The sequence below is a fragment of the Lytechinus pictus genome, chromosome 3, assembly GCF_037042905.1.
Source record: "Lytechinus pictus isolate F3 Inbred chromosome 3, Lp3.0, whole genome shotgun sequence".
Lineage (NCBI taxonomy): Eukaryota > Metazoa > Echinodermata > Echinoidea > Temnopleuroida > Toxopneustidae > Lytechinus > Lytechinus pictus.
The window spans coordinates 22854458-22926546 of record NC_087247.1 but is presented as its reverse complement, the minus strand read 5'-3'; the positions used below and the strand labels follow the sequence as shown (position 1 = coordinate 22926546).

General features: G+C 36.7%; 1 protein-coding gene and 1 long non-coding RNA gene across 2 annotated transcripts; one reads left to right on the top strand and one right to left on the bottom strand.

The window, feature by feature from the left end:
* Nucleotides 1–33936: 33936 nt before the first annotated feature.
* On the bottom strand, nt 33937–41111 carry LOC129257601 (uncharacterized). The gene is made up of 2 exons (XR_010292986.1): nt 40665–41111; nt 33937–34121 (listed from the first exon to the last, which is right to left on the bottom strand). It is a non-coding gene; the product is annotated as an uncharacterized LOC129257601 (long non-coding RNA).
* Nucleotides 41112–57992: 16881 nt separating this feature from the next.
* Nucleotides 57993–64916, top strand: LOC129256449 (ileal sodium/bile acid cotransporter-like). The gene is made up of 5 exons (XM_064097863.1): nt 57993–58231; nt 59372–59466; nt 60488–60795; nt 61951–62161; nt 63880–64916. Exons 2-5 carry the CDS (start codon nt 59410–59412, stop codon nt 64396–64398), a joined length of 1095 nt encoding a protein of 364 aa, XP_063953933.1. The 5' UTR covers nt 57993–58231; nt 59372–59409; the 3' UTR covers nt 64399–64916.
* The last annotated feature ends 7173 nt before the right edge of the window (nt 64917–72089 follow it).

The following is a 72089-nucleotide window of genomic DNA, read 5'->3' as shown; positions in this document are numbered from 1 at the left end:
CTATGGGCGAGCAAGCCACTGAACTGAAAATACGTATTTTCAGTTCAGTGGAGCAAGCTGGCCATGTGCTTTTGATTGTTTGTTTACAATCGCATGCATGCGGCTAAGTGGATAATCCTTTATATCTTATTTTAATTTACATCAATTTCTTTGCTTCAAACATGTCAAAAATATTTTATCGTAATTCAAAAAATAGTACCAGGTGTTACTTGATTTTTATGTAGAATACTAATTCTCCGAGTTTCGTAATTTAGTCAAAATAATGAGATAGAAATTTTATCTAACAGAACGAGTGACAATCTATTCCAGCCACGTGAAATTCATCATTGGTGCATATCGTCTGCTGCTATTCCTTGAGTTGATTTACCTTCAGCCTAGGTTCGGATATATTCACTTATTTGTAAGTACAGTTATTTCATTATTTTCCTTCTCATTATGTTGTTGATAGAGGAAAGAGACTCTGTCTGGATGTGGTCATGCTGCATGGAATTCATTTTCATGGATTTGACCCGCGGTGCAGCTAGCAGCTGCATGCGTTGGTAGCGAATCGGCTTGCAAGTTGAATTGTCCTACTCATCATCACCGGCGTAATTCCCTTAATTTACCACCATCCATGTCACTTTGTTTTTCTAGAGTTAGAAACTTTATCATCATTCTCTTCATCTAATTCATAATCATCAATTTGAAAATCCAAATCTAGATAAACTTCTGGGTTTTCTTTCATTTCATGATCGAAGTATTCAGTGTCAGTGTGGAGAAAACGTACCCTCGCAACAGGTTTTGCATGCAAGTGGAGCTTGACGTGGGAGAGCCAATCACGCCTCTCGTACAGACAGTGACGTCATCAAATTCGAGTCAATTCAGAGACCGATGCGAGGCATATTTCGGAGAGGCATTTTAGCGCTTTTTGATTGGCGATTTCCACCTTATGTATTATTTTCGTTATTTTTGAATGACCTAATGGTAATCCTCACATCATTACCTTTCCACTGATATATAATAAGGCCATATTCATAATCAATATATTTCTCCTTTAAGAAAATTCTCTTTCGATATGTCGCTAGAAATATATTACCGATATTGATAACTATCGACAAAAGAATATAATCAATACGCATTTTTTATGCATTATAGTGATGACACAATACTCGTGTTGGTCAAAATTTGTATCTGCCGCTGTACCAAGAACGCTTTAAAATCCGCATTCATCGGATGTAAACGATTACATAACATCTTTTAGCATACATATTTAGCATAAATGCATCCTCACCTTTCACATTATAAGCATTATTTTAGGGTTGGATGAAATTTCATCGATAATTCTGGGGCTTTTGGACATCGTTCTGAGCAGTCAATGTCTTTTGCCTATCTGCCATTTTGATATCGTGCTGTACATCTTCGAACATAGAGGGCAGCATCAACACATGGCCGTGTGCTGCCTTCTACGTTGGTACTTCGCTAAAATATAACTTGCCTTGTGAATGTTTTCGATAAACGATCGAATGGAGTAGGTGCAGTCACGATGTTTGGATTGTCATGATTATAGTGAAGTGAGATCGTGTTTTGTGCATTGTGGCTAGTAAATATTTGTATTTTGTTAAGATTTAGGAATAATTTCTGTTGTTGTTCTGTGCATTTTGAGGAAAAATACGTTTTCCATAATTTTCTGTTTAAAAAGCCACTTTCCAAAGGCCGTTTCTGTGAATTCTGTGAATTCGCGGTAAATCACTGTCATGTCCTTACATAAGCGGGTATTATCGACAACGAGAGAAATGTTATCGATATCGCCAAGTGGCAAAAAACAAGCAATTATCGACAACACTAGCGATAAAAAGATTATCGATAACAGCCCTAATTCAGACCGCCTCGATCACTAGATTTGGCTAACCCCTTAAATTACAAGAACTTCTTCAGGTCTTAAATATTAGATAATTCTTTTTTACACATTCATACCAACCCGAAGAAGACATTTTTGGGGTAAATTCTTGAAGTTACAAGCATGCACAGAATGGTCTGATGGGCAGGCAAGACGAAGATTCAAAATCTCTATCACAGCAGTCCCCATCCCCCCCCCCCTACGACAAGCATGTTTTAAATAAGGTGTATGTAATGTTAACCTATGCCTTTGTGCCTAGATTGGAATGGGCAGCACACCGGTATCAGGACGATGCAAGTGGATTGCATTAACGTTTTCCCTCATTCAGTCCATGCTAGAGCAACCTTGCTTTTCGATATATTCAATGTTTTTTATGGTGTCCTGTCAATTCTAGTGTGCTAATTCCAAATCTGAATGATGCCACTTGCTCAAACTTGAGCATTTTTTGGAAATTGGCAAAATCCAATATGGCCACCAAAATATGCAAATTACCCATGGAAATCACAAAATTGCTCACACATTAAATATAAAATGCCTGTAATTGTGCTGCAGGAATGAAATACTGTCTGAAAAATGATTTTTTACAATATCTTGATATCCAAAATGGCCGCCATAGACCCCTGTACTTACAGTATTACGTTCGATATGAATGCTGGGGGCCGTTTCATAAAGCTCAGGGACTCGATTTTAAGGCGCGCGAGAGCGATCGCGCGCTACATGCGCTCCTTAATCCATTTTAGGTAGCGCGATTAATAGCGCGCCTCGCGATCGCTGAGCTGCGCGGAAATCTGAATGTCGCCCCCGGAATTACTGCCGAGTGATAACAACTCAACGGCCCACTAGCGCCATATGCTCGAGCTCCGCTTACCATTTAAAAACCATCCAAAATCCACACTCAAAATCATGAACAAGCCTTGAAAATAGCGAGGAGCGCAGTTTCAAATTTTGCGTCTTTTTTTCTGTACCACGTATTTCCATACACATGGTACCAGGTATGGAAAAAAAATCAACGCAACGGTCGGGAAACAGTTGCATGTAAAGGGGTCCATTATGACTACCACCATGTGCAATTTCGAATGCACATGTTTCCCCTACAGATATCACAATTCTGTGATAAAAGAGGAAATAAATACCAGAGTCTAGTAACCTAGCATTGGTGAGTTGTCATTCGGCTTTGCTTTTCAAAACGGCCTATTACATCCAAAATAAGTTACCTTATTTATCAATTATAACTAAAAAATCATTTGTTTTCTTTTTCTAGGGGAAAAGGTAAATATCAGACAATAAATCATCAAACAAAGCTCCATCTATTTTACAAGGCCGGCGGCAGGCTCGCGCACGCATTGGCGTTTGTTCTAGCTAGCCAGTCGGAGCTCTGTCTCTCTGCCAGAGCTCTGGGGGACAATTCGCTCAGTAAAGGCCTCAATGATGGTGATTTTCTGTTTCAGACAGAGTTTACATTTCAGGTATATTATTCAAAACTGCCAATAAAGTTTGATGATTTCTTCATTGTCATGTATATTTAAGTTCTTAATGAATACATTCTCACCGAATTTAGACTCCCCCAGAGAGAAATGCAATTTTCATGGAGATCTGCGTTTTCAAAGAACTTCAGGAAAAGTTAGGGTATGTCACTCATCCTACGAACGAGGTTATGTGGCCAAATGTGGGCCTTTATTACATGTACATGGCCAAGTACAGGGTATTGTACTGGAATAGACGGAGTAGAAATTAGATATTGAATTCATTTATATCCAAGTCCAACTCACAGTCACACACACACCCACATCCAAGATTCTAAGCATGAAAAAATAACTTTAAAAATCATACAATATCAAACAAAAAGTAATATAATTCATTAATAAGTGAACAGGTATTCCTCAAAATACAAAAAGAGCATTTGAAAATAGCCCCCAAAATGCAAAAAGTAGCCCCCAAAATTTGACAAAAATTTAAAATGGAGCCCCCGAAAAAAAAAAAATTGTCAGTGACTTAACTTTTAGCCAAAGTCAAAACCTCACTCAAACAGGTTTTATAACACACAATCTCATTACAATACATTGTAAAACAATTATATTTCAAGAATTACAATAACATGTTCAATGAGGTACAGCATAAATATTGCATAATCGATTATTTCCTTCCTTTGGTTGTTGATTGTAACTCAGTACATATATTTCCTCCATCCGTTTTGTTAATTGGACAAAACGCTCCTCTTGTATGTAGAAGAAGAGCTTTTTGCAGTGCTCCTCTACTGCTCTCCTTAAAAGTTCTAGGAGAGCTTTTTATTGCTCCCCTCATAATTATTAAACTGAGTCCCTGTTAAGAGCGACTTTAAGAACGACTGGTGATCCTTTCTTACGCGCTAAACCATTGCCAATGGTGTATACCATTTACTAAAAGAAAGGATCACCAGTCGTTCTTAAAGTCGCTCTTATCTTACGAACAGCTTTATGAAACACCCACCGGATAATTTTCACAAAAGTGGGCACTAAAATGCATGTGATTCTGACCTAAATGGAGTATTGTCTAAAAACGTGATTGTTAATGAAATAAATAATTTATGTGATAAATACAGTATTTTGATATTCAAAATGGCTGCCATTGGCCCTTATATTATGTACAATATGAATGGGGACAAATAATTTTGACAAAATTTGGCTTTGCTTGACTTTAAACAAGTGCTTCATGAAAAAATACACGGGGGCGGCGGGCGAATTCGCCCCGGAAATGCTTAAAGTCGCCCTCGAAATCACCCAAAATCATGCTTTCGGGGGCGACATAAAATATGAATGTCGCCCCCGAAATTATTGCCGAGTGATAACAACTCAACCAACCACTAGTGCCATATGCTCGAGCTTCGCTTACCATTTAAAAATCATCCAAAATCCACACTCAAAATCATGAATAAGCCTTGAAAATAGCGAGGAGCGCAGTTTCAAATTCCGAAGTTGCGTCTTTTTTCCTGTACCACGTATTTCCACACACATGGTACCAGGTATGGAAAAAAAAATGAACGTGACGGTCGGGAAACAGTTGCATGTATAGGGGTCAATTATGACTACCACTATGTGCAATTTCTAATGCACATGTTTCCCCTACAGTTATCACAATTCTGTGATAAAATAATTCGAGTCTAGTAACCTATCATTGGTGAGTTGTCATTCGGCTTTGCTTTTCAAAATGGCCTATTAACATCCAAAATAACTTACCTTATTTATTAATTATAACTTAAAAATCATTTGTTTTATTTTTCTCGGGGATGTGGTAAATATCAGACAATAAATTATCAAACAAAGCTCCATCTTTTTTACAAGGCCGGCGGCAGGCGCACGCATTGGCGCTTGTATTAGCTAGCCAGTCTGAGCTCTGTCTCTCTGCCAGAGCTCTGGGGGACAATTCGCTCAGTAAAGGCCTCAATGATGGTGATTTTCTGTTTCAGACAGAGTTTACATTTCGGGTATATTATTCAAAACTGCCAATAAAGTTTGATGATTTCTTCATTGTCATGTATATTTAAGTTCTTAATGAATACATTCTCACCAGATTTAGACTCCCCCATAGAGAAATGCAATTTTCATGGAGATCTGCGTTTTCAATCTGCCTTTATTACATGTACATGGCCGAGTACAGGGTATTGTACTGGAATAGACTGAGTAGAAATTACATATTGAATTCATTTATATCCAAGTCCAACTCACAGTCACACCCACACACACACACACACACACACCCAAGATTCTAAGCATGAAAAAAATAACTTACAAAATCATACAATATCAAACAAAAAGTAATAATTCATAAATAAGTGAACAGGTAATCCTCAAAATACAAAAAAGTAGCATTCAAAAAGAGCCCCCGAAATGCAAAAAGTAGCCCCCGAAAGGTAGAAATGGAGCCCCCGAAATTTGACAAAAAATTTAAAATGGAGCCCCCGAAAAAAAAAAATTAATTTTTTCCCTGTGAACCATAAGTCTCAGTATTACCCAAGGATCATGTACATGTACCAAGAGAGAACTTAATTGATGCAGATATAAAGAAATGAGAGTAAGTTGAACAAAAACTTTAACATTTTTGTAACAGACCAACAGAGTCAACAGGGCTAACTACATGTAGGCCTTTGCCACACTTTGTTCAGGCGAGACAAAAGTATATTTTTGTGATGTACTAATAGTAAAATACTGTCTGACAACATGATTTCTAATAAGATATATAATTTCTTTTGCTATGTAAGTGATAAATGTATTTTCAAAATTCAAAATGGCCTCCATTGGCCCCAAATGTATTAAGTACAATGCGAATAAGGAAACTAATTTTCATAACAGTGAAAACGATTTGTGATTAGCATATTGCCTGAAAACATGTGTTGTATGAGTGAAAAATTATCTGAAAACGTGATTTCTAACAAAATTATATATTGAGCCATTAAAGGTGAATGCTGAAATTAAATAAATAAGTCAGCCATTGGCCACTACAATAATAAGTACAATTTGAATGGCGACAAATAATTGACAGAATTTGACTTTGCTTGGTTATAAAATGTATGTTATGTGAGTGAAATATTGTCTGAAAACATGGATTCTCACGAAATAACAAATAAAAAATGAATAAAAAAAAAAGGTGCAAAATGCTACATTTTGAAATTCAAACTGGCCGCCGTACATGTAGGCTCTTACAGTATTTTGTACAATTTGAATGGGGAAATCAATTTTCACAAAAATTTTGATTTGCTTGACCATGAAATGCTATATTGTAACACAACCTGTAATTTCTTATGGTCTGGAAGTAATTTTAGTTTTAAAATGGCTGCCATAGGTCCTAAATATATTATGTACAATATGATTTGGGAAATGAAATTTGAAGTGGTATATAACTGGTGTTTCTTCTTTCCCATTCAGTAAAATAATAGAAGTAGGTGCCAAATGCAGCCATATTAATTGTAAAATATAGCAAACTTATACTTTTACTAATATTCATAATTATTTTCAGAATAATTTCTCTAATATCACAATCAAAAACATTTCATGGTCAAGAATTTTGTAAAACTTATTTGTCCCCATACACATTGTACATAATACTATTGTGGCTTATGGCGACCATTCTAAATTTTAAACTACGGTATTTTTCACCAACATGTAAATCATGTTTTCACCAGGGTTGAAAATATACGGGAGCGACAAGCGATTCCGCCCTTGTGTGCTTTGGAATCGCTCTCGTAACTGCCTAAAATTGCCAAGTACCGAGCGACTCCCAACATGAAAATCGCTCCCGTCCGCGCCCATCCAGTCTCCCATTTACAACTGCATACTAGCAGTCAGACAGCCAGGCCAGCGCAGCCGCAGTTATAACTTTCACGCATCAACGTATTCTGACGTGTAACTTAGTAGATTTTTTAGAATCACGGGCGCGGCACTTCGGAAAATGCGTATCAAGTTTCAAACTCTCGATATCCCTTGTACTATTTTTCAAAACGCTGCGCGGCACCAGGCCTCGCCGTAACTTTGATAGCAAAAAATTTCCTTTTCTATTGGATTGATTTTACAAGATACCATCCTAAATTTGCAAGGAAATAAGATTGTGAGCTCTGAAGAAAATCACATTTTTTTTATTTTAGAGTAATTTTCGGAGACTCCACTTCTCAAATCTTAACTAAACCACTTGGTACTCTGGAAATTTGGCGCAGATCCCGCAATTTTCAGACCGAAATTAGGATTTTCTGTGAGGATTTTTGGTGAGTAACGGTCAGTACCCGAGTGTATACATGTATTGGCGCTAATGCCGTTTCATACCCGCCTGTGTTGTGGTGATGATTGACTGTGAGCTGTGCGTTGCGGTGATGAGTGACTGAGAGCTGTGCTATGTTCAGGGGCTGAGCTGCGCTAGCATAGCGTAGCCTAGCTTGAGAAATAAATGACATGATGACGCTAGCTGTCAGGCTGTGATGCATTCAATATTTCATAAAATAATTTTCAAGTGGGTTTTAGTCAAAAAGTATTTATGAAAAGGATTCCTCTGAATAAATTTGATAAACTCCATCCTTTTCAATTTGATGGACAAAATTGTATATATAAAAAGAAGTTAGAACATCCATTCAATTTAATATACGAGAAGTAATGTCATGAGATACAAACAATAAACATTAGATCTACATGTAAATGGACAATAATAAAGAAAACAATAATTCAATAATTAATAACAATGAAGAAAAAAGAATAGCAATTAAATAAACAATGTTTAACATTAAATAAATTTGTAAACAATGCGCTGAATCATTTTTTAAAAATGGCTCTCGAAAATTGAAAATGGCTCTCGTTAAATGAACAAGTGGAATGCCTCTGGCCGTCTCACCTGCATCACGCGATTCAATATAGCAGCAGTGCTGATTTTGAAAACTACTATAACTCGCACAAGATGTTCAGTGATACTTGGTTACTCTTATTTCCACGTTTTATGAACTAGACCAATACACTTATAGAGATATGATGGCAATTCAACAAATACCCCCAACGTGGCCAAAGTTCTTTGACCTTACATGACCTTTGACCTTGATCATGTGACCTGAAACTCGCACAGGATGTTCAGTGATACTTGATTACTATTATGTCCAAGTTTTATGAACTAGACCAACACACTTTCAAATTTATGACTGTAATTCAACAAATACCCCAATTTGGCCAAAGTTCATTGACCCTAAATGACCTTTGACCTTGATCATGTGACCTGAAACTTGCACAGGATGTTCAGTAATACTTGATTACTATTATGTCCAAGTTTCATGAATCAGATCCATAAACTTTCAAAGTTATGATGGTAATTCAACAGATACCCCCAATTCGGCCAAAGTTCATTGACCCTAAATGACCTTTGACCTTGGTCATGTGATGTGAAACTCATGCAGGATGTTCAGTGATACTTGATTAACCTTATGTATAAGTTTCATGAACTAGGTCCATATATTTTCTAAGTTATGATGACATTTCAAAAACTTAACCTTAGGTTAAGATTTTGATGTTGATTCCCCCAACATGGTCTAAGTTCATTGACCCTAAATGACCTTTGACCTTAGTCATGTGACATGAAACTCAGGCAGGATGTTCAGTAATACTTGATTAACCTTATGGCCAAGTTTCATGAACTAGGTCCATATACTTTCTAAGTTATGCTGTCATTTCAAAAACTTAACCTCAGGTTAAGATTTGGTGTTGACGCCGCCGTCGGAAAAGCGGCGCCTATAGTCTCACTCTGCTATGCAGGTGAGACAAAAATGGCTCTCCTTTATTTTTCAAAATGGCTCCCTAAAAATAAAAAGTAATTTCAGCACTGGTTTTCACACAATATTTCACTCATACAGCAAAAATATATTCATTTATACTAAAATTATAGTTAACAAAGCCGAAGTTATTATCCCATTTCACATTGTACAATACTGTAAGGGCGTATGGTGGCCATATTGAATTTCCAAAAACATCATTCATCACCTACATAGCAGGAGAAATGATAAATTTCGCAAATCATGTTTCAGACTAAGCTTGTAACCAATTTTGCAACCGATTCCATTCGATTTCACCACAATCGGGGATCACTTACCGATGTTTGATCCTGCCCCTTGAAGGAAAAAATCGGATATAAAACATCGGCGTAGATTTAGTTACAGTGCGTGATCGTTCAAAACATATTTCAAGATTGTTTTTGAGGTGCTAGCTATTTAGAGGTCGCATTATTCAGGGAGAAAGACGCGGTCTCAGGCCTAGGCCCGATTGCTTCCAGACCTGGGCCGCATTGAAGAGTTGCGATCAAATGCAACTTACTTTTCAACCAATGAAACACATGTATTAGGGACTTGCGCTCGATTTCATTTTGTTGCATTTAAACACAACTCTTTCTGCAACAGGCCCCTGGTCTATTATCATAACAGTACTTAAATTTGAGTCAAATGTGTCTGTCATACACAGAAAGAATTCATCCTCACACAATTACTGATAGTTTTCAAATATTTTATCATATACATGTAGGCCTGTACATGTACATGTAGTACATGTAGGCCCAACTTTGACAATTTAGGTCAAACCAGTGACAATGTGATACCTGGTATAGATGTACTACCAACATTGAACTTACAGTATCTACATGTATGTCTATGCCAATAGCTTCCACATATTGCTGTTTTTAATAAAACTGCAATTAATTATAATCAGTGGGAGTGTTCCCAGATACACAAGGCACACAGCTAGATGGATGTTAATATATTATGGAGAGTCGCTGAATGCCCAGATCCATCAAGGACACAAGCTGGATAAATTAGCCTGAGCTTAGTCATACAGGCCTATTTCTATGGATCAGTAATGGATTACTCCAAATCAAAAACGGAAATGAATGCAACCCCACCCCCCCTCTCTTGTCCTTTCCTCGTCTAGTTTTACATGATGCTGTCAGAATACACGTAGGCCTAAAGTACGATGCATGAATTCACAGCATCAGACTTACAAGTACATGAAGGCCTATGTAGATTGTGTACCTTTGACTACAACATATGATTCGGTCCGAGTCAGGGATTCCAGAACAAAAGAATACGTCCAATTGGATTCTTGTAATTTTTCCCATTCCGTGAAAGCACAATTCATGCTCATAAATTCTTTTTGGTGCTGAAATGATAAATTTTCTTTTTATTTCAGCATTCTCATAATTTTGATATTGAAATTCCAACCTTTTTATATCAATATTAAATCAATAAATCAATGAAATTAATCTTTGGAAGCATTCAAATTTCTTGATTTTCTTGTTTTCAGTGAACGTAGGTGCCATCTGTGGCAACTTATATGTAGTGCATGACATGGAGTCTTCATCACTAGGGGCGTCTACACCAGCCCAAGTTTTCAAATAATCGCTATATTTCTGATCCGGCAAATTATCCCGATCTGAACAATCTCAAGATTATTTGTAATGGAGACGCAATCATCCAGAGAGTTCGCTGGATTAATCTCGAGCTTACAATCCTAAGTCAACTTAGGATTATTTGCAAAATAGCACGCTATTCATGAGTTATCCCGCGAATTGGCAGGTGCAGACGCACTAGAGATTCGACTCAGGATTATTTATTCACGGCGTCACACCATAATGGATTGATGCCTCGCTAGAGCACAAATTGCTCTTCTTGGGCTGGTGGAGATAGGGTTTCTTGAATCTCGAGATTAATTGTTAAGAGAGCTGATCGAACTAAAATCTCAAGATTGAGCAAACTCAGGCTGGTGCAGCACCGCCTTTACAAAAATGCAATTTCAGATAGGAAAGTGAGGTGTGGTATATGCTAAACCTGCATGCGATTTCTTTAATCATGGTTGGGAAATCAGTTTTTCAATAGGGCCTATCCAATGAAGAATAGGGTATCAACACTTTGCAGTGATCGCCACCATCAATTGCGACCAAACAAGCAAAACGTGGCTGCACACATACCCTGGATTATGACTTTCCGGCCAATGAATTCAAGCGAATAAATAAAGAAATTCTGCTCCGGTTCTATTATTTTCATAGATCTACTTGGTTGTTTTATTGTTTAGAAATATAGTATCAGGTCTAGATAAGGAAATAAAATAAAAAAGTGGATGATATTCATAGTTTTTGGTGACACTGATTTAAATCTTTATTTTGGCGGTCTACCAGTCTCCGCTGAAAAATACCCAGCGCGCACTGGTCTTCACTGAAAATTACCAGGTACGCACTGGTAAAAAAAAATTGGGATGACTCGGGCCTAATAAATGCAATGACTACTGATATGACAATTGTTTGCCCCAATAGTTTATGACTACATGTAGTTTGCACATCAAATCACGCCAAGTCTTTCCACGTTGTGAAGTATTAGGGCCAGTGCGGTACAATGTTTGAAGAATTGTGCCAGAACTTCAGATTTTCTTTAAATTCTGGCACAACAAATTTCTAGGAAGATTATCATTAACTACTCAACAAGTGGAGCGCCTCTGGCAGTCTCACCTGCATCACGCCGCTTCACGCGATTCAGTATAGCAGCAGTGCTGACTTTGAAAACTACTATAAAATAATTATTCACATAAAACACCATTCATATGATACAATACTACATTCATTGACAATAAATGACATTTGACCTTGATCATGCGACCTAAGACTTGTCAGTGATACTTGATTACCCCTATATCCACATTTTATAAACTATATCTATAAACTTTGAAAGTAATGACAGCAATCTAATTTAACCTCCAAAATGGCAAAAGTTCATTGACCTTAAATGACCTTTGACTTTGGTCATGTGACCTAATGTGACCTGAAACTCACAAGAGATGTTCAGTGATACTTGATTACTCTTATGTCCAAGTTTTATAAACTAGATCCATACACTTTCGGAGTTATGATGGTTATTCAACAAATACCCCCCAAATGGCCAAAGTTCATTGACCTTAAATGACCTTTTACCTTGACCATGTGACCTGAAACTCACACAGCATGTTCAGGGATACTTGATTACTTTTATTTTCAACTTTCATGAATCAGATCCACAAACTTTCAAAGTTATGATGGTAATTTCAACAAATACCCCCAACTTGGCCAAAATTCATTGACCCTAAATGACCTTTGACTTGAAACTCAGGCAAGATATTCAGTAATTTTGATTATCCTTATGGCCAAGTTTCATGAACTAGGTACATATATTTTCTAAGTTATGATGACATTTCAAAAACTTAACCTTAAGTTAAGATTTTGATGTTGATTCCCCAAACATGGTCTAAGTTCATTGACCCTAAATGACCTTTGACCTTGGTCATGTGACCTGAAAATCAGGCAGAATGTTCAGTAACACTTGACTAACCTTATGTCCAAGTTTCATGAACTAGGTCCATACACTTTCAAAGATATGCTGTCATTTCAAAAACTTAACCTTCGGTTTAAAATTTGGTGTTGACGTTGACGCCCCCGCTGCCGCCAGGAGAGCGGCGCATAAATGTCTCACTCTGCTATGCAGGTGAGACAAAAACTCTGCACAACTTTGTTGTGCTAAGGGGCAGAGTGGCATGCTCTTCACAAATAGGTTGAGCATAATTCCCACATCATGTCTCAAAATCGTTTGCCTAGAAGGCATACACAAATGTTGTTTCGCTATAACGCATGGCAGTCCACAAATCATCATGGAGTAAACTTTTATCCCCCCAAAATGAGGCTAAAAATTCTTGTTGCCTGCATAAACCAAAAGTCGGAAAAGGATGGGTCTCTTTTAGGCTCTAGTCAAAACCTTTAACTTGACGTTTTTTTAAAACAACCCAGGGTGCGACATAACTTTTTAGAAGCACTTGCCCGGTTGGGCAAGTAAATTTTTAAATAGTTGGAATTTACTTGCCCAAAAATCTATTTCACTTGCCCGGAAAAATCATTGAAAAAAAAAGTTTTACCTCTTCAAAAGAAAGTTTTGCGGTTTTATAAACCATTGACCTTTTTCTCGCTTTTGACATGAACTGATCTTCTTTGTTATTACATTTCTTTTTCCAAAGTGATTTTATCTTGCCTGCCATGACCAAAATTAGGGTCAATATATCATATCGACCCTTATTTTGGTCATTCAACTGTGAGAATTTGCTTGCCCAATTCGGGCAAGTAGTTTTGGTCTTTACTTCAAAACACTTGCACGACTCTAACTTTTACTTGCCCCGGGCAAGTGCTTATGTAGCACCCTGCAACCTTTCCATTTTTTAAAGTAAGGTTTGACATTGGTTGGTTAGATGTCAGATTCCATGATGGCTGCTTGCATTTCAAGTGACAAGTTAATTAATATGTTCATCATTTGCCACAAAATACAGCCTGACAGGTAATCAAATTTATAGACATTTTCATGAAAGAATGTAAGTAGAATGATCCAAAGAAGAAACCATGTGACTTTTGTATGTCCCCACATGCTCAAATTTGGGTATAGTAGATTTCAGACCTAGATATCTTTTTGGACAGAAATACTGTGCAGTTTTCCTTCATTTTTCATTCTATTAATAAACTTGTAATATATTCTACATTCCTTTTAAAACGATACAAGAATTTGGGAATATCTTGGCAATTCTAAGGGTGTTTTTCAGTGATTTCTTTTTTGAACTTTTCCCCCTTTTGCACAAAAGGTTAAACCATTTAAACATAACCGCCCATTTATTTAATCACGTTTCAACATTTAAAAAAAATAAATGTACTGACTCAGCCCTAGTCTCTTTGGTTATGTACTCTGCTCAGCTCTGAGTGTCAGCCAATTTATCTTCTTCACATTCACCATATGACAATATGCAAATTCATAGGATTACTGGAGTTTCTGCTTTGAATACACTGACATTGGAGACTGAAGGGTTCACTACACAAAAGAGAAAGGATTGTCTCCTTTTTAATTAGCAGAATTGTGTGCTTTACAGACTTTTGCTGTAAGAAAATATTTGCTATCAATTGAAAATTTCAGTTGTAAATTTACAAATGATAGATGAATTCTAACTAAAGCAAATCAACTTAATGGTTAATACAAGAAGCAAACCAGTGATCAATTGCAAATTTACAAGACTTGATTCAAATGGGGACCTAAAATTGACCTGCAATCAATTGCAAGTTAATTGCAACATTTCATTAGAATGGTATTTCCTTGCCATATGTACATGTACATGTATGATCATCACCAGAATGCATCATCACATAATGTGGCATTGGAAGATTCATGAAATCCAATGAATGCTTCTAGTACCGTCTTCACACTGGCCATAAACACCGCTAGGGTACCGAGAGTCCGAGACCTCCAGGGACTGAAGCGGTGTTGCCTTCAGTGTGAATTCTCGGACCCGCAATAAACTACCCCGGGATAACCTCGCCCGCCATAACTCCACAACAAACTACCGCTAAGCAAGCAAATAGTAATAGCAGCGGGACAGCCCCTGTGACTGCAGCAGTGTTCCTTCAGTGTGAAGGCACACTGCTACAACATCGGGATAAACCACTTGTGATATGTTAGTACTTTAATGTGGGGGCGTCGTGGTCTGGTGGTTATGACTCTTTGTCTTTCAATCTGAAGGATGTGGGTTTGATTCCCCACCCTAAAATATTTCCGGTGTATCAGAGTTGGGTCACTCATGGGTATTGTTATGGAGATCATAAAAATAACCTGCTGCAGTGAAAATGGAAACACTCCCACCTCTCATATCCCGACACGTTGGGACCAGCACCAATCAGGAATTTTTCCGGATCTGGGAGACCCAATATTAAATACACTCAGCTGCGCCTCCCCAATGGTAGCGACACGAAATCTATTGTAGTGGGCGTACACAGATAGATTCACTGCAGCGTCAGTGCAATAATAGGCATTCTTTTTACAGAAATGAAATCGATTGGTTGCCAAAACTCTTGGATAATTTACCTGCTGAAATGATTGAGGAATACATCAAGCATACTTCGAAAGAAAGGGAATGACTCGAAACTAAGTTTGAAAATTGGATCATCGCGGCAGGCAACGCAGCTTCGCAAAGTCAGCCATTGTTAGACTGTACGCTCAAACATGATAGATGGCACTGTCCTTATCAAAGCCTTGCACTAGCTAGCGAGACATGTGTTGTTTTTTCCCCTGAAAAAAAAACGTATATAATAAAATGGTTGCGCTATGCCCTGATTTACTGGAAAATTATCCTGTCTAAGTTCTTTCGGTGATTTGGGAAATATATTTTCATATAAATAATGTAGTTGTAGGTATACTATATTCATATATTGGAAAATGTAGTACATGTAATCAAAGTGAGTTTGTGTAAGAATTTTGATTTTAGATTGAAATCTCATTTCCCCACGTACTAAATTGAAGAAAAAAAATCTCAGCAAATGTGCATCCGGATATTAGAAAGATCCGGATAAGGGGAGGCCGGACAGTCCATGAAATTTATCCCTGGACTGTGCCGGGAATCCACGATAACTTTTCTACTGTGAATGCATTTATAGCAGGTTTACAGCGGTGTCGCCGTCCCATGACAGCATCAGGATAAATTTGAAAACCAGTGTTAAGACGGTATAGGCCAGCTTTCAGCAGATCTGATGACATTGATCCCTTATTCAAGGTTCCACACTAACATTTTTTCTTGGTGGCCCGATCTGTCCACCAAAATCATCAAGTTTCATAATTTTGGTGGCCCGCTAAGCAAATTTAGTGGCCTGAAACAATAGAAAACAACCATGCCACCAAGTGTTGACTTTTAAAGAATTTTGGTGGCCCAATTCTCATTTTTGGTTGCCCCGCGCCACCGGGCCACTGCTAATGTCGAGCCTTGCCTTATTCCACTTTTACACAAACCTCCCATAACAGTTTATGATCACAAATTATACACAAAACATGAACTAGTGCACTTCCAGTACATGTTCTCTGCACAATAAAGCTATAGGAGTCAAGTGGTTTTACACACATTAACTATTCAAAACGAATTCTTCAATTCTGCATTGAAAACAACTTCCAACAATATTTTACCAAGATATTTTTTAAATACTTTACAAGTTTTTCTACTCAATGGGACAAAAATATTACTGTCTTAAATTTTAAAGATCTACATGTAAGTTGGTCCGTACGTTTTCGGAACCAGGCAATGGGAAAAAATAGAGACAGCGATTTTTCCTATTAAAAAAAATTGCCTTTTCCATTTCAGAAAATCTGAAATTCTGTTTCAGCATGTCTGAAAAATGGAAATTCCATTTCCCAATAGACTTTGTGTTCCAGTTAGGCTGCTGCCGGTACATGAAAAAGTGACGATTCCATTTACATAGAAATCAATACATATATTATGCACTGAGTAGCAATGTCATAATACTCGCGATGGGCAAACTCTGTGTCTGCCACTGTACTAACGACGCTTTAGAATCCACTCTAATCAAAGAGACGATTTGAACACGAAAATATAAAAAAATTAACATGAATACACCCTCACCTTTCACATACTAGTAATTAGCATTATTTTAGGGTTGAATGATATTTTATCAATAACTTTGGTACTTTTGGACATAGTTTTGAGCAGTCGATGATTTTCGCGTATCCGCCATTTGGGATTTGAGGATTATATTATCGATAAGTGCCGTTATAATAAAATGTTGTTGGCTCGTTTGATTATACGAGCACTGATGAAATGAGCGACCAAACATTGTTTGATAACAACAGCACTGATCGGTGCATGGCTGTATACATGCACGTATCAGTTGCTGACTTCATCATATTAACCCCATAATGCAATGCGTGGCTAGCTGTTTCCTGTTTCCTGTCAAATTTAGTTTCGCTGCAGTGGAAAGTTTGTCAAAATTAAGGTACATAATGTACATTTTGAAACCATTATGTCGATGCACTGTGCATTTTGAGGAAAAATATGTTTTCTGTGATTTTCTGTTTTAAAAGCCACTTCCCGTTTTAAGGCTGTTTCCGTGAATTCCGTCTTTTTTTGTGATAGCGTCACTGCATTGTATGTCAACTTCGTGCACGCTGCTCAAGACAGATTTCATTCATAAAAAAATTGTGAGTGAGTGCTGTGGCTTCTTGCGCAAATACAGAACTTTAAAGATGGGTATGAAAGTGGAATTTTAGTGATTAAAACTGGTGCAGCGTCTGAGAACTTAGAATTAATGTGAGGCTGTGAGCATGGTAATAGAATTGTGTTCAGTAAATACTTGTTCACTTGTTTACAACCCAAAGCAAGTTTTATACATACAGATGCAGGCTACTGTGTACACGGTCATAGAATTCATTACACGTGCACTGACTTGACCGGGCGTGTATTCATGTACTCGAAATGGGCCTAGTTAGCATCTGTTTACAGAACAAAGGTTTGATTATTATTTATTTTCTTGTTTTCCTGACTATGGATAGAGGTGGGCTGTATAGGGGTAAACAAAAAGGGTGATGTTTCACATTCCTTAGGGCACCAGCTTATTTAATGCAGTGTCTTCTCCCATGGACCTACAAAGTACTACATCCATGCTTCTCCTGAGCCTTTTTTATACCATTTTTTTATTCTGAAATTAGCAAAAAAAAATGAGAAAGTGCCTCCAAAAAATCTGATCTGGGTGGGCATGGCCCCAAGTATGCCAAATATGGACATGTCAGAGTGCATTTTAGAAATAACTTTTGGTGTATATACATGTTTTAGTAGACAAGAATGCCAAAGTTGATCTGGAGGGGAAAATTTCTCATCAATTTGAGTCTTTTCTTGGGCCATCCGGTCATGTGACCTAGAAAATTAAACAGCATTTTTGTAAACAGGAGCCTTTCTGATGTGATCCATGACAACTCAAGCTGGACCCCGGTCAATTTTTTTTTCATATATTTTAGACTGATTTTGATAAATGAGGTATCAAAATGCTCAGGAGAACACTTTTCTTCACCATTTTTTATAAGCCTACACCTCTGCTTACTTACTTCACTAAGGCCAAGTAAAAAAAGAAAGTAGTTGATCATCCTCGCGCGCATCTATTTTGGCCGCCGCATGAAAATTTTTACTATTTACTATTTTCAAAAATTGGCTTAAAAAAAAAAAAAAAAAAAAAAAAAAGTTTCTCCTCCGTGCCTGCTTTTCTTTTTTATTGCAGCATCAATTTTATTGATATTTACTATTTTTATGGCTGCTGAATAGCGAAAATATTCACAAGATTGGCGAGTGATTTGCTCTCATGTGCTCTGGGATCTCTCTCGCAAGTTCAAAAACAATTGCTAAGTCCGATATCGCCGTAACTGCAAGAAGGAAAAAAATTCTGATTCGGTTTTTTATTGGAATTTTGAAGATACCATCATAAATTAGCGAGAAAATGAAGTTTGCAAACTCGGAAAAGATCACGGATTTCTTCATTTTTAGTGCATTTTCGGGGACCCCGCTTCCTGAATCTGAACTAATCCGTCGCGTGCTTTGGAAATATGGCGCAGATAAATCAATTTTAATGATGTAATTTGTATTTTAGCGGGGTATTTTGGTGAGTGATAGCGCCAGTACTTCGATGTGTGTTACGGTGAATGAGCTGTGCTTGGTGAATGGCTGCATGTGTGATGGGTTGATGTGATTGACTGTGCTGGCGCGACATGTGAATTTGTGAAATTAATTGAATTTTCTGGCAAGTTTTCTTACGTCAGCAGGCAATGCATTGAATATTCAACAAATAATTTCAAGTGGGTTATTCATTATCAATATTGAAAATCATTAATGGGATTCCAGTAAGTGCCAATTCTGTTCAAATTTGAAAAAAATTCATTCTTCCTCGAGCTATTCAATTTGATGGACAATTGTATTTGTAACACTAACAGTTACAAATATTGAAAATTTGAAATAATAAACATTATGTGAACAATTAACAATTAATTCAATAATCATTTAGCATTTGATATCAATTAAAAAAATGAATAAAAATTGAACAGTATTAAACATTATGTAAACGAATATGACGAATATACAAGCAGCTTGAAACTGCGATGCGAAACCATGACCAGAGCTAAAAAAGAGATTGGCTCTGAAAAACTGAACATGGCACAATGGTAATAAAAATGACCCCCCCCCCCCATGCATGTTTTACCCTTACATATATATTAATATAGAATAATGTTTAAATCATTCACTTGACATGAACATTTTGTTTTACAACAAGTACCGGTATACATCAGTAATACTTCAATAGATTTTTATCGCATAATACATTTTCCATATAGATTTCCAATCAATTGTATACATGTATATATATTACGCATATATATATATATATTACGCATATATATATATATATATATATTTCTACTCATTTATTATTAATATTGAGCATGCATCGATCACATAATTCGAGCTTGACATGGCCTGACAATCATTTGAATAAAAAATAGCAAAAAAAAAAGTAAATAGTAAGGACCTCCCTCATCACTGATTTCAAAAAACGGGCCGAGAAAATGCCTCCTTGTTTTAAAAAAAAATAGCAAGATAGCAAATAGTAAGGACCTCCCTCATCACTGCTCTCAGAAAACCCGGACGATCAACTACTATCTTTTTTTACTTGGCCTAAGTGAAGTGATTATTACCCCTGCCTTGTGCCACAACCATGGTTATTCAGTTTTTTTTAATGAGTCATGCTTTGCACAAAAACTGACAATACATGTAGCTAAAAGAATTAAGTGAACTTGTTTTTTTAAGGGAAATTTTTTAATTTTAGTTGTTTTAAAGTCAGCACTGCTGTTACATTGATAATTCAGGCGAGACTTAATTTTTATCATTTCTTAATAGATAATTATATCAAATGAACAAAAAAATTTTTTTTCCAAAAACACTTTTACAGAGAAGAGCACTGATTACAGTGGTATAAACTAAAAACATATACAAAATATAAGTAACACAGATAAATAGTAATAACTGAATAACAAAGCTGTATCAAAAAGTATTAAAGACATGTACCTGCCATTTGGAAACCCAAAATCTGGACAACCACCGGCCGGGGGTCCAGGGGGCAGCCTAGGCCCCCAGTGGGGTCCAGGGGCAGCGCCCCTTGCGGGGGTTCAGGGCAGTGTTAAAATTACTTTTATTTTTAGGGAGCCATTTTTAAAAATAAAGGAGAGCCATTTTTCATTTTACGAGAGCCATTTTCAGTTTTCGAGAGCCATTTAAAAAAAAGTGATTCAGCGCATGGTTTTGCATCGCAGTTTTTCCTGCTTGTTTACAAATTTATTTAATGTTGAACATTGTTTATTTAATTGCTATTTAATGTTTTCTTCATTGTTATCAATTGTTGAAATATTATTTTCTTTATTGTTGTCCATTTACATGTAGATCTAATGTTTATTGTTTGTATCTCATTACTTCTCGTATATAAAATTAAATATACGTTCTAACTTCTTTTTTTAATATCCATTTTTGTCCATCAAATTGAAAAGGATGAAGTTTATTAAATTTGAACAGAATTTGTATTCAGAGGAATCCTTTTCATAAAACTCACTTGAAAATTATTTTATTAAATAATAAATATTGAATGCACCACAGCCTGACAGCTAACATCACCATGTCAACTAGGCCTACTTCTCAAGCTAGGCTAGGCTATGCCTACGCTAGCACAGCCACTGAACATAGCACAGCTCTCAGTCAATCACCACCGCAACACACAGCTCAGTCAATCATCACCGCAACGCAGGCGGGTATGAAACTGCATTAGCGCCAATACACACTGGGGCACTGACAATTACTCACCAAAAATCCCCACAGAAAATCCTAATTTCGGTCTGAAAATTGCGGGATCTGCGCCAAATTTGCAGAGCACCAAGTGGCTTAGTTCAGATTTGAGAAGTGGAGTCTCCGAAAATTACTCTAAATTAAAAAAACTGTGATTTTCTTCAGAGTTAGAGTTCACGATCTTATTTTCTTGCAAATTTGGGATGGTATCTTACAAAATTAATCCAATAGAAAAGGAATTTTTTTGCTATCAAAGTTACGGCGAGACCTGGTGCCGCGCAGCGTTTTGAAAAATAGTACTACGGATATCGAGAGTTTGAAACTGAAGCGCCGGGGCCCGTGATTCTAAAAAATCCACTCACACGTCAAAATGCGACGATGCATGAAAGTACAAACTGCGGCTGCGCTGGCCTGGCTGTCTGACTACTACTAATATGTACAGTCGTAAATGGGAGACTGGATGGGCGCGGACGGGAGCGATTTTCATGTTGGGAGTCGCTCGGTACTTGGCAGTTTTAGGCAGTTGCGAGAGTGATTCCAAAGCACACGAGGGCCAAATCGCTCGTCACTCCCGTGTATTTTCAACCCTGGCATACAGTATCGCCCAAAATAAAGTTGACACCCTTAACGCACGTAACGCCGCACCGGCCCGTATTGCGTTTATTTTTTCATTAACGTTCACGCGCGTTATTGCCAGCGCGGAAGGATATCAAAAAAAAGGAGGGGAGCTCGTAGACGTACGTCTCATTATTGCGATAATCGAACGCGATATTAACGCAATAAACATGAAGATTGTCATAATGAGATGAATCGGCGCGCCGATGTTTTGCTAAAACCTAAATATCTTGAAAATTAATACCACCCTCATGGGGATCGAAATACAGAAAATCCAAGGGTATCGATTTGGGTTGATTAACGGTGCGCTAGTCGAACACACTCGAGCCGTTTCGGAGGAGGTGACTGTGTTTGGCCATACCTCGGAGATGCCGGCGCAATTGTCTCGTGCCGTCATGAGAAAGCTCGATCTGTTCTGATTTGGAGTTCAGTTGTTTTCCCCACGATTCATTAATATACTCGCTTTAACTTGTGTCACTTTCAAAGAATTCACAATTGTCTTATCTTGTTTCATTTTCTTTAAATGCGTGTAGTTTGTGCAAGCGAGACCAACCCAAGGATACAAGCAGGTGCGGCTCCTACCTCAAGTGATCGTGCAGGCTCCACTCCATTTCAGTACCGCTACGTACATCGCTCCACCTACCCGAATAGTCGAGTAGTGTAGCGATATCTAGTGAAGTGGAGTAGTGGAGCCTGCATGAACATCATTTGAGGTAGGATCACTAGCGTACCCACGGGGGGGAGAGCAGTCTGCCCCCCCCTGACGAGTCACAACTAATGCAAAAAACGTAAACATGCCCCCCCCCCTGACGAGCTTGAAAAAACTTTTTTGCCCCCCCCCCCCCCCCCCGACGAGCTTGAAGACTTTTTTTATTTTTTCCGTAATGAAATCTTTTATATGTGATTGAATACCTTTTTTTTTTTTGCTTAATTGTCTAATTTTTTTTTTCGGAACAAAATCTTTTTAAATGTGATTGAAGACCTTTTTTTGCTTGTCAAATATATTGGCGGACGATTTTGCCCCCCCCCCCCGTGGAAAATCCTAGGTACGCCACTGGGTAGGATCCAGGATTTTTAAGGGGGGGGGCACATTTCCCCGAAAAAAAAGTTTCAACCTAAAGTAATGACATTTCGTCCAAGAGCAAAAAAATAAAAATAAAAATAAAATAAAGGTTTTCAACCCCGAATAATTAAATTTAGTCTATGAAAAGTTTTGACAAGCAGAAATTAATAAAAAAAATAAAGCACTTTCAAAAGAGGCCACACTTTTGTTTTCACTGCATTTTTACTTTGCAAATTTTAATTGTGCTAAGTGGGGGGAGGGCCGTCTGTGCCCACCCTCCCCCCTGGATCTGCCAGTGGATACAAGATAATATATACGCGGGTGTTGTACCCTTGTGTTGTGATGTAATGTTATGATGTTATGTGATGTTAAGAGAGATTGGCAGAGCGAGAGGGAGACTTGCATAAAAAAATCAAGATATTTTTTCACATAGAGTAATAGCCTTGAGTAAAAAATAAGAATAAGAAGAGAGGAAGTAGAAGCCAATGAATGATCATATTGAGGAAGGAGGAGAAGATATAAAGAAAACACATTTCCTTCAGCAAGAAATTTATCCACATTGTGCTGCACTAGACCCAGGTGAGGTGAATGGGTACCCGGTAGCCGTAGGATTTATTCCTTGAATGCTTTAGCGCCTATATGGCCGCTCAGCTACAGCCGGGGTAATAATAATATACCAAGTATATTTCAGCGCCTTGAGCACATAATCAATGTGGATTTGGCGCTTTAGAAATACTCTACATTTATTATTATTATTCATTTACAAGATAATTATGGACACGTCTAATGTGTTGACAATTTTGAAATTTGCATAAGTTAATAAAGTAATTCATGTTTAGAAATTATTAATTTGGAAGTAGACGTTCGACAAGGCGGCATATTATCAACCATGAACTTGTTACATGTAGAGTAAAGCAATTAAAGTAGCTATCACGGCTACATCTTCAACTGTTCAAAGAAACCACCAAAAAATAAGCTTTTACCTGCAGTTCAGGGAAATTGATAAATTACCCCCCCCCCCCCATATTTGCGGAAGCTGGATCCCGCCCCTGTTCCTGTCAATTTTGGGGGCGATGATTGCACGCAAAGTGTTTAACACTTGCAGAGCGCGCAAATTTTAAATAATTTTTCTTCCCGCTCGAAGCGCGGATGCGAAATTGTATTATAAAAATGATAACAATTAAATGCCTACTTTGGTATAATCAGATCTGATAAAAAAAGATTCAACCACATTAAAAACAGAGTGAGTAGAAGACAAGTATGCTATGCAGCAAGGGAGAAGTAATCCTACCCGCGAATGACATAGATGCTCTGAAATTTCGAAGAAGAGCTCAAAGTGTGAAAGGCAAGTTGTAAGCTAGAAAAAGCATTTTCCTATCCCATGCACGCGAAGAACGGAAACCTCTCTGATTTATTTTTTTGGGGAAAATATCAATTTCGCTCAAACGTTAGGCCACTTGTATTGAAAAAAATAATAATTGGTTAAATTCGAATAGTTTTCACATAGTTTTATTTCTAATAGTCTAGATCTAGCCATCAGGGGCGTATCAGCGTACAGCCAGTGTCGGTGGTCGGTGGCAAAGGGGGGGGGGGGGGCAAGAGCAAAAAATGTCCCGGTCATATGGTAACACGAACAGGATTTTTTATAATTGTGCCCGGGGCATTTTTAGCTCAATGCGTGATATTTAAACACAAAAAGACGGGGAACATCATGGTGACTTCTCTTTTATTTCATTTCCTTTTCGCCATTGTCAGAATAATGCTTCTTTTATATTTATTAGAGAGTTCATAACAAAAGGTACATAAAATATATGTTAACTCCTTAGCATCTCAAAACAATTTTGAAACATGTCCTGATCATTCGTTCATTAAATCTGAGATGTTTGTGACTTCTACTTTATTTCCTTTTGCCTTTGTCGGAATTTTTCTTTTATATATTTCTTAGAGTTCATAACAAAAGGTATATAAAATACATTTTAACTCCTTAGCACCTCAAAACAATTTTGAAACATATCCTGGTCATTCGTTCATTAATCTGAGGTGTTTGTGGATTCTCTTTTATTTCGTTTCCTATTTGCCGTTCTCGGAATAGTGCTTCATTTATCTTTCTTACAGAGTTCATATCGAAAGGTATTTCAATTATATTTTAACTCCTTAGCATCTCAAAACAATTTTGAAACATGTCCTGATCATTCGTTCATTAATCTGAGATGTTTGTGACTTCTATTTTATTTCCTTTTGCCGTTGTCAGAATAATGTTTCATATATATATATATTTTAGGGGGTGTTGCAAGAAAATATTTGCGATTCAATTGCAAATATTCTGTTGCAATTTCACAACTGATTTCTACAACGTTAGCTGTAGCAAATCAGATTAAACTTCTTGTTTCAAGGAGCGGATTAGCAATCAATCACTAATTTGCAATTAATTACAAGACATGAATGATTTAGGGACCAAGAATAGACTTACAGTTGATCGCAAGTTTCTTGCAACACCCCAATAGAGAGCTCATAAAGAAATGTATATAAAATATACTTTAACTCCTTGCACCTCAAATTAATTTTGAAACATGTTCTGATCATTCGTTCCTTAATCCGAGATGTGCTATAGGGAGTTACAATATATGTTATATACCTTTCGTTATAAACTCTCTAAGAAATATATAGAAGAAGCATTCATGTTCCGTCAACGGAGAAAAGGAAATAAAATAAGAGAAGTCACAAACATCTCAGATTAATGAACGAATGATTAGGCATGTTTCAAAATTAATGGCTCCATGGTTAAAGTTAATGACCCTATATAGCTAAGTACTACAACCCGTTGAACCTGACTGGGATCAATATTCGTCAATTACGCCGTCTAGCACGTTTTGAGAACAATGGACGAAGGTGTGAAAATCACAAAGCAGCCAACAATAGGAAGAATCCGTTTCATTTAAAGTTATGCTAAGATCTCTTGCGTAGCGATTTGAATATGAATTAACCCTGAATTCCTGACTGGTCTTTATGATAAAAACATTACGCCTATTTTGTCTTCAAGACAGTTGTGAGGAAAAAAGATCAATGAAATAATGTGCGTGTTTTTACTTTTTACATATGTGTATCAATCGAACATCTTATTTGCTGTATTGATAAATAGTGCCAAGGTCGATGACGTGATTTATTGATATTACACCATCTGAGTTCTCAAATAATGGTACAAGATTTTAGAAAAGAAGTTTTGAGTGTCGTCTCGTTTATATCAAATCTCAGCAAATATTAAAAAGTTTCTGAAATGTCATTACTTTGAAAGTATGCACTTCATAAAACGTGCACATCAGGGTGGTCTCCCTTAAAAGGAAAACATTTTGCCCTGTCAGGGTGCAACTCCCCATGTAAGGAGACAAAGGAGCTGCACCCCCTTCCCTATTGTCAGCGGAAAGGAAGAAGGTGATTACTCAGAGAAGTCGGAGATGGAGGGGAGAAAGAGGAAGGTAAGGATCTGTTAAAGAATATTTAGAAAAAAATGAAGAAACATAAATAGAACGGGGGGGGGGGCGGAAGGAGAGGTTGGCCAAATAACCAATTATGAAAACATTCAGGTCACTGTATCAAAAGCAAGTTCAAGTTTATTCAAAATTTTAAAAAGATATATCACATTATAATAAAACTAGATATAGGCCTACATGCGATGCAAGTGACTACAGTAAAAGTATGATTTTGTTTTAATGAAATGATATGTATGTACCCTGCCTTCTCTCTCCTTTTCTCTCTTTATTTTCCTGATCACTTCAATCTTTCGTAATTAGGATTTATCATTAATCTGTAATTTATTGTAAACACTTTGATGTAAAGGATTGGTATGTGATAATTTATTAATAAAACATAAATAAAAAAATTATAGCATAGACAAGTTGGTTAAAGCCCCCCCCCCCCCCCCCCCCCGTGGTGCAAATCTAGCTGGTCCAACAGTTGGGTAATAACAATGTTTATTGGCCTGATCAGACCCCCTCCCCTGGTGGAATATAAAATACGGGAAAAATAACCAGGGGGTATAACCATGTACATTATGCAAGCTGAGGCCCCACTTTCCACATTTTCACCATTCGTTGTGCCCAATCTCGGCTCCAACTACTCTCTTCTGTTCTATTCGTTTCAACGTTTCCTCTGCCTCTCCATCGGGGGGGGGGGGGGGTTACTTAGATTTGGACGGGGGTGTGCGGCTGATGTTCAAAACCAATACCCATTGAACGGGTCATTTTTGCTAAAAGGTACCCACTATTAGGGATTTATTAAAATTTGACCCCCCCCCCCCCCGCAAAAAAAATGGAGAATATGGACCCATGTTTAAGGCCAGTATCTAAAAATTAGGGCCATGATGTTTAGGGATTTTCCAGCATAAAACCAAACCCCATGTTTAGGGATTTCTTTAAAAAAGCAACCCATCCCAGCTGCACATCCCCGTATGCATTATTTCGTGAGTACCCCCCCCCCCGGGCTGTGAAGGTATTCAAAATTTTCTGAACGCTAAAATATTTGACTTATCGGTAATTGCTCGTAATTAATTTTCTCGTAATTTTTCTGTTATGGCTCGACTGCATTGATTTTTTATTTGCATTTTGCAGATACCATATTAAGAGTCGTGAAATGAAAATTACTACCGAGCTAGCTAGATCTATCTAAATAGTCTTGGAGAAAAGCGACTATCACATAAAGGGCCGCAATCAGTCATGCATTGAAGTTTTATTTATACCGGTATTAGAAATATGTATTTGTTTGCGATTTTGGTATATTTCTCCTAGGGCTGGCTTCAAATTGTAAATGTTGTGCGTGTCGTTGAATTGTTGTCATGTTGAACACAACTTCCAAATCTGGACGGCAGCACACGCGTTGAGCCCGTTGACTGTGATGTACCGGGCGCGTACCGGACACCGCCGTCTCGACTGGAGTGAAAGGGTCCAGTCACTCGTACAAGAACAAGTTCTGCATTTGCCTGATCTTTGGCACAGCCTTTCTATTTCGAGGCTCAGGTTGTGGAGTAGGGATTTTCGTTTATTTGGTTCTCTGGTTATTTTATTGTTATTCTTTTACGGGCAATTGAACTATTCGGTACTTTCTGGTTAGTAATGCCTTGCCAGGGTTAAACTTGGGGGGTAAATTGCGGGATTTTCTGTCGATTTTTATTTATTATTATTATTATTTTTTTTTTTTGGGGGGGGGGTCGAGTACAAAGTCGGACATCAAATTCTTAGCAAATGTGTGGATGCATACGTTATACCGGATGTGGTTTATGAAGATAAATGGGTCAATCGATATCTATTGTTTGGTTAAGAGTAAGGATCAGGAGACGGGACATCAAAGGGCCAGGGTGTACATGCTAGCTCGGTAGGACAAGTGTGGAAAAGTAGATCAGTCAATTACCTAATTGTGAAAACAAATCCTCTTTTTAAACTTCTTTCAAGCCTAAAATTCAATTTTTCTTTAAAATTTTGAAAAAAGTAGTCCTACCAAAAACCATCATTCTTACAAGTTTTCAAAAATCATGTTTCTTGGGAGAAATCCGATGCAGCGTGTTCCCTTCCCCTTAAAAATCCATAACTTAGGCAACTTTTAAGAAGTCACCATGTAATCAAATTTTTGCCTCACTGTAATGGCAACCATATGATAAATAGACATAATGAGACAAATTTGTCCATTGACATCGTATGCCATTATGTTACCTGGTTATTGTTCATTCGTTCACTGTTTGATGTTCATGGGTGGAATCTCCTGGAGAGTTGCAGCTCTGTAAAAAGCTTGAAGTAGAAGTTCGCCTTGGTGAGAAACACGCGATGAAACTGTTCGGACCTACCTTTTAATTTTCAAATGGAATCTCAACAAAAAAATGCATACATGCCCCGGCCCTCCCCACTGCCATATCATCACCATCGCCATAATCATTCATTATAATCATTGTAATCGGCAAAACTAGGATTATTATAATTATTCTCGGCACCTTCATCCCTATCATTATCACCGTCAACGTCATAAAACATTAATTAATCATCACCGAGGGGGCCAAAGCAGGGGATATGCCCTATGTTCATAGGGTACACCAATATTTGTGTCTCCCCCCCCCCCCCCACCGCAAAATATTATCCTCTGATCCGCCGCCCATGATCATCACTACTATTGCTATTCTCGGGATTATTTCATCGTTACTACCATCATCATAATCTCAACATAATTATCATCATCACCATTCTTGTCATTGCCATCACGTTAGGATTACAATCACAACCATCACCATCATGATCACCGTCATTACCTTTCTTTTCGATATGATCATCACGATCATAATAACCTTCACTGTCATCACGTAAGTTACTCAGAAAATTGATTTAAAGACTGCCTAATTCGACGAATTATTCTCTCAATTGTTTCGAACGTAAGCTTAAGTTATACCTCTTAGAGAGGTACAATGCTGCATCGTACTGATGACTGCAAATAATAATAAATTGGCCGCCAACAAATTTGACAAGCCAAAAAAAAAAAAAAAAAAAAAGTCTTCAATAAAAAAATAAGTTTTCGTACCAGAAGAAAATTGACAAGCAAAAAAAAGGTCTTCAAGATCATCAGGGGGGGGGGGCAATAAAGGTCTTCATGCTCGTCAGGGGGGGGGCAAAAAAGGTCTTTTAAGCTCGTCAGGGGGGGGGGGCAGGTATATGTCTTTTGTATGGGTTGTGGCTCGTCAGGGGAGGGGGCAGAGTGCCCCTCCTGCCCCCCCCCCCCGTAGGTACGCTAGTGAATAGTAGTAGTAATAATAATAATGATGCATAAAGCTCTGTGACTCCAAATACGGGCCTTGAGATTTGGTTCAGCCAGCAGAGTCAACATCAGGCAGATCAAGGGGATTTTCAAAGACGTATACTCGGACCCACTCGGACCCTAGCTAGAGCTGGAAAAAGAAGAACAAAATGGATAATTATTGGTTGGGTCTGAGCATGTAATAGGTCCATGGTATATATGAGGGACGATTGCGAGTATTAAATCTTTTCATCATTTCAACGTTAACAATTTAAGTGCGGGGCTTTGCTTGGGACAGCTGCACTGGCAAACAAACTCGTAAATGTAGTCAGCGTCTATGCAACACATTTCATCATTCGCACGCGCGTACGGCGACTGAGACCAGTAACCAAGATTGTTTGCTGGTCTGGCCAGACATGTGATGCGCGGCCGAGTAGATTCTAGATTCTTATTCTATTAAAGCAGAGCGATTCAACTGATCGCTACATGTGAGTTGTTTTCCAAGCCAATCAGTTCTCGAAAATGTAATTGAAAGAAACAATCTATGCCCATCTTTGCGAATGATATAGAAAAGGTTCGCTGATTGGAGTCCTATCGCGTTAAATTATCGCAGCTCGAGAAAGCAGTTCGCGGCCGTGGCCGTGGGCCGAATCACCGGCAAAAACACGGCGATATCTGCCACAGACTGGCCTAACATTCACGCGCGTTAATAATGCGATAGTCAGACCCACATCGATTAGCGCGTTTGACGTGCGTTATCTGTCAACTTTATTTTGGGCGATACTGTACTGTACACGCGCTGTGCAAATCGCAGTACGTAGCATAGCATGAAAAAAAATACGCCGGTAATATGATGACCCCTCTTTCGGAAAAGTTAACAATATTTTTTTTTTCTCACATGAAATTTCAAAAATCGGGACGTCCCGATTTTTGGCCATTTTAAAAGTTGTAAATCGGGACGATCCAGATAAAATCGGGACAGTTGGCAGGTCTGTAAAGATAAATAAAACTCTGCAGTAGACACTGATTTCATGTGGAAATCTGTAAACCCAAGATTGTCACTACATTATCGAAGGTCTTGATATAGTACAGTTAAATTAAATGACCTTTGTGAAATCATGAAATTTAAAATGCAAAACCAATTACACTAAAGATCACCAACACAGATAAGCCCATGTGGGACAGTGTACATTGTTTGGAAAAAAAAAACAACCCGCCAATGTCATGCTTGTTTTGCTAATTACAGTACTCAGCAATTACACAATATCTTCCAGAATCTGTTGGCACATGTTTGGATTCTGTACAAAAATAATTTTGAAATTAACTGGCATTTATCTTTCAATCAATACCTTCGAAGTTTATATACTGAAAACTTGCATTACATTTGCCCAATGTACCATTTTAAATGCATAGAAAGGAGAATGAACCCCTAAGAACAAGTTAGCTTGATGAAAACCGTAAAATCAAAGAAAAGGTCAATGAAAGTTAGAGAACCATCTGACAAACAAGAAAGTTAAGAGAGCATTTGAATGTAGAGAATAGAGATCACTAATGATATGGAGATCCTCCAATTGGCAATGCTACCATGATTTGTGATGACACACATAAACATCTTTCCCCTTTGTACACTACCCAATATAGATGTTTAAATTGCATTTTAAGAGGAAAGAAACACTTGGAACAAGTTAGCTTGTGTGAAAACAGTAAAATCAAAGAAAAAGATCAATGGAATAAAATAAATTGACAACAATCAAACAATAAGAAAGCTATGAGCATTTGAATGTAGAGATCACTAATGGGATGGAGATCCTTTTATCAATATAACCATGATTTGTGATGTCACACACATCTTTTTCTTTTCTACACTGAAAAATATGTATATACCCTAAATTCTTTGCGAAAATCTTGCTGCCATGAAAAGAACCCCTGATCTACTGATAAAAGTAACAATTCAAGTGACATACAGTATGGGTCTTTCCCTAAAGTTGGGGGTATGAATTGTTTCATTTCAGCATAACTCAAGAATAATTATACTACATTATTATTGTTTGTAGGCTTTAAATTTGTATTAAGAAGAGAGCGTTGTTGGTTCATTCGGTAACGTGTCTGCCCGTCGAACCAAAGATCGTGAGTTCGATTCCACCACGGGCAGATAACTGAAGCCAGTGCGTTGTGTGTAAACGTCTCTCCCATGTTTCATAGATGCAGGCTGTTACAAAGGAAAACACTCCGTCCCTCGGATAGGACATTAAATGGAGGCCCTGTGTAGAGGAGAGTCACCTCCTTTGCATGTTAAGAACCCACTGCACTAGTCGTATAAGAGTAGGGGGAAACCCTGGTGTAGTGGTCCACCTGCACTCCCCCCAATCAGTTATATCGGGAGAGACCTGTGGGTCATAGTGATTCAGTTCGCTTTTCGCCTCCCAGGCACAGGTGACGCCAAACAAATAATAATAATACATTTTACTGGAAACTCAGGGCTTTTTAGAGTTAATGAAGTTATTTAGCAAAACAGAAAATGATGCTGTTACAGGCACAGTGTCCTTGTAGCGTCGGGATCTTTACATTTGGTCTTATAAGTCATATTATGGCAATTAGGTTGACCAACACTTGATATGATATGCACATTTACTTGTTAAGTCAGGTAGCTAAATACCTCAGATTTCCTTTGCATATAGTTCTATTTTCAAAAGGAAAATGTTCAAAATTTCACTATGCTATGCGGTGTCTACCAAATGTGACATTTCCCAATGCTACATACATGTGGACACTGACAATTTTTAAATTTTCTTTTGAAACTATGCATATATCTAAGGTATCTACAATGTAGCTACCTGACTCAACAAGTAAATGTACACATTATTTATTGTTCAGTCTAATTACAACTACTTAATAAGCTGTTATTTTCGCGGGGGGGGGGGGTTATATTCACGGATTTCGCAAATTGCCAAGCAGCAGCGAATTTAACAACATGCGAAAATATTGACACATTTATTAGTCAGTGCCATTATCCCCCACAGCAAAGCTTTGCTATTGAAAACATCCTGTGTAGTGAAAAAATTGAGCTATGCACCTCTATAATATGTGCAAAAAATAAGGTTTAGAAAGTACAGTTAGTGATTCAAAAAGTTAGATAGATTTCACTTTTTTTTATTTCTCAAACAAAATCAGATCTAACTATTTCCTTCCGTAATTTTATCAATATTTATCCACCCACTGTAATATTACAATGTATTTTCCATGAAATAATTTGATTTTATTGTCATCTGTTTGACTCTATACGCACGTGTTGGCAGGTATTTGCATACTCATTAATTAATATTCATAAGTCACATGACCAGAGCTTTTAAAAGTGTAAGATTTTTGCACTTTTACCGACTTTTTGAAAAATGAATCTAACAAAACACAAATTACAAAGATTGCTTAACCCTCTGGATTAGATATCAAACTGTGACATGATGAATTTTCAGATCTAAAGGTAAAAAAGTGAAATTTATGCCACCTTTTTCCACACTTTGTAACTGTTTTTACAGGGACATACATGTATTTATGGCCAAAAGACACATCAGCATGGGTAGATTGAGTAACATAGACTTGCACAAGACTTGCACTAATTTTAGTTCTTTGAAATGCTGTGTAAGTGGTTCGTACATTTTCCGATCGCGAATTTAACAACCTGCGAAAATGTCGGGACCCCCACGATTTGCGAAAAATTCTGTTCGGGAAAATAACGGCTTGTACAGTATTTGTCTTTTAGAAACAAATTTAAATATCCTGATGCTACCCGAACACCATGTTCAGCGTTATACACCATTTTGCTATTTAACTTAATGAAAAATTAAGCTAATTTACCCAAAATGGCGCCGAAGTTCCAGTAAAATGTATGGTCTTAATACAAATGTAAAGCCTACAAACAATGCTGAAATGTCACAATGTACCCTTCACGGAAAGACCCATGTCAAACAGTAATAGGGGAGTTTAACAAGTGTGACATCACACATCTTACTAACATTGCCAATGATGTCCAAAACACAAGTGATCAACATTGAAATGCTCATAACTCACTTAATAATTTGATATTAATTCTTTTTCACACTTTTTTCCCTTTATTTCTTTGATTTTTCTATTAAATCTGTCAACGGGCAATAAGAGGTATGTGAGATAAATATAGCGAAATTCCTGGTGCCAATTGACAATAGTTTTCGCTAAGTTCATCAATAGTGTAACTTACCTTTTACATGTATATCCTTAGAAAATGCATATCACTTACCGGAAACTCCTTTTCTCATATCATATCCTTTGCTAGCACATACCTTATGAAGCATCTAGTTGAACAAACATTAGCTCTGAAGAAGAAATAAGCAGTAATTCTCTGTATGCTTTTCACCAAAAATATTATCCAGTGAGGGTATCAAACGTAACTCTTTATTTACCTCATTTGTAGGGTCGCCATAGGCTATCTTGAGTGTGTCCATGGCTCTGATCATTGCATTGATGGCCATGAAAATATTTTGGTATACAAGCTTGGTGAATGTCTTCCTATCTTCTTCTGTGTAACCTGCCCCATGAATAATTCTCATCTGTTTGATGAATGTACTTTTACCACTTTCTCCAGTGCCTGAATAATGAGAGTAAAGAGAAGACAAAAAAGAGAAATATAAATATAACTATCAATGATTTCGCTTAAGAATAAATACCAAAATTTTAAGCGTACAAGAGCAGTAGATAAACAAAAGGCTTGAAACTGCAATGTGAACAGAATCTATCCCCCCCCCAAAAAAAAAAAAAAAACAAGGCAAGTATTGGTTAATTTTCATCTGTTCCTGTGTTCCAGCTACTCCTTTTTTAACCTTCCAGTGGCTATTTTTTTATTTGAGGTGCTTACTTTCAATGATTTTTGTACCGCCACATGGAACTATTCCAAGAACATAGAAAATGTCTTGTTAAATCCCCTTCATTGACATTGAGCAACCAATGGCGAAAAGTTTTGTCGAAAATTGGTGAATGAAAACAGCAGCTTCGTCCTGGACGAACAACAAATTTGCAATTTTTTGTGAGCTCAAAAACTTAGGACTTACTGCTGTTGTCAACTTTCATAGTGTTGACAGAGTGTAAAACAATTTAAACAATAAAAAAAACAATCAACAATCGTTTTCCATTATATTTTATTATTGAAACACCATGCAAGTCAACATTTGGGACTACAATATTGACTGAGTGTCACATCATAAAACAATTTTTCAGAGTCAAGAAAGACTGAAGTATTCTTCATATTCTTGATAGTTTCCAACTAAATCAAACAACTGCAATGAAATATAGAAAATAAATGGCCATTTCACAGATTTAAGGATGCAAAAATATGAAATTTTCGCAACAATTGGAGGTTTTTTTATCCCCACTGATTAACCGTAAATGCCCATTTATTAATAGCGTTTGAATGTTTTTCAATATAAATGTAACGACTCAGGCCTAATTGCAAATCAAAAGTATTGCAATAGTCTACAAACAATACTAGAAGCACAGAAATGTGAATTCTTACAAAAGAATGAAATGAAATACACTTTGGATGACAACAATTACTGTGCGTGATCATGAATGGCTTGTACGGGGAATCCATTTCTTGCTTTATATGCATACAATCAAGTGCAACTTCAAATATTCATATTGAACTGAAGTCAATTAATTTCTATTACATACATATTACACTATACACAAATCTAATCTACAATAATATAACAGAGTAGGATTCCATCGCTGAAGGTCGTCCATGGGGAGTGGCATATAACACAATTAGCTTTGGCCTCTGTAATTTATGAATCAATCGCATAACTGAATAGCTTGCCAAGCACTAACAATATTGCTAAACTATTCAGTAGTCACACGTAACAGAACTTCAGAGTACACCATGTTCATAAATTAAAGGGTCCCTGCAACCCAATTATCATACATGTAGGCTTTGAAAACATCAAAACACCCCTCTTCATCAATATTCCAGCTTTGAATTTTTCTCTAAATTGAGCAAAAATATAGAAAAAATTATGTGTCTGAAATAACGAAGGCAGGGTGGACAATTTACCCCAATCAGAAAATATGTGGAACTGACAAACTTCGAGGTGGTCTGAAACCACCTTAATGATTTTTTTTTTGCAAGGGAAAGAGGAACAATTTCTCTTCTCAGGGATTTCTTTGGACAGTGTGGTTTTGGGATTGTCTAAAATACATGTAACAAGGCAGGATTGAAGAGAGCAAGAAATTGAAACGACACAATAAAAAACGTAGTGATAGATACAGCTGTATATGTGATTCAAATTTACCATATTAAGTGTATGGTTCTTTACCATGGACTACCGTATTGCAAGTTTGGAGCTGAACCTCTAATTATGTAACCAGCCCCCTCCAGGGGAAAATAATTGTTATAAAGAAAAAAAAATCAGGAGGTTACACATTATACCAAATGCAGGTATTAAAGTCTGCACAACATGCACAATACAACTTACATTGATGTGAACACTGCACCTGCGTTATACTGTACAGTGGACAGTAGACATGTGAATGAATGTCTGTCATAATTTGATATTTTTCTGGAAAAAGTATTCAAAATAGTCATAAATTACAAATGATTAAACAATAAAATATTTATATTTCACTTTAGTTTGCCAACAGAATTATGTTGAACACAATTACCGAAGATGAGAAGACAGATTAAATTCAATGATTTGAATACTCAAGCATTCCCAAGTGTAGCGTTCTTAGAATCAATGTATAAATTTAAAAGGAATGTCTCAACAATCAATGACAATCACCAGGAAATAAGGACAATTGGCCTTGCATTTACACATCAATTCAAATTTTTGTGATACATTGTATATGCTCTAGATGTTCATGCATATCTATAAATGTCTACATGTATGAGCATCTTAAACACACTCCTTTTTTCAAACAAGTGGAATGCCTCTGGCCGTCTCACCTGCATCACGCGATTCAATATAGCAGCAGTGCTGATTTTGAAAACTACTATAACTCGCACAAGATGTTCAGTGATACTTGGTTACTCTTATTTCCACATTTTATGAACTAGACCAATACACTTATAGAGATATGATGGCAATTCAACAAATACCCCCAACGTGGCCAAAGTTCTTTGACCTTACATGACCTTTGACCTTGATCATGTGACCTGAAACTCGCACAGGATGTTCAGTGATACTTGATTACTATTATGTCCAAGTTTTATGAACTAGACCAACACACTTTCAAATTTATGGCTGTAATTCAACAAATACCCCAATTTTGCCAAAGTTCATTGACCCTAAATGACCTTTGACCTTGATCATGTGACCTGAAACTTGCACAGGATGTTCAGTAATACTTGATTACTATTATGTCCAAGTTTCATGAATCAGATCCATAAACTTTCAAAGTTATGATGGTAATTCAACAGATACCCCCAATTCGGCCAAAGTTCATTGACCCTAAATGACCTTTGACCTTGGTCATGTGATGTGAAACTCATGCAGGATGTTCAGTGATACTTGATTAACCTTATGTATAAGTTTCATGAACTAGGTCCATATATTTTCTAAGTTATGATGACATTTCAAAAACTTAACCTTAGGTTAAGATTTTGATGTTGATTCCCCCAACATGGTCTAAGTTCATTGACCCTAAATGACCTTTGACCTTGGTCATGTGACATGAAACTCAGGCAGGATGTTCAGTAATACTTGATTAACCTTATGGCCAAGTTTCATGAACTAGGTCTATATACTTTCTAAGTTATGCTGTCATTTCAAAAACTTAACCTCAGGTTAAGATTTGGTGTTGACGCCGCCGCCGCCGTCGCCGTCGGAAAAGCGGCGCCTATAGTCTCACTCTGCTATGCAGGTGAGACAACAAAAATGGTTTGATAGGGAGTCCACCTTACTCCCATCCAATGTCAATCATAATCTATTGGGGGTAAGAATTTTAAAGGATAAGTCCACCCCAACAAAAAATTTATCTAAATAAAAATATAAAAATTATGATGGTTATACAACAAATACCCCCAAATGGTCAAAGTTTATTGACCTTAAATGACCTTTGACCATGGTCATGTGACCTGAAACTTGCACAGCATGTTCAATGATACTTGATTACTTTTATATCCAAGAGTAATGAATCAGATCCATAAACTTTTAAAGTTATCATGGTAATTCAACAAATACCCCCAATTGGCCGAAGTTCATTGACCCTAAATGAACTTTGACCTTGGTCATGTGACTTGAAACTCAGGCAGGATGTTCAGTAATACATGTATTTGATTACCCTTATGGCCAAGTTTCATGAACTATTTCCATATACTCTGGTGACATTTCAAAAACTTAACCTTAGGTTAAGATTTCGATATTGTTATTCACTCCCCCAACATGGTCTACATGTAAGTTCATTGACCCTAAATGACCTTTGATCTTGGTCATGTGACCTGAAACTCAGGCAGAATGTTCAGTAATACTTGTTTACTCTTATGTCCAAGTTTCATGAATCAGAACTGTTTCAACGGAATAATGCAAATCTTTCAAATTCAATAACTTTGTTATCTGTTATCCGACTTCGAACAAATTTTCAGCATTTTGCTCTGTGAATTTTACTCTAATTTATTGAGATATAAACATTTCCAGTCTGGACCATCCCTTTAAGTCTCACTCTGCTATGCAGGCAAGAATTTTTTTTTAGACATTTTCAAGTTTCTCTTAATTTCACAACAAAAGAGTAAAATGCACATCTTGGTCTGTATGCAAATAAGGGGACTGATGACATCCACTCACTATTTATTTTTTATTTCATAATATAAAATATGAAATATTCTAATCTTCTCCTCATGGTAATGTGAAAGAAGTTTTATTTTTCTGTGAATATGTGGAATTACCATTAATGGTTCAGTCAAGTTGGTCCTTTTTGTCAAATTTGTAAAAATTGATATAATGTACAATTTGTGAAAATTAAGCAAAACTTTAAAATGTCCTAACTTTTGTATGTTACATCCGATTTTGATTAAATTTTTAACATTATGCTAGTTGGATTTTTCTCTATTGATTCAAATAAAATTTTCCTGGGGTGGACTAGATTAAAGCTGTAATCAATGATACTCTAGATGCAATTATATTGGAGTATTAACCAAGTAACATTCCAATCTTACAAAAAGTGTATTGACCTTTTAATTTTTCCCATCCATTGATTCTTATCCCCTCTCTCATAAGTATTTTTTTTTCTTTAATAACATCCTTTGAACACATCTTTCAAGTTCAGTGATTGAATATTATAAAGCTACAAAGATGAAAACCTCAAATTTTCAGCAGATAACAAGCTTGAGTACTGGTTTACTATAAAAAAAGAAAAATATTACTTTCTTTTACTCTTTCAGAATTATCAACCATAGATTTTCATCAACAATCACAAAGTAAATAATTCACTGTAACACGTTGTCCATACAAAAATGGTCTGGGAAAGGCCAACACTAAGCTTTAGAGAAATTTACAAAATTTCAAAGGGATAAATTCACAAAGGTGGTTTAAAATCAAACGATGCTATTAAAAGGTTATGGCACAAGTACACTTTATACACTTGGAATGTTCTTCCGATTCCTATTTAAGAATGGTGTTTGGTAAATACATGTATGACCATTTTGTGAATTCAACCCAAAGAGAAGCTTTAAGAAATCTAGCAATCAGTATTTTTTTCTGATTTTCTCTTCCTGTATTACTTTTCTTAAAATAAGGACACAAAGAATTTACATACATGTACAAGGAAATGCTTAGACATCCAAACTAGTACATGTATCACTATGGAATCTGCTCAAAACCTTTATATTTGATTAACTCTCTTGAGCACTTTGTAAAGTGTATATTGATGCTTTATCAGTTACATTAATTACTATTATTTTTATTATAATTCAATGGGGTTTTATCTGTGAGACCAATGCTGTTGATTAAAAAGTATGGGTAATGCGAATACTGATGTATAAATGGTTGTTACATGTAGTTAATGAAATCAATATTGGTATAATTCGGAAGGAAAATTGGTTCCTCAATGTAAAAAAAATGACACTGAAGCTGGTTATATATTTGTTTAAAACTGTTTAAAACACCTTTATTTCTGAATACACAAACAATCAAAGTGCATGTACAATGAATATAGAATAGACTATAACGATACATACTGTACTAAATGATCAGAACTAAAATACATGTACAACAAAGAGGGTGTGACAATCAAAAGCATGTAATCCCATTGGAAATTGTCTTATACTCTGCTAATTAATATTAATTAGTCAGAATATTTTTTCATTTCAATAGTAAAAGTACAGAAAATATACAATTTCCAAGATAAACAATTCAGAAAATGGTGCTGTTTATCATGTTTTTCAAATGGTCAAGCCAGATTCACACTTATTTTTTCCCAGTAAGGAATTAGGCTAGGTCTATATTATGAATTGTATTACAAGAACCAAGGCATGTAATATGCACACGTCAAGATGTCCATGAGCATATCACAAATTGTGACACAATTCTGAGCAATTTCAACAGGTATAGCATAGGGGTCCGGGTCTCGGCGCGAAATTCCAATTCATTGTGCCAGGTAATTATCTCACATCAATCACAATAGTGAAAGTTGGTCTCCGTCAAGATGACATAGGTTTCTACAGGTACACCTTGGGCTGGTGCTGGTTTTACTTTTAGCACTTTCAAAATGAGCGACAAGCCATACTGTCCGTCTACATGCATGACATGCCACGCCACACACGTCGTCCACCATGTTCATCAACTTTCATAAATTTACATTTTGAAGATGGATAGATCTAACGTTAGACATAATCATGATGCGTATAATCCATATCTGTTCCACAAGTCATCATGGTCATCACTGCTGTGTCATATGTAGATCTATAACAACTTTTTTATCATGTTTATTATTCATTGGCCTATTGGACTAGCAAGTAGCATCCACACGTTTGTTGTTACATGGCACATCCGCGAGTCGAACCGATGCACTGTGACCGTACCGTGTAAACCCAATGGCAATGGCAATGTATGCTGTGTTGCATTGAAACATGGGTAATATTGGCATCAAGATGTAAATGGGGTAAAACATTTGGGCATATCCTACTTTCGTATCGCATACTCACCCAGCAAGAGTAACTTGAGCTCCCTTCGTGCATCTCGTTTGTCTTTTCGTAGCTGTTTTTCTATTTCTTGGTTGATTCTCTTCTGTTCTTTCGCTTCTTCGCTGAGACAACAAGCCATGATGATGGCCGTGTAATGTGTGCAAGTCTATGCGGTGTGTATGCTGCACAGTACACAGCGCCTATGCAAAGCTATGCTATCAAGCTTAGAACTGAAAATGAACGTCACCAAGTACGCAATTATGGCGGTTTTCTGACAGGTTAGCCATCCACTAAATTGTCCAATTCTTGCCAAAATTATCCCATAGAGTGCGAAGAAGGCAAGGGTGTCCGGTCGGGGCCCCCTAAGCGTAATGTAGCACCCTGAATGACCCGGTAATTCCCTTTACAAATCCGCTGCCAGGAGAACCGAAAGGGACCTACAACGTTGGGTGTGGTGATGGGAAACATAGATACCCCTCCGGAAATTACCATATATTGCATAATTTCTTACTAAAAAGCACTTTTGGTGATAAAATTTCATTTTTTATATTAAAAAGAAATAATTTAAGTACTTTTATATTTGACGGTAAAGATATGTTCCTTCCTATAGGTTAGAATCAATAGCAAATGCATCTCAAACCCGTAGAAAGGATCATTGATGGAATGTCCGAAAATAGGATTGATAAGAAGTATTATGGGATGGCCAATTCGTACAAGAGCACACGATCTTCTACGGCCCATGCGCTACACTATACACATGTCGAGATTTTCCCATTCATTTCCTTTCAAAATCATATTCAAAAGAAATTTGTACTTTTGACCAAAAGTAGGTTTGAGCGTATAATTATTTTATAAGAATAATTTGGAAATTATAAAATATCAAAGTAACAGTTACTAGTACTTCGATTCGCATTTTTGATCATCTCATCTTTTCTGAATATGAAATGCGAGAAATCCTATCAGCATAGGTTATTCCGAAGAATTGTTTCTACCACTTCCACCAACTCGCCTACCCTACAGGGGGTTAACCACGGGGTTTACCATCGATACTCTTATATTTTGTACATTTCTATGTCTTTTAATGGCTTTATTTGAATATGTGAATTCCGAAATATGGTTCCGGATGTTTGTTTGCAATCTTATTTGACAAATAACATAGAAATTACAGAATAGGACCTACAGAACTAAAACTGACAGAAAAGTAAACTTACTTCTCACCCTTTTTGGGAACTTTACAATTATTAAATTATGCATCTTATATTCTTATATCCGTGTAAATCAGGGGCCGCGGAAGCGTTCAGCCACCCCCCCCCCCCCAACTTTTTTCCAAAACCGTGTACAAAAACGTAAAAATTACCATATGATTTTGATTTTATTTATTTGCATTTTATTTCATTCTTTTTAAGGATACATACACAGGCCTAGGTCGTAGTACAAATAAAATATATGAAGTAAAACTCACGAGTGAGCTTGCCACTTCATGTAGTAGGTCCATGCTCAAATGAAAATCTTTTTTAAAAAATTACCCGAAGTAAGTAAAACAAAATTACTCAATGAAAATATTTATCAGTGTTAAAATTATTTGGTTAGGCCTAAAAGGCATCCTAAATAAAACATTGTACACCATTATCCAAAATCACATGTATGGCAATATAAGTTCCAAGCCTTTTATAAGACTTTATTTGAAATAATCGTCATTCAAAGACTGATATGATGATATGATTTAGAATTTAGTACGGTCACCCACCTACCAGACCCATCGAACAAAAAGAATGTAAACTTCTGATTTCAATTAACGATTTTATATCTATTTCAGGAAATATAGAAATAACGAGACTGGGAAGTAACATGTTCCTTTTCATTTTTATGAAAGGTGAAATCATGTACTTCTGGGACTCAGTGTTGTCACTTTTGACCTATGTGTGAGGTCGAGAGAGAGACTGGTGAAGGAGAGATGGCCCAATCAAAACCGGATATAGAGGACAATAGTTAATGTGGATGCGTGAACAAAGTGAATGGCATTAGCCTGACCATCGTTTACCACCTAAACTTACTTTATAATCCAATTAACACTTTAGGCACACATCTCGATTGTTGGACTCACCTCTGCCCAGTAAGACAACAAAGGCACCGCCCCTAGTCACATGACAGCCAAGCAAAAGTTATTTATAGTATGCCCAGGCCAGGCGCGGCTAGCTCTCATAGTCTAACGATTCAAACCCGTTGCTAGTTACTGTACCCGAATCGGCCCGATCATATAGGCCTACTAATGCATGAACGTGTCGGACTTGTTGCGGATCAATTCTGTATCGGGTTTTAGGTGTAGTTCTTGTCATGATGGTGCCGAGTTTGTTCATAGACTTGTCTTCTTCGTTCAAGTATCAGAGATTTTTTTTTTTTTTTTTTGGTAAGGGTTGGCTGTCGGAACCCCATGTTCATTCCATTATTATTTTGATTATTCATTCTCCAGTCGGTCGCTAAGCTTCCTCATGCATACACAATTAATGCTCTGTTGTATGATATCATGATCTTGAAACTTGTAAATAATACTAACAAGAAAGATAGACAAAGATAGACAAACAAAGAAAGAAAAGAAAATAAAAATCAGAAAGAAAGAAAGAAAGGAAAATAGAAGAAAGAAAGAAAGAAAGAAAGAGAGAGAGAAAAAAGAAAGAAAGACAGATAGATACATAGATAGATAGATATATGGATAGATAGATGGAAGGAAGAAAAGGGAAAGAACGAAAGAGAAAGAGAGAGAGAGAGAGAAAGAAAAAAAGAAAGAAAGAAAAGAAAAAAGAAGGAAGAAATGAAATATTGAAGAGAGAAAACAAGGAGGAAAGAAAGAAAAGAGGAAAGGAAGAGATAAGGAAAGAAAGAAATAAAGAAAAAAGAGAGAAGGAAATAAATAAAATAAAATATATCGCTAATGTGCACAATTTCTCGTTTGTGTAGACTATGACTGTTAGTCGCACGCGTCGACTTGACCCCCTGCGAAGTTAGACTTCGATAGATTTTGACTCCGTATACCAGGGTGATACCACCAGTGTCATTGTTCAACAAAATTGAGCATCATCGGAAGAGCTCTTTGGCTCTTTCCCGAAATTCCCGCGTGTTCTACCTTACGCGATCCTAGTTTTCATTTATAGCGTTCAACCCTTTCTATATTAGTTACCCCCTCCCCCATTTATTTCGATTCATGCAATTTATTACAATGAGTATTTGAATGCTGCCAAAAAGGGTGATGTGATAGAAAGCCGTTGCCGTGGGAACTGAAGAGGCTTGTATCACTCAGTATCACGGTGTATCGTGTGTGAGATGAAGATGACATTATGCTTTCTCGCTTTCTCTTGGCGTGTGCTTGAAAATAGGCCTGATGAGAAATCGTTCTAAAACACAGGCCTATTTGCCTATAAATAATGAAATATTCAGTTATTTCACCAGGGAAATGTGAACATTTTCAGCTTGAAAATAGTTCATTGGGAGCAAACATGTCAAAGGGTAGGGTGTTTTTGTTATGTTTTCCCTTTTCGTCATCGGTTATTCTTCAATTCGCTCTAAACACTGCCTAAGGAATTCACGTGCAACTATTTTCGACCTGTTTTTTATAATTAAAAAAACGGAAGGTAAAATAAGTAATGCCTAATCTACATGTTAATGATGATTGTATTCATTTTACGATAATCCCAGTACTTAGTATATCATTTTTCAGAACACAAACAGAATAGGACAAGGGTGGTGTTTGTGATGATATATTGTAGTCGTAGGGGTTGAGATCGGGAAAATAACCTGATCGGCTGCCCGATGGGCGAAATTAAGCTGATTTTGTTGTTCTTGTTGTTGTTGGGGGTGGTGTTTTTGGAGGGTTTTATTTTTAGATGGGGTAGTCTCATTATTGAGACTTCAGTCTAGGTCTACATAATTTAACTTTATTTGTACAAGACGGGGCATCTTATGAGCCAAAAATAAATGAAAGAGCACGATGCAAGAGCTGAAATTTAGGGAAAGTCAATGTAAACCTGGAAACGGAACTTCTATGCACTTTTTTGTAATCATGAAGAATGCGTATCTAACGAAACAAAATAATGAAAACTCTAAACGCGAACACAAATATATTTTGCGTATAACTTAAAAACGGGGTATTTAAAGCGCCATTTACTCCTCTTGAACAGGATACGTCTCATTTAAAAGTAATGTGAGCGCGAAGCGCGAACCGATTATTCTTATCTAGTAACCAGAAGGGCTTTTTTTATTTTCCAATTCCTTGTTTTCTAAAGGCTCATCAATCTAAAGGTCCATCCTCATTCCTTGTTTTTCTTTTCTATTTTCCATTCCCTTGTTTTCTCCTCTCCTTCTTTCCCCTTCCTTTTCTATCACCTGTAGTTTATTTTTGCGTTGCTAGTATAGGGGCCGTGGCCACTATTGCCCCCTGGATCTGCCAATGCGAGTTGTTTTTCAGACTAAATTCAGTCCTGTTAAAAAAACTAAAGCCTTAATTGTGCGTGCATGTATGCAATACTATTTGGGGGGGGGCTTAATAAATATAATAATAATTGCCACATTCATTTTGGCATAGAAAGACTGACAATGAAAAGATGCAAACCAGTTTGTAATGACAAGTTCAAGCCTGATAATATTTAAATATTATTGTTTCTTAACGCACAATAAAGTGGTATGATAATTGCACAAGACACTGCAACCCCATTACATTAACGAACACAGGCAGTTAATTTTTAAATCAAGGTATAGTGATTAGAATAGATGATAAACCTTCTCCGTTCTATCGCTTAGCTCTCGAGATCGATGACTTGTGTTCAGATTGTGTCTACTGAAACACCCATAAACTCTGCTCACTCAATTTGGCTCCTTCGCAATGATGACATACGTGGCAGTATAAACAAGATTTTTGGGGGAGCAGGGGCGGATCCAACTTTTACCGAGGGAGGGGGGGGGGTCATCCACGCTCGGCCGCTCGAAGAGCTAAAGTTTTTTTTTTTTTTTGGGGGGGTAGGGTTAAATCCAAGTTTAATTCCTCTGGTCTCCATCATTTTGATAGGGGCCGCAGCACCCTCCCCCTCTATTCCTCTGGTCTCCTCCATTTGATAGGGGCCACAGCACCTTCCCCCTCTATACTTTTCTGGTCTGCATTTATAGGGACAGCAGTCCCCAGCCCATATCTATCCCCTGTAATCATTGAGAAGAGAACATGAGGATGGAAATACTCAAATCATGTACATGTATGTTCAGCAAAGGGGCGTTCCATTCACGTCAGAGAAACTAATCTGATTGAGGCTAACTTGCATTGTTATAGACAAGGTTTTGAAATTTGAGGATTTTAGTCAGGAAATATATTCATTTATGCAGTCAGGCATCACATTATAACTACACATATCGTCTGATGATACCCAAATACCCATGGGTATAATTGCAAACATGACTCGTAATCAAATGTTTTAAAATTAGTACAATTGAATAAATACTAGTTCATTTACACTCTGAATACAGCACTATGGCCCTTAGTTAGATTAACCATTCGATTGACAGTACAATCGAATTAAGACTAGCTCATTCACAGCAAGAATAAAAGTTAAAGTTTTCACTCTGATTACAACCCTGCCAGAAAGAACGGGATAACATTCGTAATTCCAAAGGTTCGTTAGTCCGAAAACGAATTAAGGTTCGTTAGTCCGAAAATGAACTAAGGTTTGTTTTTTCGAAAATGAAAATAATTTATTTTAGGAACAAAATGGTGTTATAATAAAAAAAAAAAAGAACAGGATATTATGCAGTAATAGTTTCAACGGAGGATGATACATGTGTATGGTGTGGTCAAAGCATGTACATGTATTGCATCAAGAATTTGGCGCTTGGATCAAATATCTTATTTTGATTTTTTCTGAGCAATTGCTGCCTGATCGAGCAAATGGATCACAAATGTTGGGGACTGTATGTTGGTCACATGTGAATAACCTCCAGATACAACATAATACATTGCAGGTTAGAAAATCAAAATTATATTTTGCTCGCGCTTCGCGCTCGCCTCAGTTATTATGTAGTGAAGTACTCACCCCTTTCCTGGTCATAAAAATGCTTAGAATGTCCAGTTTTCAGGTTGGAATGTAATTTAATTCTATAGTTAGTTACACATTTTTTTCATGATTACGAGGTGAACTGCTCAGAATGATTAATGTTAATTTCTTATTGATGTGTCCAAAAGTTTGAGCTTGCGATTAGCGCTCACAACATCTCGTGCGGGATTCCCGTTTAACAGTATGGCCTAATGCCCCATAATTGACCAAAATGCGAGTTTTAGAAATTAAGATTTGAATTTTTTTCCAAACCGCGTAAAAAAGTCTGAATTTATTTAATAGTTCAAAATCACATGAGTAGATATATACATTGTAAAATGTGAGGATCAAACACCCTAGGAAAGCCAGAGGCCTGAAAAGCAGGGGGATCCATGACAGATAAATAAATATATCATAATACTAAAAATTCACTTTAAAAAGTCTTTGTTCAACTTAATTACCACAAAACATACACAACGACATCAAACAGATGATAATCTTATTGTGAAAATATCACCAAAAGACCCATTTTGACATATAAGTGCGCTTTTTTGGCTTTGCCCCTCTCCCAAGTAAATAGGTTCCACCGCACCCCTGCCTTCCCAACCTCATAACAAATGAAAATGGAACAGTGTTTCTAACCCCCCCCCCCCCTTCACCACGCTTGCCCTTCCGGTTTTCCCGGCTTCGCCACAGATTATTTCATTTTCGGATTAACAAACCTTCCGAATAACGGACCTTATTTCGTTTTCGGACTAATGAACCTTCGAAATAAATAACCCTATTTTGTTTTCGGATTAACGAACCTTCGGAATAACGGCACAAAATTATGTTCGGATTAACGGACCCTTATTTCTTTTTTGGACTAATGAACCTTCGGTATAATTAACCCTATTTTGTTTCGGATTAACGACCCTTCCGAATAACGCCACAAAATAATGTTCGGATTAACGGACCCTTTTCGGTTTTTTTTATTAACGAATGTCGAGGTATAGGCAATTTACGTGTTTCGGAATTACGAACCTTCGGAATTATCGAAAGAACGTACAATTTTATAGTCATCACGTAGTCAACTGTATGAACACAATGTGGACACGGTGCGGTGCGTGTATATATATACCGTAGTAATTACACATAGTTGCCACACAGTGAAACGATTCTCACGGTGTGAACTCATTCACTGTGTGGTAACGACAAACACACTGTTTTACATAGTCCGACACACAAACAAATGAGCAATGTGAAATTCATGTATCAAAATGTGTTTACACAGTGCCCAACTGTGTAGAAAAACTAATTCGATCAGCAAGAAGGTGTGTTCCCAAGTGTGTTAATAAAATTCCTAATATAGTGTAAGACGCTGTGAAAACGCCAAGATGGTATATAACCAATTAACTAGGAAACATTTTACGTCTAGGTTAATCAGTCATAATGGCCGACCTTATTGACGACAGATATTATTCTCGGGCCTTTTTTTATCAAAGTGGAGACAATGGCAGAGTGGGGATTCGAACTCACAACTTTGTGATTATGAGTCCAATGCACTAACCACTGGACCACACGACCCGTATTCGTTCATTAAAGTATGTTTATGTAGTTACACATAATCACCACACTGTGAAGAAGATTGTAACTGTGTGGTAATTCGTTCAATACAGTATGTTTATGTAGTTACAGATAATGACCACACTGTGAAGAGGATTGCAACTGTGTAGTATTCGTTCAATATAGTAAATTTATGTAGTTACACTTAATGACCACACTGTGAAGAGGATTGCAACTGTTATATTCGTTCAGTACAGTATGATTATGTAGTGACACATAATGACCACACTGTGAAGAAGATTGTAACTGTGTGGCATTCGTTCAAAAAGTGTGTTTATGTAGTTACAGATAATGACCACACTGTGAAGAGGGTTGCAACTGTGTAGTATTCGTTCAATATAGTAAATGTATGTAGTTACACGTAATGACCACACTGTGAAGAGGATTGCAACTGTAGTATTCGTTCAGTACAGTATGATTATGTAGTTACACGTAATGACCACACTGTGAAGAGGATCATACTGTGTGGCATTCGTATGTATGTTTATGTAGTGACACATAATGACCACACTGTGAAGAGGATTGCAAATGTGGGGTATTCGTTCAATACAGTATGTTTATGTAGTTACAGATAATGACCACACTGTGAAGAGGATTGCAACTGTCTGGTATTCGTTCAATACAGTATGTTTATGTAGTTACACATAATGACCACACTGTGAGAAGGATTGTAACTGTGTGGTATTCGTTCAATACAGTATGTGTATGTAGTTATGACCACACTGTGAAGAGGATTGTAACTGTCTGGTATTCGTTCAATAAAGTATGTTTTTGTAGTTACACATAATGACCACACTGTGAAGAGGATTGCAACTGTGGTATTCGTTCAGTACAGTATGATTATGTTGTTACACGTAAGGACCACACTGTGAAAAGGATCATAGTGTGTGGTATTCGTACGTATGTTTATGTAGTTACACGTAATGACCACACTGTGAAGAGGATCATACTGTGTGGTATTCGTACGTATGTTAATGTAGTTACACATAATGACCACACTGTGAGAAGGATTGTAACTGTGTGGTATTCGTTCAATACAGTATGCTTATGTAGGTATGACCACACTGTGAAGAGGATTGTAACTGTCTGGTATTTCGTTCAATACAGTATGTTTATGTAGTTACACATAATGATCACACTGTGAAGAGGATTGTCGCTGTGTAGCATTTGTTTAGCAAAGTGTGATCACAGACCTGTTTTGCATATTTCGATTGAATATTCAGAAAAAGTGAATTCCATATTTCGAGAAAAGGTCCAAATGCGCATTGTTACTTTCATAGATAATTAATTATAAAACATTTTGTTACGAAAAATATGATATCATGTTATGATAACATGATATAATTTTCTACCCCCTTTCCTTTTATTATATTTTAAGCAATATAAGTGACATCACTTTTAAATAATAAAGACCCGGTATTTCTATTATGGTTTTCATGTAGCCTTCTCTTTTCCCCTGGCTGCTATTATTTCAAGCTTTCAGCTTACCATAGCTGGCCTGTGCATTTAAATTTATTTGTTATTGTTTACATGAATTATGTCTATATCTACTTATCTACTATACAATTGTCACCTTTGTAATTTGATCATTATGTATGTTTGATGTTATATCATTGTTATAAATTTGTAATTTTGATTTATTAATAAATGCAGAAATACCTGCTTAAAAAAATGTGTAGGCCTAATATCACATCCTAAAGTTGCGGTAATAATAAATATGATAATAAATAACAATTGCAGTCAATATTGGTAGATATCTGATTCACACAGAAAAAACAAAGATTTTAAGGTGTGGCCATAGGTTACGTCGTAATGGTGTGACGTGTGATCATGTTGGGTAATTATTTAGAACATACTGTTTATGGTTGATTGAATTTAAATTGATTTTTTTATCAATTCATAGGATTTTCACGGTGAATGATTGGTGATTTAATGTATTCACTGTGTGGCTAAATTTATATTTTTTTCTCCGATGTGTTCACATGGTCATCCCATTGTGATAATTTTTTTTTCTTTCATTCTGCGGTAGTCACTATGTGGGAAAACCAAATATTGACACACCCTGTACCACAGTGTGAAAAACGTTATCATTTATCGCAGTGACATGTTTCAAATAATGAGAGATCGTCATTTTGATGGAGCAATATTGACAGATAGCTGTTCAGTTGACAGAGAACTTAATTGGATTAACAATTGCTACAAACATTTTTTGTAAACATCTATTTGGTATAGCGTTCTTGTTTTTCATCCACCACAACAAAAAATGTGCATAATTTTGATGCGCCCTCTCGTAATATGTAAAGCATAATGCAAGCAAATCATCTAAGAGCCTTTAATGGATAGGTATAACCTTGTATATATAAGAATAAGTACCCCTCCCCCTTCCTCCTAAGTCTCTACCTTTCTTCGTATAATACAAGCCTAATGTACCCAAACCCCCAAAACAGTGGCGTACCTGGGATTTTTCACAGGGGGGGGGGGGGCAAAACCGTCCGCCAAAAAAATTGGACAAGAAAAAAAAAAAAAAGGGTCTTCAATCACAAATGAAGGATTTCGTACCAGAAAAAAAATTGACAAGCAAAAAAAAAAAAAAAAAAAAAAAGGTCTTCAAGCTCGTCAGGGGGGGGGGCAGGGATACGTCCTTTGCATGGGTTGTGGCTCGTCAGGGGGGGGGGGGCAGACTGCCCCCTCTGCCCCCCCCCCCCGTACGTACGCTAGTGCCCCAAAACCCAAACCAACCACCAACCAATCAATCAAACAAACAAACAAACGAAAAAAAAGCAAAACAAAAATCAGACAAATAAAAAAAAATCATAATTTGACTAGTGAAAATAATGAAATATTGAAATATCAGTAAACATTAGAATATTTCGTAAATGCACATACACTTACCAAGTATACATTGAATATAATATATTTATGAGAACATGTTACAAAATAGGCCGCAAACAAAACGTCTAGAAATAAAAACACATATATTATGTTTATGATGTAATACATGAGTTCAGATTCAACAAAACAAAAAATATCTTAACAAAAATGTAAAAATAGTTGGATTTGATTGCTAGAAAATATAGTGAAAATTCAATTGTTTATTATAATTGCATTTTTATGGATTTGTACTGTTGAAAATGTTAAAAAATAACTTAAACTTAAAAAAAAGTAAATTCTCATACGATCGAGCAAGAAAATTTGTCATTTTCAAATTTTTCACTGAGCCACCATGCCAGGTTTATATTTATATAGGAACACATGAGGAATTATATTACAAACTCTTCCATATGTCAACTGATTCGAATTGAAATTTGGGAATATTTCGAGATGAAAAGAAACGGAGAATTTATGTATTATCATGTTTTTATGACATAGCAATAAGTTTCCATGATCGTTGTACCTAAAATTGCCCAAATATAATATTTCAATACTAAATACATAATAAGGTGTGACAATTACATTTACAGAACATAAGTTATATACATAATTTAGACCATGCTAGCTGTAAAAGGTTGATGGCTTTTGTATAATTGAATTGTAAGTCCAAGGAAAAAAAGTCATGAACTATAAAATTTTAAGCCCGTTTTCATCATTACAAACAAGTCTGAAATGTCTATTTACATGGATATTTTTAATTATCTGTAGGAGCCCTGCTGCCTTTGTCAAAATTCAGAGGCAAAGAAAAACAGTTGCAGAGCGTGAAAAATCGAAGTTAAAATGTCCCCGTGCCCCTTATTTCCCTTAACAAACAGTTTCTTAAAACTTCGCCAGGTGATCTTGTGTGGCTATATTCTTACAAGGAAAAAAGTAACAAGTTTGTGAACCATACTCTCCACTTGAAGTCAATTTGCCCCTTCTCATCACAACAATTATGTGCCATACTATGATCTACGAATGTTAAAGTAAAAGTCACAGTTCACTTCACAACCAACAAAGTATTTTAAGCGTTTTCCATGTCAACAAGTATAATGCAAACTAACAACACAGTTGTGCTATTTGTCTTTCATATGTAATGCTCTATAGTTTTGAAGCAGATGGGGGAGGGGTGGGGAATGGGAAATTATTGAGTCACTCGAATTAATTCAATAATTCATCTCGTGGGATTATACACTTTAATATCTTTGGCTAAAAGTTTAAGCACGTTGTTTAAACCCGTCATTCTAGCAAATATTCTTTAAATTCTTGAACAAGTTGTTTAACGTTTTATTTTTTTTACACAAGTGGTTTAAAGTTTAGAACAAGTTGTTAAAAAAAGGTTCAAACAAAGTTTAAAGAAATATTTTAAAAAGTTTAAACAACTTGTTAGAGTGACAGGCTTAAACAACGTGCTTTTTAAATTATTTTTATTGTTATTTCACGTCTTTTCACGTCTTTTCCTTGCGGTTATAAAAAAAAATCGACATTTTTATTTGCAAAAATCAAATTTTATGATAGATTTTGACGTAATATTCAGAAAATATCATAATTCACCCTTCTCCCGTTCCTTTCCTTTCATTTTCTCTTTTTTCCCTTGGTCATGAAAGACGCCACAGACAGGTAATATATCCTTTGCCCAATGGATCGTGATTATCATCGCCAATGTACTTTCAATATCAAACCGGTCCAACGTCAAATCATCTATACTGCCATCAATTGTTAAATGCATGTCAGGTTTAGAGCGAAAAGTTCATGAAGTTTCCAGCGAATGCAGTTTTATGATCATGATGATGCTGAGCATTTTTTTAGCGAGAAGTGTGAAGGCATTGTGACAAGATTTGAATTGAATTCATTGAAACATCATTGGCATCTGCCAATATAATGTTAAAAATATATATAAAATCATACAAAACATATACATGTATATTCGAGCAAAATTTGAGGGGAAAAATAATATAAGGTGAAATAAGGTATTACAAAATATTAAGTACAATACCTGCCTTAAAGGAGTACTCTGGTCTGAAAATATTTATATTTTAATAAATGAAGTAAAATTCACAGATCAAAATGCTGAAAATTTCATCAAAATCGGACAACAAATAACGAAGTTGTTGAATTTTAAAGTTAAGCATATATTTTGTGAAAACAGTTATATGCACGTCATCATGAATATTCATTAGATGAGCTGATGATGTCACATTCCGTTTTATCTTTATGTAATGTTATTACATGAAATCATAATTGTTTCATTTTTTCATAGATGTGTGAATAGGGTGTCTCCTTTATAATGAAATAAGTTGTAACAATTAATATATAATGCACTAAACCAGTTGTCAATCCAATTTTTTCAGTTATTTGAAGAAAAAAATGAATAAACCTATTTCCATATAATAAAATACAAAAAAAACAAAAGGGGATATGACATCGTCAGTTTGCTCATTGAATATGCATGAAGACATGCCAAGAACTGTTTCACCAGAATAAAGCAAATCTTTAAAGTGCTATTAACTTTGTTATTCCTTGATCAAATTTTCAGTGTTTAGTTTGTCTGAATTTTCTTTATCCGTTTAAATCAGATTATTTTCTGCCTGGAGCATCCCTTAAAAAAATTGTCAGGCGATTGGCTGTGTCGGAGCTTTAACTAAACGAAGTAAAACAAAAACAATAAACGACCTCTATACATTTAATACAATCTTGTTAACTACCGTATATGATTTACAATCTGGTTTACTGCATATGAACATATGGATAAACCTCCAATGTGGGGGGGGGGGTTCCATCAAAGCACTAGCGTCCCTGAAAGGACAGGGCAAATAAGAGTGCCCCAACCCGATAAAAAAAAATTGATGTAAAAAAAACAACCGATTATTTTTTTTTCTAGTTTTAGATCTCAGATAATTTTGGTCATTTTCAAGTCACACTTTTAAGTTATATAAGTTTCATGATTATCAACTAGATAATTTCCTCTTAAGCAATAATTTTCTTTTCTTTTCTTTTTTGTGAAAAAAAACATCCATGAATATGTTGTAATACCACTTTTTGAAAATAATAAATGCAACCAGAAAGCATAGAATTTTAAGCACTTTGGGTTTTCAATTTATTTTAACTTTTCATCAGAGTGGTAGGCCCTTCTAAAATTATGTGTGCGGGAGCTGTAATTTCTTTACCAGGGGTGGATCCAGGGGGGGGGGATATTTTCATCTATATGTTTCCCGTTCGGACATTCTAAGCACTTTTTGCAACCGTGAACATGATGGGTATACGTATATCTAAACAATATATTATTGATGGTAGCGCGAAACGTGAACTAAATTTTTTTTGATATTCTAACCTCAAATTTGGAAAATCTACAAGCACTTTTGGTAATTAAGAATAGGATGGGTATCTATCTCAACATTTTATGCGAGCGCGAAGCGCGAGCTGACAATTTTTGAATTTCCGACCCAAAACTGTATATTCTAAGCACTTTTTGTAACCATGAACAAGATGGGTATCTATCTTAATAATTGATGCGAGCGCGAAGCGTGAGCTGAATTTTTTTTTTATATTCTAACCACTAGCTTCAAGTTTTTATTTTCCATACTTTATTATGTATGAAAATATAAATAGAAATGACTAGTATGCGGCATCATCAGTTCCTTCTATACACTAGCGTACCTAAGGGGGGGGGGGGGAAGAGAGAAAAAAGGGGGAAGGGGAAAAATAAGAAAGAGTTTAAGAGAAAGGGGAAAACAAAAACTGGACTGCAGACGGTCGGAAAAAATTATAAACTGTCGGGCACACGGGGCTGTTCCAACTGATTCGTTTTTAGTTCCACCATCTTTGTCGGTAAATGTCAATTAAACTGTACAATTTTATCGGTAAATTGTGATTTTTACGCAATGCGACTTTTAGAGCTCTCTAGTACCGATAGTGAGGACGGACTGGGTTGACCAGGGACAGGAAAAAGGTAGAGAACAACTTTTAGGTAATGTAATTATAACAATAAAAATTTCGCTCGCGCTACGCGCTCGCATCAATTTTTTTGGTTGGATACCTAAGATAAATGTCTAGTTTTCAGGTTAAAATATCAAAAATTTTAAGCTCGCACATCGCACTCGCGTCAATTGATTGGTTAAAAACCAATTTGTTCACGGTTACAAAAAGTGCTTATAATATCCAGTTCTTAGGCCGGAATATCAAAAATTTCAGCTCGCGCTTCGTGCTTACAAAGAACTGTTTAGGTATATACATCCTGTTCATAGTTAAATGAAGTGTTTAGAATGTCCGGTTTTCAGGTCGGAATATATAAAGTAAAAAATGTCAAAATAATATCATTAGAAACCAATTTGTTCACGGTTACAAAAATTGCTTAGAATATCAAGTTCTTAGGTCGGAATATCAAAAATTTCAGCTCGAACTTCGCACTCGCATCAATTTATTATTCAGTTAGAAACCAATTTGTTCATGGTTACTAAAAGTGCTTAGAATATCAAGTTCTTAAGTCGGAATATCAAAAGTTTTAGCTCGCGCTTCGCACCCACACGACTGTTTAGATACCCATCCTGTAAAAGTGCTTAGAATGTCTAGTGTCCAGAAAGGAATATCAACATTTTGAACTCGCGCTTCGTGCTCGCATAATTTATTAAGGAATATACCCATCCTATTCATAATTAAGTGCATAAAATGTATCGTTTTGGGTCTAAATTTTTAGAAAAAAATCAGCTCGCGCTTCGCGCTCGCATTTACTATTTTTATATTATTATTCTTAACTGAATTCATTGTCAAATACCTCTTTTATAACATCTCCAAAAGAGCAGAATTGGGAACATAATGTAAACACCTTTAAAAGGGAACAAAAGAAGTGTTTTAATATAAACATTGCAATAACCACTTGATTAGAAATATATCGATCACGATCCATTACATTTCATTTCTGGAATGATATACAAAAAAAGAATTAATTTCGACAATAAAGTGCAATCGCCCGATAGCAAATATCAGTAGTAGCAAGATCCAAATGTTTTATTGAGTACCCCCTGGGTAACCTTTCCCACCTTCAGTGCCACTGCCAGACCTATACGTGTATGGGAGGGGGCTGGGCTGCAAAATGCAGGGCAACGAGGACTGCGAGGTGCCCAAATATCCTCGTGTATTGGTAATTTTATGACAGAATGTATAATTTCTGCACGTTTCACATCATGTAAAAAGGCTAAATAATAATTGAAAAAAATGTTCGCTCGCTTCGCTCGCTCGAAAATTAAAAACTGTGAAGTTGATATTTGGGCAATTATTATCAGCCCCCCTTGAAAAAAAATTGTGCCTATATACGTCCATGCCTACTACCCCCCCCCCCCACCTTGCTCATCCTTGTCGCTTGCCCCCCCCCCCCCTGATGAAATATGCCAGGTACGCCACTGCTTCTATACAATGTTGTATGTAATGTAATATCTTAAAATATCATAAAAATATATTATTAAGTATTATTTTGGCGAAAATGTTATGTTTTGCTTGTCTGATTTCCTCTTTTTTTCCCAAATCAACTTGTTGTCGGGTGAACTTGGCTTTAGATTTTACTTGCATTTGATATAATTGTCAACTTATCCTTAAAACCGTGACTTAATGTAAGTAATGTAGCTATATATTTTTTTTCTGTATATTGAATTTTATTACCCTGCATTTTCTCATTATAGAGAAATGCTAACCTCGTTGCACTTCCCAGTATTTTTCTCCATATTGATTGTTGTATTATATTCTAAGTTTTTTTTTCTTCTGTATAGTGAATTTTATTGCCCTGCATTTTCTCATTATAGAGAAATGTCCTGGGCGTATATTGTATTCCTTTAATGTGCAGATTTGCAAATAAAGTGATATATAATAACAACAATGAGTAAATGGGTAAATTTAAAATTGATTACAATTTAAAGAGAAATTTTGACTTGTTGAACAATGAACAACCTGAATACCAAAGACAGATTAATGGTTAAAGAGAGAGAAAGAGAGAGAGAGAGAGAGAGGGGGGGTGATATTTTACCTTTTTATACCAAAAAGAGAGAAAATAATATAGATTAAAGAAACAATTTCATCTAATTTGTAACACCAGTCTTATATAAGAATATAAGAATGTTCAACGGGGCCCAGATTAGCTGAAATTAATTCAAATTCATGTTCAAGGGCGGATCTAATACTTTCCAAAAGGGAGAAGGGGGGGGGGTGTCCAGAAAAAAAATTAACAAGCACACAAAATTAATGTCTTCACTTGCGTATGCACAACAGTTTCCACTAAAAATATTTATCATGGCTCTCAAGGGGGGGGGGGGTGCTTCCCTGTATCAGCCATTGTTCATGGTGATATTTTAGAAAATTGTTAATCATATATCGGTACTTCTGCCAAAGTTTGGAAAACTTGTAAAATTAAAATGCAACTGTATAAAATAAGTTACAGCTATGAAATTATCATTATCCTTCCGGTATATCCAGTAATGCAGAAGCAGTTACATTAAAAAATGCTTTTATAATGAGATTATTCTTTATCTACATGTTCATATTTGAATTCGTGACTTTAATTTTTTTTTCAAAGCACATTTTATTGTAATATCTTGCATTCGTAAAAGCGAAATCACTGTGCACCTTTTAAAAACCACAAAATAGATATTTCTTCAATATTGACGATTATTAACCAACAATTCTTTTATTGATAAAAGTCGTTGTATCGTAATGGGTTCAAAGTCAACGTCAAGCCTGAATAGTCAAGAATTAGCATGGAAAAGCAGACTTGAACAAAACCGGTGGTAAAATGGACATGGAATATTGAAGGTGTATATTATATTGGTCCTGTATTATATTGAACAGCTACCACCAGGAAAAAAAAACACCGAGATTATTTTACGGTTTGGCATGCAAATGGCGGTATTAATATCCAGTAATTTTTTTAATAATCGCTGCACGAAGGTAAATTATTAAGTCGTTCATATCACTTCAGACCTACCATTTCCTGAGACTGACGCTAGGCCTACTTTCAACAAGGTAATAACACGATGTTTTCTTTTATTCCATTTGCTTGGTTTTGGTCGATTGCTATTTCGATGTTTATTATGTCTGTAATATGCTTTACCGTTTGATGTTGAAGCGGTGTATACTACAAACGAGATTCGCATTTGTAGTTGAACTCAAAAAGGGGTTCCGTTCATTTATTGGACTCAAGAATCTACAATTAATTGCAAGTTAATGTCCGGGTCCAAGATACAATCAAAAGTCTTGCCATTAATTTCAAATTTGCACTCAATTGCTGGTCTACTTTTAAAAACAAGAAGTTCGATTTCATTTGCTTTAGTTAAAATTGATCTATCGATTGTAAATTCGTAAGGGAAATTTTCTTGTGACACCCTACAGTGACTGAGTGAAGGGAAGCACCTTTGGGAGGCACTAAAGTTGTAGGCTTGCATGCAGTGGCGTACCGTGGGTCACGGCATGGGGGGGGCACCAGCAAAAAAATTGAGTCACTTAGTCAGCGCGCGCCAGGTATACTTACCTAATAGAGACGTTTTAAGGACTGTGCCATCTCACTAATCAAATAATGCAAACGCGAAGCGTGAGCTGAAAATTTTTGAAATTCAGACTTAAAAAGGGACATTATAAGTAATTTGTTGTAATCATGATACGTACCAGTCTCGCTAAACAAACAATGCGAGCGCGAAGCGCGAGCTGAAATTTTGTATATAATGACCCCAAACAGGGAAATTTTAAGCCCATTTTAAGGACTATGTTTTTAGGAATCCATTAAGAGTATACATATCCATTAGAGTATACATCTGCGAGTGACAAGCGCTTGCTGATTTTGTTAGAATTACATCTAAACACTGAAGCACTTTTTGTAGTCATTGTAATCATGATAAACATACGCATCTCACCAATCAAATATTGCGAGCGCGAAGCGCGAGCTGAAAATTTAGAAAATTCAGACCTGAAGAAGGGCATTTTAAGGCTTGTCTGTGGGAATTCACGAAGACCATACGTATTTTACTTACCAAATGATAAAAGCGCAAAGCGCGAGCTGAAAATTTGTAATATTTAGATCAGAAAAAGGGACATTTCAGTAGTATTATTATCCACCCTTGTTTACAATAGAGAACATCGACATATTTGGCTGTACTCCTCGCTATACAGATTTCTTTGTGAGCTGTTACCTGATTGTCACGGGAAACATGGCAACAAACCTAACCATGAACCCACTGGACTCATCACAGGAGTTTGATAGAAAGGTACAGTGTAATTTATCTGAGACCAGTTGTAGGAAAAGAATCAAACACATTCATCCAATGAATTGCGCATGTTAAGGCCATCACCTCACATGCACCTTACACGACTGGTCCACAATCCGATTTGGAGCAAATCGCATTTAGCTCATTTTCTGAAAATGTGAATGAAAAGTATCTTTTTATTTGAGATTCAAATTAACTGAAAGAACACCAATATAACAATTTTGGTTGATTGCAAGCCTTTATTTTGCAATTAAGTCCAAATTTGTTTCAAATCGTAGCTAATCGTACTTTACGACTAGACATTAAATTCGCTTTTATTCTAATAATGGTGATAGCATAGTCACAAATTTGATTATGTGTATTCATGGTATTCGTATGATGATTTAGAACATTACGCAGTATATATTTCAGGTTTTAAAATTATCATCGAATTGGCCAAAATCGGGTCGCAGACCGAATATTGTAAGGTTTGTGGTGGTCTTTTAGAACTTGCACTTGATTTGTTTTAGTTACCATGGTTACGTTTAAACACAATTCTTTCTGCGACAGGACCATGATTCTCTGTTTCTCCCATATCATATCTGTAACAAAATAAAAGGCACATGGAGATGAACATTTTACCAATTTCGAATGAAATCTGGTGAAAGGTTCTTTACATTGTGGAGAAACTGACAATGAATGAGGTGCATAATATAGGAAAGGCAAGAGGCAAATCATATGCTATATCACAGGCGTATGGGGGTGGGCTTAAAAAAATAAAGATGACGACAGTCCCCCTGCCCTCACCAGCTATACGACTGACCAAAAAATGCTCCCCCATATGCATGCCTCACATAGAAAGATCCATGTTGACAGTTGTGACCCGGTCAGATAAAGACGACCAAAATACATCATTTTCAAAAACGCCCACGACATCCTATTTTGTGCCCCTGCCCGAAAAGGCCTATTTTAAAATGAGACGACTTGGCTTAAGTTACAAATTTTTTGACTGTCCCATCTATTTTTGTAAATCTCAAAACAGGCGTTCGAGCACACCCTATCGACTGTTAGCTTTTATATCAGCTATACTGGAATTGCTGTTGCTTTATTCTCCATGGGTTGTGTCATCTCAATCAAGGATTTCTCTGATAAAGACAAACATCTCTCCAAAAGCGTGGTGATTGGCATCGCTTTCCAATCCCTCTTCCTACCCCTGATCGGGTACGGGCTCGCTCTCCTGCTCCAGATGGACGTCTTCGATGCCATGGCCATGATCATTCTTTCGTGTTGCCCGGTATCTCCCTTCTGTGCCGTGTTCGTCTACTATGGCGAAGGAGTTGTCATGGTCGGGTGCGTAAATAAAACTTCTTGCTTTGGCCATTTTTGTTGTCTCACCTGCATAGCAGAGTGAGACTATAGGCGCCGCTTTTCCGACGGCGGCGGCGGCGTCAAAACCAAATCTTAACCGAAGGTTAAGTTTTTGAAATGACAGCATAACTTAGAAAATATATAGACCTATAGTTCATGAAACTTGGACATAAGGTTGATCAAGTATTATTGAACATCCTTATTGAGTTTCACGTCACATGACCAAGGTCAAAGGTCATATAGGGTCAATGAACTTTGGCAAAATTGGGGGTATCTGTTGAATTACCATCATAACTTTGAAAGTTTATGGATCTGATTCATGAACCTTGGACATAAAAGTAATCAAGTATCACTGAACATCCTGTGCGCATTTCAGGTCACATGACCAAGGTCAAAGGTCAATGAACTTTGGCCATAATGGGGGTATCTGTTGAATTACCATCATAAATTCGAAAGTTTATGGATCTGATTCATTAAACTTGGACATAAGAGTAATCAAGTATCTTTAAACATCCTGTGCGAGTTTCAGGTCACATGACCAAGGTCAAAGGTAATTTAAGGTCAATGGACTTTGGCCGTTTTAGATGTAATTATTAGATTGCTGTCATAACTTTCAAAGTTTATAGATATAGTGTATAAATTGTGGATATAGGGGTAATCAAGTATCACTGACAAGTTTTAGGTCACATGATCAAGGTCAAATGTCAATGAACGTAGTATTGTATCATTATATGAATGGTGTTTTCTTTAAATAATTATTTTATTGTAGTTTTCAAAGTCAGCACTGCTGTTATATTGAATCGCGTGAATCAGGTGAGACCGCCAGAGTCATTCCACTTGTTCAGTAATGTTATTAAGAATTGCCTTCGATTCCGTCATAAATGTTAATGTTGCCGAAGAAAAGCGGCCTACTTGATGAAGATTTATTTTGTCAATCAAGATTGAAATCGAATGATAGAAATTGCTTTCCAATGATGACGTATCTACACGACAATATTTTCCTGGAATTTACTGAGAAAGAAAAAGATTTAGAGGAATAAAAAAAATCACAAAAGAAGTGATGTATTAGGTCTAGACACTTTTCTTGTTATTGATTTTGTTCTTACACTGTCTTATCCCCTTTCATATTCAACCCAGGTTATCTTTGGCCATGTTCTCTACAGCCCTATCCGTGGGGTTGATTCCGTTTTGGTTCTCCCTCTACTCTAGTTCCTGGACCCAAGAGTATTACGTCATTGGAACCCCATCTGACATCGTCCTTGCTGAAGTAGAAATCTTCATACCCACAGCTCTGGGTCTCTTATACAAGAGATTATATGGGAAGAAGAATGCTAGACTAATGGCAAAGGTAATTTAAAGGTCAAGTCCACCCCAGAAAAATGTTTATTTGAATAAAAAGAGAAAAAAAAATCAAACAATCATTATGCTGAGAATTTTATCAAAATCGGATGTAAAATAAGAAAGTTATGACATTTTAAAGTTTCACTTATTTTCAACAAAATAGTGATATGCACAACTCGGTGACATGCAAATGAGACAGTCGATGATGTCCATCACTCACTATTTCTTTTGTGTTTTATTGTTTGAATTATACAATATTTCCTCTTTTATACAGATTTGACGATAAGGTCCAACTTGATTGAACCATATAGTATTAAACAATGCTAATTACACATGTTCAGGGAGGAATTAATTGTTGTTTCACACGAAAATAGAGAGAAAATGGAATATTTCATAATTTGTATAATAAAATACAAAAGAAATAGTGAGTGAGTGATGTCATCAGTCTCCTCATGTGCATACTGACAAGGATGTGAATATAACTGTTTTGTAAAATTAAGCGAAACTTTAAAATGTCATAACTTTCTTATTTTACATCCGATTTTGATGAAATTTTTAGTGTTATGCTTGGTGGATTTTTCTCTTTTTATTTGAATCAATATTTTGTTGGGGTAGACTTGTCCTTTAAGATGACTGTGAGTACTTTGAATCAATCTAATGTTTTCCGTATCCTCAGAACGCCCTCTAACATCGAGTTTATTTCAATTTTCAGAGTTCCCGATTCTTGTCCTGTTTCCGGGGGTATCGGTATTTTTTCCTTTCCTTTGACCTTCCCACAAATATTCTGTCCTTACTCTTTATGGTTTGGTGACTGTCTACCTGTCCCCCTTTTTTCCTTTCTCGTCCCTTGCTTTCCCTCTTTCTATACCGCCCTCGATCATGATCTTGCTATCTTGTCTATCTCCATTTCCCCTATACCTAATAAAGTTTCCGTCACCCCTTTCCTCCAATACTTCGCTATGGCTAAGGTCACAACTCCAAAATTTAACCTGCTCGGCGAGTTTTTAGCCAATTTTCGCCCGGGCACCGACCGGCGACCGTCCGGGCACCACTGGTTTTGGGGGCATCGCTCGGTCGCCGCTCATGATTTGGCGCGGAGTTAAAATTCTGACGGCGCCTGCTCACTTTTCACTCGCCGCCTGAAATACGCTCGGCCCAACCGTCCGGGCGTCGACGTAATCGAGCGGACGCCGTCGAACGATTTAGGTCGAAATTTGAACTCGTTGGATCAACAGCTGTCGAGCGGTCGCCGACCGCTGGCCGGCCAGAGATCGGTCGATGATCTCGCGGCGAATTCAAGGTCGAACGGCCGATTACCTTAAAAATAGGCCGGTGGCCGGTGGGAGACCGCCCGGTAATCGGTATGTCGTCAGCCGATCACTGCTCGGATGCTAAACAGATAAGATTTGACACAGATTTGGCCTTGAGTAATGGGTAATCGACCGGGCACTGCTCGGCTACCGCTAAGTATTTTCAAAGCCCGCTCGACTTCTACAAAAATCGTTCGGCGATGCCTAAATTCCAGCGGCGCCCGAGCAGGCTACTAATCGGTCGGTCGCCGCTCTGAGTTGTGACTTAAGCCTAACTTTTAATGTCAACGTCTCTCCTCTGTTTCCACTCTACCAAACCACTGTTTCTCACTATGCATCCCTGTTACTTCTTTCTATTCCTATATTCATATGTACATTACACGATGACATCCCTCTTTCCTTAATGTCTTGATAGGTATGCAGCAATGCCTTTTGGGTGGCTGTCATTGTCAGTCCAATCCTGAGCGGTATTGCCTATCCTGGAGATTTCGACGCCGAATGGCAGATCTGGGTGGCCGCCATCGTCCTTCCTCTATCTGGGTTCTTCTGTGGACTCTTCCTCTCCCTCCTCTTCAACCTTCCATTTCAGGTGTGCAGCGCCATCTCCTTGGCCGTCGGCACACCTAACTGGTTCATCGCCAAGAGCCTCGCCACTCACTTCTTTTCAGGCGAAGAAGAAACCCTGCACGGTGTCATCACGCTGTTGTCCATCTTCAGCATCACCCTACCCATTGAAGGGTTCATCTGGTCCATCATGTTTAGAAACATCCAGGAATTCTTCACCAAGTTATCCCCCAAGTGCTGCTGCAACGCGGACGATGACGACGACGATGAAAAGGATAGATTTGATGTCATAGAAATAGACGATATCGATGGTATGACACAGGTTGACATCAACGTTTCTCACTTTGATTATGACGAATCCGTTGCTTGATCTGTAATGAGAACGAACATTTTTAAATGAAAATTGCTTGCACCCGTCTGCTGGAATACTTCGAACCCGCTGCCAAATGTCAGAAAAAAAAAACACTTTAGTTCCCAGTAAAACCAACATTGAAGCCCCTTCACGTTACCAAACCAGTGTGCATATACAACTGTGTATATACGAAAGCAGCATTTTATTATGGTATACTGTGTTCATATTGTTTGGACATTGTTTATGGTTTGACAATTTGGAATACATCGTGTTTCTGATGTGGGTAACAGTAACGATCATGCACAAGCCTATTACAAGCTCTTATTATAATAAGATTTTCGGCAATATGGTCGACATGGTCCCATACTGATATGTTAAGGAATATAATTTATCTACGAAAATGCTTGTATTTAAAGTTTTATCGGGTACATAAGCTGGAGTGTATGAATATGGACCTATACATAATATGCATTTTTATTTTTTGAAGAAATGATTTTTTAATGCAACAAATTTGGCATCTCGCTTCTTTATAATGTACAGAATTACATTCGCATTCTTCTTTTTTTGTCATATTTACATTCATTTTCAATTTCGTGAGGAGGACGCCTTACACATCGGGTTATTCAAATTATACACCTACTTCATGACATGTACTCACATACCTACAAAACAAACTCAATCATTTTTGTCTCAGAAAATCATTTTCGATGCTTTACACAGCTCAATGAGTAATCAAGAAAACTCAACAAACCGCGGAAATCATTCGCAAACAGGGAGTTATACAGTGCGTCCCACAAAAAACGAAACCGAGATTTATCGATGATTTATCATAACTTAATCGCAGATACAATAGACAAATGACCTACCATTTTAAAGCTTAGAATCTCCTCTTTCATCTGAAATTACTTAAATTATTTCTCATTCACGCATGAGTGAGCAAAACAATTTGAAAAGGGGATACCAAAAAGTCACTTGGCGGGCCGTATCTGGGTTTTAAAAAGAAAACCACATTCTTAAAAAACTTCAATATCTGCTCTTTAATTTGATACCTCAATTACAGAAAATGGTCAAGAAATAACAAAGTTCTGGTTATTTGAAATAAGGCTTGAATTTCAATAATTTCATAAAATGAAGAGGTTTTACAGGCTAGCGTTCAAACTCACTCGACACTCCGTTTTGTTGACGCTCAGCCATGCATTAAGTCTTTTGTTACCGTGCGATAGCTTCAGTGGGAAACCGGTGAAAACACGTTTATTTAATGAAATTATGGAAATACAAGCATTGTTTCGAGGGATCATAACTTTTTTACTACTTGACCATTTTCTGTGATTTAGGTATCAAAGAAAAGAGAAGATATTGAACTTTTTAGTCATGTGATTTTCTATTTGAAATTCAGATACCCCCCGCCAAATGAGTTTTTGGCATCCTTTCTTCGAATTGTTTTTGCTCAATCATGCGTGAATGAGGAATAATCTAAGTAATACCATATGAAAGAAGAGATTCTAAGCTTTACATTGGTAGCAGCGGCGTAACAGGGGTCGGTGGCCAGGGGGGGGGGCAAGAGCCAAAAATTTCCCGGTCATATCATGGAACAGGCAATGGCGTCATAAGGCAAAAATTTTGAGGGGCGATATGGCGTATCGGGCAAATATATATATATATATATAAGCGAGCGAGCGAAGCGAGCGAGCAAAATTTTTTGACATTTTTATTGCAAAAATCCAATTTTGTGATAGATTTTGAAATAATGTTAAAAAGATGATATCATATTTCACCCTCCTCTCCTTTTTTCTCTCTTTTTTTTGTACGCCACGGTGAACAGGATTTTTGTTATGATTGTGAGCATCAGGGCGAAGCTCTATATGCTCGAGGGGGCCGAGTATGGCGCTTCTGGCAAGAAGTAGCCTAATATAGGTCCTAAGAGAGCGAAGCGAGCGAGATAAAAAAAATCACCTTTTCATGAGAATCTAACATGAAGATAGATTTTAACGTAATATTCAAAAAAATATAATACACTTTCCTTTCTTTCCTCATTTTTTTTTGTTTGGTTGTAGAACTTTTGGGGGCCATGGTCCAAACTCATCCATATAACAGTGCTTTATGGGTGGGGTCCAGGGCAGAGCCCCGGAACCTCTTGATATCAAAGCCATTTTAAACCTTACAGATGGCCACTCATTTTAATCAAATTGCGTGTATATTTATATAGCTTTAACACAACACATAAATTCAATACAGTTGTGTATCGTAATCATCCAAATATTGTGAGGGGCACACCATAGCAAATGTGGGAAAATTTATAAAAAGTCGCCAGCGAGCGAAGCGAGCCAGAAAAAAATGGCCTGTTAAAATGAAATTCTAATTATGTGATAGATTTTTACATCATTATAGCAAATATCATGTCATATATTTTTTTCATTCATCTCATTTCGCTGCCTCCTTTATTTTCTTTTATTTCCCCTTGCCGGTCCCCTTGGCTGTGGAACCACCCCCGTTACGCCAGTTCTTCAACGTAAAGCTTAATGCAGGAAGGGTCCATATAGGGGCCCGTTATAGAACCCATTAAAGGTTACAGATGAAGAGCCCCCACTGCACGGGGTCTTGACTCTTGGACAGAGTTTTTGGAGATTTAGCAAGTTTATGATAGACTTTCCTACGACATTATGCTATATACCATCCATTTTTCTTCCCGCTCGTTATCTCAATCCTCGGCAGCCCGGTAGTGTACGTTATCTTGTCCCTATTCTTTATTTTCCAATTTAGATTTTGGCTAATTCCATTCTGCCATTATTTCCCGCTTTTGTTTGCCTTTTTGTCATCTTTGATTTATTTTCCTGTCTTACTAATCATGCTAATGTATTTGTATATCGGCGCGAATTGTTCTTTCTCACTTGTTTTTTTTCCTTCCTTTTCCCGTTATCTTTCCGTTTTCCCTTTTTTATGTTTTTTCTTAGTTTTCTTTTCCCTTTTCCTTTCCCCTTTTTTCTTTCCTTCCCCTTTCCCTTCCCTCCCCCCTTTTTTTTTCCCGTTTTTTTTTCCCGGTGAGCTCCGTCAGGGGGGGGCAGCTTGCCCCCCTGCCCCCCGCCTGTTACGCCACTGATTGGTAGGTAATTTGTCTATTTTATATATGATTAAGTTATGATAAATCATCGCTAAATCTCGGTTTCGTTTTTTTCTGGGACGCACTGTATAGTGTATAGCTTTAAACACTTGGTGGCGCCTATTATAAACGAATTTCAGATGGATGTCAAGCGCAAGTCATTCGAGATGTACACGTATAGATTGCATTGAAATCAAAAGTTTTTATATGTAGAGTATTAGGAAAAAGGTTACACTCCAAATGCGTTCATGTGAGAATTCATAAAGCATATCTAATTTCCAAATGTTGGGTATATACTGAAATATGACTATACTGATGGTGATGAAGATGGTGGTGATGATGATAAAGGTGGTGATGATGGTGGTGGTGGTGGTGATGGTGATGATGATAATGAAGAAGGAGAAGAAGAAGAGAAGATGATGATGATGAAGGTTATTATGATACTGATGATGATGGCGGTGATGGTGATGATTATGATATTGATGATGATTATGATGATACTGATGCTGATGGTATAATGATGATGATGCTGATGATAATGAAATAACGATGAGATTAACACGAAATAGTAGTAATATCAACAATAACTATACCATTACACTGCAAAAACTCCGGTGTTGACTTAACACCAGCCCGGAATCTATATAATTATGTCCACACCAGAAAAGTATTGAAACAACACCAGTTTAGAATAAAACCGATGCTGTTTTGATACTAATTGGTGTTGTATAAACACCTATTTGGTGTTAGACCAAAACAAAACTGGTGTTGTTTAACACTTCTCTGGTGTGGACATATATAAATTCCGGGCTGGTGTTAAATCAACACCAGATTTTTTGCAGTGTAATAATGACAAAAACGAACTATAATGATATAGCATTATGATAATATAGAAGGAGGTAGAAGGAGGTAGGAGTGTAGAATTATCCCGAAACGATGATGACAATGCTGCAATAATACAAGAGTTCAAAATCAAATCAACTGGGTAAGCTTTTGGGGTTGCATGAGAGACAGGCCATGTGATCGAGGGAGAGGGAAGGAGAAGATAAAGAAAGAGAGGGAGAGAGAGAGAGAGAGAGAGAGAGGCACTGTAAAAACGCTGTTTACAATTTTAAGCATACTGTTTAACCCCGTCACTCTAACACTCTTCTTTAAAATTTATTTTAAAAAAAATTTCAAGTCTAAACAATACTTGTTTAAAAGTTCGTGCAACTTGTTGTTAGAGTGACGGGCTTTAACAATGTGCTAATTTTGTGTTCACTGTGTATTTTTTTTGGACTTGTAATATCGTAAATTAACGACCCCATGCAGTGAGCTTTGAACACATTCACTGACACCACAGCGACCCTTGACTTGAAATAGTACTGTCGCATTCGGTATCCACAATAGATGGTTATAATCTTAGAATAAGGGCCTTTTACAAGTACTCAAACAATAATACTTATTACAAGTACTGAAACCTGTCTTATAAGTATAAAAATAGAAAAGTCTTTCTTCTGGCCGACAGAGTCATCGAATCATTCAGGAATAAAAAAAAAAAATAGAACTATTTTTTTACGATGACTTGGCTGGAAAATGGAGTATATGGTATAGTAAAAAGTGCCCAAGGATAGTCATGCGTAAGATCAACAGAACAAATAATAATACTGGTATCCAAAGCAGGATAATTATCCTGGTAGACGAGTGTCTCATTTCATCATGTGCATTTATACGGTGTGGAGGAGGAGCAATGCTGGCGTTGACATAGTGGCACATACGTTTTTCTCATAACGTAAAGCTTGTTGCATTACGGCTTGCGCGAACGCACATTACAGCTCTCAACTTTTACATATATACTAAAGCTTCCTCCTCCCCTATAACGCGGTTTAACTTATCAACTTAAACAGCGATGAACTTTTCCCCATTCCCTAATGGCATCTGACAACATTTAGCTAGCGTTTTGATGATAGATGGACGATATAGGATGTGAAATGTAATTATTATCCGTGTTTTGCTTCACTATTAATTGAACTTTGTGGCACGGGTGGCGCCACTCATCTCTTTTTTCTAAAGCAGCGAAATATACTTCTTTTTCACCAACCCTTTCTTGATGATGGACCTTACGGAAAGAGAAATCTACCTTGAGACATAGGTGTTGGACTGTATACTCCTCAGGTGACTATTACCCTGGATATACTGTAAATCGAAGCCTGCATATATAAGATCTTGGAAACTAATCTCTGTAACTGCTTTGAATCGCACGAAGGAGGTAATATATCAAATTTTCTTATAACGTTAATGAAAACTTATGTTCTTTTGTATTCAAGATAACTAACTCCTAGAAGGTTGGTGGTTTTTTGCCAATAGAACCAACTTTTTCCCGTTTTATGAAATAAATAGCGCTTTGCTTAAATTTGGCGCAACAAGTAGCATATAGACTTGTCGACAACATTCATCGTTTTAACTGTATCTAACATTATTTTGTGGCGGATTGGTGGAAGGTAATGGCTTGTTGTCTTCACCCTTTCTTCCAATTTGATTCCCATTAAAATCCACATGCAATCGCCATTGTATGGACATAAGGAGACATTTTACAAATTTCCCGAAGGGGTATTCGTTTGTATAAAATATTCAGCGTTGTCATTATTTTGCTCGTCGTACAAGGAGAGGGAATATAGGAGGGTGCAAAGACTAATCATTAATGTGTAGGTAATGACACGAGAAACTAGAAACATAATCTTTGAGCTCATCATATAAAATAGATGTACATCTACAGAAAAACTCAACCCTTTTGTTTTGTGAATGATGCTTCAATGTTATTTTCATCTAGAGTAAAAAAAAAAAAAAAAAAAAAAAGGCAATGTAAAGTACCGGGAATCGAATGTCGGACTTCTGTACCTCGGACGTCTGTACATTGGCAGCCACGGCAAAACACACATGCACACCTCCACATACCTGATTTGCATTTTATTCGATTATTTTTTGTTTGATGATCTTTTGCAGTTGAGTACATTAATCATCAGTGAATAAAGAGAAAATATATAGAGAAAAAAAAGGGAATTGTCAATTCGGTCTTTTAAGTTCAAATTGTATCGATAATGGAATATGTACATTTGGAATATTTTACCCCCTTTAATACTGATATGTAGGTTTTCTTTGATGTAAGGCCTAATAGGCCTCGTTATAACTTTTTCGTGTGTGTAAGGATTTTTTTTCTGTAATCATCTTTAGTCAAGCTTGCCTTCATGGAATTATTCATTAAACATATATAGAAAAAGTAGTAATTTAGTCAAATCGATAGAAAATGTCCAAGTTATTCAAGCAGTTCAGACTATAGTTTTTTTTGGGTTCCCATTTTTTTAAATGAAAAATCACAAACCTCACATCCTCAAGACACCCATACGTACACGCATGCATATATCATGTATGTATTTCAATATCCATCATTCTGCATCGGTATTATATGCCTATGAGGACGAATTTAAGTTTATCTTTCCTTTATATCATTAAACCTTCGAAATTCTATTACATGGATATCACATGACCAACTGAGGCCTACTCAAGATTGTCATTAAGAACGATCAAAACATAACTTTGATGTTCCCTATAAATGAGGCTATTGTGAACATGCGGGTATATGACAAGTACGTGTCTGCCTGGTGGTATTTAATATTTAATCAGTTACAGTGCTACTCCCAATTATCAGTGCACATAAAATATGTCTACTTCTATATTTTTATCAGTCTTTATTGATTGAATGCGGTATTTAAGATGTTAAGTAAATGATGTGTTTGAAACGAAGTTAAGACAAAACTTTGATATTAAAGGAAATATAATTTTTGTAGGGCATCATCCAAACTTAAAGTTATAAAATCGTTCTATACTCAACATAAAAGTAAGCCCCCCTTAATAAAAATGTAACTTTTGAACAGACTAATTTTGAGATATAGTATTTCGTAGGTGTTTTTTAACACATGAAGCAAATCCTGGGGAAAAAAATGAGATTGATCGGTTGGATCATACATGAGTAATCAAAGATAAAAAATTAAAAAAAAGACAATTATTCAAAGTCACAAGAGTCGTTTTCCAGATTGTGTAAGTACAGGGTTGGGCGAAGGATGTTTTTTGGTGAATTTGATGGTGCTATGTGCCCTTTTACTATCCATCATTTAGCCAATCCACACACAATTTTGATATGTTCGTGGTTGGGTGAGCACAATTTTTTGTGACGTATCATCATAGGGGTTTATGGGGGTAGTACCATAACTTAAAAACACATGTTGAAATTGGACAATGTTAGTGGCTCCCCTCTCCCAATTTCTCGGTCCCTCCCCATTTTGAAATTTTGGACTCACCACTGATTCGTCCATAGATTTAACTGATCCTGATAAATTGTTAGGAAAAGAATGCATTTATGGAATATGAAGAGGATTAATTCCTAAGGTTTTTAAATTTGCTCGCTCAACCAGGAAAGTGTAAATATTTCGGAAAGTATGATATCTGATTAAAAAAAACAGCAATCAAGTCACATTTCAAACAGAATTAGCCCCCATCATTCATTTTATAACCCCTAAAAATGAGTCTGTGACTTTGAAAATGCCATTTCAAATATTTCGGAAAGTATGTGTGTTGA

Bases quoted from the DNA above. Each gene is read 5' to 3' on its own strand.
- LOC129256449 (XM_064097863.1), top strand. From the start codon at position 59,410: ATGGCAACAAACCTAACCATGAACCCACTGGACTCATCACAGGAGTTT. The intron at 59,467-60,487 runs GTACAGTGTAAT...ATCTCAAAACAG, and splicing joins CACAGGAGTTTGATAGAAAG to GCGTTCGAGCACACCCTATC. The intron at 60,796-61,950 runs GTGCGTAAATAA...TATTCAACCCAG, and splicing joins GAAGGAGTTGTCATGGTCGG to GTTATCTTTGGCCATGTTCT.